Raw genomic sequence first — 72,089 nt, 5'->3', positions numbered from 1 at the left:
CAAGGCCAGGTTGGATGAGGCTCTGAGCAACCTGATCATGTCGGGGATGTCCCTGCTCCTTGCAGGGGGGTTGGACTAGATGACCTTTGAAGGTCCCTTCCAACCCCAAGTATTCTATGATTCTATGTAGTGCAAGTGGTAGCTATGAAAATCTGAGAAAGATCATCTCTTACCTGCCATTGTTCTCCTAGTTTTTTGGTGGATAATAAGGATCTTTCACCAAGCACCAAGTTTAAAAAAAAAAAAAAACAAACCACAAACTAGACAGATAACCAAAAGTCCCAGAACCAATGGAGGAAAAAGAACAAATACATTCTGAACAGGTATCACTGTCTTCTTTACTCTCCATATCTGAAGTTTTACCCGGACTAGCCTCTGAAATTGTCCTGCTTTTACCCTGTTTACTTTGTAAATGGAGTTAGTTTGCAGTTATCACATATGCAATTGCAAGCCATACTGGTATGTTAGGACTGGCATTCTGGGGGCTTTGGTTGTCTGGATAATACGTGGGTTTGAAATCAATTTATCACTTTATTGATACAAGCTGATATTTTGCATTCCAGCTTTCCACCTTAAGTTGAATTTAGAGGGGGAATAAAAGATAAAATTGTTCAGGTTTTTTTTCTGGGATTGTGGTTTGGAACAGATAAGCTTCTTCATCCATATTAAAAAGTTTATTTGCTGAGAATCTGACCCCAGATTTTGGTGCAAAAATGAGCCTAAGCTGTCAAGAATCCATTATTTACTGCCTTTTAAAAAATTCCCAAATTTGGACAAGCATTATCCTCTTAAAAGTCTTCTTTCACAAGCACTGCTACAAAGGGTTGAAGAGATCAAGGAATATACTTTCTTTCATCTACTAACTGTTGTGCTCCCATCCAGAGCATAGAAACTGGCTCTTCTGCTCTGCTTTTCTCCATCTTTACCTACTGGGCATACAGCAGAGAAACACTGACAAAGAATCAATCCCACCTCTCCCCCTCACTTTGATGGCTTGTAAGGTGAAGGGGTAGAGACCAAAAAGATCTTCACCCTTGTCCCAGGCAGAGGTTGTTATAGTTAAGTACAGAAACAGTTTTATTCTTTCAGTATGCATGTTAAAAATACATGTTAACAAAAACCAACCAACCGAAAAAAAAAACCCAACCAAAGAGATGTCATACAAAAGCCCAATGGAATGTTTCAACTTCTTGCTTTTAAAGACTTAAAACCTGCTGCTTTGCATCTTGGGTATACACCATGTGCTTCTTTCTTTTAATTTTTTTTTTTTTTTTCTGAGATTACTGTGACAGTTTTATATCCAGATTTCCCTTATATATATGTTCAATAAGTTATTCTTGGTTTTGGATTCAAACCCAACATATTTAGGTCCACCTGTTATTTTATTGTTAGCTCTAGACAATGCAATTATACAGTGTAAGGCCAAACCAACAGCCTTTACTTCTCTTTCAAAATTTATCAGACACAAGCTTAAGGTGGGTGTGTACAAAAAGTGCATACTAGTCTAACAGTGGTCTAGATGAAGTGAGAACTTCAATTATATTTAGTAGTACGTTATATCCAAGTGAGAAGAGTGTGACTTAGACTCTCAAATCCAATGATAATCATCGCATACCTGACCATAGACGCAGTACTTCATCTTTAAAATGCAGAAAACTTATTTTCCCATTGTGTCTTCTGCTTATTAGCATATCATATACATTTTACCTGGTTTAAGTGTGATTTGTACATTGGATTGATAGTATCACATTAGGAATTGCAGCATGTTTCTTCCAATTATTTTAATAAAATACTACCATTGCTGACTTCAGAGAAAAGCCATTCATTACCTAGTGGTATGTTTTCTTGAGTTTTCTTAGAAGTAAAAAAAAAAAAAAAAAGATTTAAAGGAAGAAAGCTATACCTTAGGGACTTTTTTTTCTTTTAATTTTCACACATTGTTAATTTATTCAGAAAAGCAAGAATACTACGGATTCAATACTTTTTTCCATCCTTAGTAGACTCTCACACTGAACTGAATAATAGTTCCAGTTCATCTAAGTGCTGCATTGAAACAACATACACAGTTTGACGTGTTGTGTAATAAAATATCCATAAAGACAATGCACTGTGCAGTACTTCACCCAGGGTTTAGTAATCTATAAAAAGAAATTACTGCTAACGATCCGTAAAGCCAGTTCTCTAAGCAAAGCTCAGTACTTCTCAGTCGTTTCTTTTGTACACATCTGAACCCTGTGTTGAGCTAGTTCCTGTGAAGTCCCATGTGTGTGAGTAAAGGACGTGGGTTTTCCATCCTCACATTCTCTTGAAGTCTAGTTCGTTTTGTGAGCACAACTAGTGTTTGTAATCATGTACCGGGGGCATTTGTGGTGCTTTTTAGTTCCACCTTTGTTTACATCAAGAGAGGAAGAAGGGAAAATCTTGTCTTTTGCTTTGCACTGATGTGAAAATGAAGTTTCAGAGATTTGGTCTGTGGAAAATGAAGTGTTTCACTGCAAAGGGGTAACAAGGAAGGCTTGGAGAGTATCAGTAAGATAAAGGGAGTGTCTTGAAAGTGATATGTGCTTGTTAGCAGAAGGGAGTTTTGACACCATAGGTTTCTACTGCAATGAATAAATGGCCACAATTTGGGTCTTTTAATCCTGTTTTGATGCTGATCTCATGTCTCTGTTTCACATAATGGGGATGGCAGCTGTTCATGTGACCTTCTACTCTGCATCTGCAGTCTCAAAATGTAATGCTTCTTTTGTTGTGGATTACTTCTGTAATACTTCTCAAACTAGATAAATGCCTATGTACACATATGTCCCGGTTTTATTTAGTGAGGGGGGGGCTATTGTGGCAGCTTCCATAAGAAGCTGCTAGAAGTTGTTTCCCCTTTGTCCAGTGGACTTGGCTGGGCCTACAGCAGACCCACTGCTGGCCAAGGCTGAGCCAATTGGTAGCAGAATGTTCCCTGATAACACCTCTGTGATAACATGTTTAAGAAGGGGAAAAACAGGAAAAAAAAAAAAAAAGAGAAGATGTGAAAAAGCTGAAGCAGGGGAAGAGAGTGGGAGGCACGAGCCTTGCGGGCCTTGCGGCCCTCACCCTCTGACCTCCCGCTGGGTGGCTGGCTAGGCCCAACTCGGCCCAGCCCGGCTGCAAGAAGTGGAGAGAGGAGATATGAAGAGAACCTGAGAGGCATCTGCCTGGCTGTTGTGAAGAATTTCTTGTGAAAGGAATGGCTGCAGACGCCAAGGTCAGTGAAGAAGGAGGGGGAGGATTAATGCTGCTCCCCGGCAGCCCGTGGTGATGACCATGGTGGAGCAGGTTGACCCCCTGCAGCCCATGGAGGTCCATGGAGGAGCAGAGATCCACCTGCAGCCCGTGGACAATGCCACGCCAGGGCAGGCGGACACCTGAAGGAGGCTGTGGCCCATGGAGGGCCCGCTGGGGCAGCTGTTCTGGAGAGACAGAAGAGATGGGAAGAGATGACCCACACCAGAGCAGTTTCACAAAGGACTGTAGCCTGTGGGTGGGACTCCACGCTGGAGCAGAGGAGGAATGTGAGGAGTTCTTCCCCCAATGATGAAGCAGCAGTGTACACAATGTGCGATGGACTGACTGTAACCCCCATTCCCTCTTCCCCCCTGTGCCACTCCAGGCAGGAGAAGGTAGTAGAGATAACGTTAAGCCTGGGAAGAGGGAGGAGTCGGGGGGAGGTTATCTTGTTCTCTTTCTCATTATCCTGCCTTGCTTTTAATAGTAAATGGATAGTTTTCCACCAGTCGAGTCTGTTTTGCCTGGAACGGTAACTTTAAGGATTTCTCCCTGTCCTTATCTCAAACCTCAAGCCTTTTTTCTTCCATTAGCTCTCCCTATTCTCTTGGATGGTGGGGACAGTGAGAGACAGACTGTGTAGTTTGACCCCGAGTGGGGCTAAACCACAACAATATATCAATACAGGGCTTGCCAGAGAAAGTCTTTTCTTGGAGAAGATGTTTCTTTGCTTTCCAAAAATTATCAGCTACAGCAAATAACCATCTGTTGACAGTGAAAGTAAACTTCAGATACAATGTCTGTGTTCTAGTTTCTCTGTTTTTCTACATCTATAGAGGTTGATATCAATTACAGTCAATCCTACATGCAGATATTTATGAGACAGCAATGTGCAGGTACACATTGTACACTGTGTACACTGTACAGTGTACACTGACTTTGCATCAATGGTGGAAATAAGCCCTATAAAGGAGTGTAATGCTATACAGACATGCTTGTTCTCAGCTAATCAGGAGGAATTAGTGAAAGGCTTGAATTTAAAAGGTAGTGCTGGTAGTATTGTGATTACAAATCAATTAGACTCGATCAGACCCATTTAACATCTACCATAAGATATACACTACTTTTAATGGGAAAGAGAGAGAAGAAGAAAAGATGGGAAAAACAGAGCCCTAATCTTTTCTGAGTGAGGAACTGAGACATGGAGACATTATACAAATTTTTCAAATCGCATCAGAAATAGCTGAAATAGCTAGGAATTGTTACTCTTCTGAAATTTCAATTTTAAACTTCGTGAACTACATAGAAAAACTCAGAACACTAATCAGGAGCTGATATCTCATTATGCATACAAATTCCTCTGGGGTGACGGTGAGATCCATGATAAATCACAGTACTCGTGATGACAAGCAGCCTAAGAGACTAAGGCTTAAAATAATGACTCATTTTTAGCGTGAAAACAATAGATATACATCCTGAATATTTCTAGGAAGAGAGTCCGCTGTATTATAAAATATAAGCTATATTTCATAACCATTACCCTTCTTTTAAGGGAACTGACAAAGCGCAGCCTAATATAGAGAAAATTCCTAGACCCTTGAGAGCATGTGTATTAACATCCGATTGCTAATTTATGCAAATATTCCTGATCAGATATTCAAGCACTGACAACCAAATACTTAATATATATACTTTGTCAGCTACAAACTTGTGGAATCAAATAAGAGACTAACAATGCATACCATGTTAACCTTTATTTATCTCTTGAAGTCAGTTTGGATCATTTGATGGCTGTTGTGCCCCAAACAGCAGCTCTGCATGGTCACAGGTGTGTGATGTGCCCATTTCTGTATTGGAACTACTAAGATCCGTGTATATCATAGAATGGTTAGGGTTGGAAGGGACCTTTAAAGGTCATCTAGTCCAACCCCCCTGCAAGAAGCAGGGACATCTCCAACCAGATCAGGTTTCTCAGAGCCCCCTCCAACCTGACCTTGAATGTTTCCAGGGGTGGGGCATCCACCACCTCTCTGGGCAACCTGTTCTGCCACCCTCATTGTATCATTGTATATCTCAAAAATGCAGAGACCTCAATGACTGTTTCTTTAATTCTGTTTATCACTCAGCATTTCCAGTTAATAGGACGAAACTGAGCTACATTAGTCTAGAGTATCTTCCTGCTAGACCCATACTCCATTCCCACATGACTTTAGCAGCTACCTGGAGTGTGTAGCATATGAATAGAGAACAAATGAGGGAACAGACCCTTCTGGGAGGAGGCAGGTGGGGAATACCTTAATATATATGCTCAGTTTTTTTCTTAGTCAAAAATCTGAGGATAGGATTAATCCTCAGTTTGTGTTTCTACAGTTTAGGACTAGGATTCAGACAACTGCAAACTGGCATCTACAAGGAGCTAGTTGCCCAGGTTTTTATTACAGATGGAGATCTACCTAAAGTAAGGAGTGAACTACAGAGAGAGAGAAGGCGTTGAGCAGGGAGGAAAAGACTCATCTCACCTTGAGGTAGATCCATACAGTAAATCTGATAAATCTGTAAGCTGCATTGATTAGATCTCTGCTCATTACAATTGAGTTTCAGATCCCTAAATTTTTTACAAACCCAATCCTTGCCCCCTCTGTTTGGATAGAACCTTTAAAAATAAGTAAACTGAAAAAAGCAATGGACTTTGAATAAAAACCATTTTTTTCTTTCCGTTCCTTTAATAGAGCACTGTTTTTCTCTCCACACTTCCTCTATACAATTCATTTAAGAACGGTTCTTCAGCATGGTTCATACTATTTTCCTTCCCAGTTCATATGCAGAAAACATTTCAGGTGCTTAAAACCAATGTTTATCCTTATAACATCATTAAACTTCAAGTCTTAATCTTCATTCTTCCACCATTAAGAGCTAGGACTGGCTCTGGCAAAACTTTTACTGATTCACAAATCATTATTAAAAGACCGCTTCCTCTCTAGATTATTGCAGATTTTGTAAAGTGTTGCCTTCTATACCCTCCATCTCATTCTTTCAACTTACAAACCAGTATTTGATAAGGAGTCTTCTGGCGCTACCATGGGGCACTCTTTGCCTAGACAAGACAACATAGATGTGCAGATTATGTGCTCAGTGAAGACAAACATATCCATGTTCTTTGCACAGTTAAATTTGGAGGGGGAAAATATCTTAAAAAACTCTTCCATTGTGTTCTTGTGATCTCTCAGTCTCCTATTAATGAGAATACACTGAGCAAGAAATCACACTGAAAGACAGTGAGCTGCATCCTTTTGTCACCACACTTCTGAAGCACTGCCATAGCTCAGCTTGGAGCAACCATTACCTGTGCTCTTTGAAGCAACTCTATTCTCACACAAAAGACTGACTTATCTACAGGCACTGTTATTTGTCATCAGTAAAAAAAAAAAAAAAAAGGAAATATTTTGATAAAATCTGAGAATATTAGACATTTTTTAAAAATCTGATTTATTCTAACTTCTAGAAAGTTTTGTAAGAAGAGCCTTCTGAAATCCACAACTTTACCTGAAAATAATTTAAGAGTTCAGGGGGTTTCTTTGCAGTTTCCCAGTGGAGGTTGCTTGATTTTTCTGACTAAACAATAAGTTTTTTGCTTGAGGATTACTGGATAGAAAACAAAGGAGATGAAGGAGAAGCTGGGTTCAAATCTGTCAGTCAGAGAAGGGCTGCTCTAGCACAGACCTGACTTCCTGAACAGAGAAGGAGGCGAGGGTTTCTTCCTCTGGGAAGAATTTGAGAGAAGAGAATGAATCTTGCCTGAAGTTTAAAAAGGAATTATGTTAGGACCTACCTTTGGAAAATATTCACAGCTGTTGCAATCCATCCATGATTCACTCCTTCGGTCGCACAAGAAGGGCACACACTTTTCTGATGGAGAAGAGGAGAGGATACAGCCCTCTATGGTGCTATTTTCAGCTGCGAAGCTTAGGTAATTCCCCATTTAGCACACTGGAGAGTCCCAATGAGACGTGCTTCTCATCCCGGTGTGATTTCCCAAAGCCATAACTTCCACTGTGGATCAAGCTTGCCTAACATTTCCAAATCCTCTTCTGCACTCAGTTCAGTGTTACTTGCCCTTTTTCCACAGATCTGCTTACTCACCTCCCTGTGTGCAACCAGATCAGCTCAGTCAGATCCCCGTTCAGTCAGATCCCTGCTCAGTTCCAGGCACTACTTCCTTTTCCTGCCCTTACTAGTGCACTTGATCATGCAAGCAGTGCCAGCTCTCTTGATGCAAGAGGACTCAAAGTTTGCCCAGCTAAGTCAGGGTTGTCATCGCTCTGTTAAACTGTTTCCTGCATTAGGCTGAGTCACATTCATTTAGCCACTTGCTTTTCGTTTTATCTATCAGACAAGTGTATGTGGCTAAATGTTTTTCTTCTTTTAAGCAGTTGTTCCTTAGTTTAACAAAGGTTTATTTACAAAGAATCACTGTAAGTGTTCCAATAGCTGGAAAAACTTAAGGGGAAGATAGAGTAAATATTGTGCAAACATGTTAGCGCTAGCTAATTTGTAGTAGGTAAACTCAGCACTGAAACTACCAGTACCAGTGTCAGCAGAGGAGCCTTTTGTGACAGTGTGCAAAGTTCTATTTCTACATCAGGTCAATAAGATTCGTCTGCCATTACTGTCAAAAATCCTTAAGTCTGGCCTCATAACCTCGGGTTCCCCTTGCAGAGAATAAGGATTAACGAACTTGTCACAACTTAGGTGCCTGTTACAAGTTTAATCGCATTCCGTAAGGCAAAGCAAATGAATTAGCACCTGGATGATGTGTTACTTTAATGTTTGTCTTTTTATTTATCGCTACCCATATCTATTTTAATTTGCAATAAAAGGAAGTTAGTTTTCCCCAAGTCAAGTCTGTTTTGCCCACAGTGGTAACTAGTAAGCAATCTCCCTGTCCTTATCTCAACTCATGGGCTCTCATTCCTGGATTTTTCTTGTCTTCTTCTTCTGTCCCACTAAGGAGGGGGAGTAAACCAGTAACTGGGTGGGAGCTTGCCTGTTAGCCAAAGCAACTCATCACAGTATTGCACTAAAATATGACTTCTAACTGATTTAGAACATGTAGTGCTACAGAAGCAGATGACATTTGCAGCTGGCATACATACTTTTACCTTATCTCATCTAGAGTTACCAATACCTGCAGGAGAAATTGCTGAAGAGGTGCTTTTCGTCCAAACCCAGCCCTTCTGCTGGGTGGAAGACTAATGTTGATCATCTCCTGTTAGATTAGATCTATGATCATGTGGCTGGGTTTTTGACACGGTCTGTTTGAACAGAAAGAAGATTAGTCAAATCAAGAAAATAATGTGATAAGCAGGTCAGTAGAGAAGGCCACTAAATCTGAGAAATGTGTCAGTATGACGAAGATGGACTGCAACTAGACCTGAGATCTTTTATATTCAAAAATAGTCTACGAATGTTTAATGCTGTAGATATTATGGGAGGCTTTATTGATTCAGTAATGATAACACAGAACATGTTACTGCTGTAAGGTTGTGACCTGATCTTTAGAGGAGATTTATTATCTTCATTTGTCATGTGACTTTGGTCATTGCTCACCCTTTCAACTTTACTATGCAAGTATTTTATTCAGACACACCTCCTGTAGACACTACTGCCAGAAGCGTTCAGGGTGTCTGGGTTTGACAAAGACTATCAAGGCCTCTTCAGTTGATCTTTGCATATGGTTTGAACTAAATAAGCATTATCACTAAAGCAAAGGCTATGTGGTAATTGATTGAGGGGATTGTCAGAGTCTGGAGCACGGGAGAGTCACCCCAGGCAATCGTGTCCTGAAGAGCATTAGGGGTATCCAGCCACTGCTGAGCACAGCATCATCACCAGGTGAGGTATTAGAGCTGCTCATATACTAGGCTACCAGAAGAGGTCCCAGCTGCTCCCTGAATTGAAGTGCCATAGAAACAAACAAGATCTCATCCAAGAGTTTACTACCTACACTGCACCCATTTATGTCTCCTTGAAATAGTATCCCATTGCTGACACAGCAAAGCGCATATGAGAGAGGCTGAGGCAGTCTCACAGGGTCAACAGCTCAGTGTGTGCTGCTTTACAGCTGAAAACAGAGTTGCTCTAACAGAGGCAACTCCCATATGGTGGAAAAGGGTACTAACGACTATTCAATATTTAGCATTTTAAAAGTACTTTTATCTTTTCTGAATATCTCAAAGGAAAAAGTACCCTACCTTGAAAAATAGAGGATAAATAGTTGTTAAAAAGACTTGAAAAAAAAAGAAAAGCAGAACTAGCTTGGATAGTACATCTCGCAAACTAAAACACCAGATCAATGAATGAGGTACTTCTAAGAAGAAAATTGCTGTAATGGAAAACCTTACTAGAAATTAATTTTTAGAACATGATAAGCCCAAGTTTACTAAGAAATACAGAAAGGCAGAGAAAGAACACCATTAATTTCCTTCCTTAATAATTTCTTACACAATACTCAGCATAGCCTAAAGTGGAAATGACTGAAGAACCTAAGCACAATTCTCTGTGAGTCAGAATATAATAGTGAGTGCATGGGAAAGAAATGAAAGTACTTACATTACTACTGTATAACCACAATTTCAGACTGATGCATATTGCCTTTCTGGGAATAATCAGATGATTATCAATGCAACTCAAAAGGCACAGGAATTCTGAAATGAAGAAATGTTTTTTTTCAGTGGAGATATCTGTATCTGCACAAATCATGTTCAGCTATCATTATTGTCAATGAGAAGAAATGCACTCTGACAAAATTCCCCTCACTCTGTTCATATTCACCCAGAAAGTATCCGCTTGTCTTCACAGAGTCTGAAGTGAACACAGAGTCATGAAACTAAAGTATAGATAACTATAATATGCAGTTTTAATCTACACTTCAGAAACAAATCCCATCCTTGAAGTCTTGTTTAACATTCACTGTATGGAGTTATAATGTACAAAATTATCATAAACAAAAGCATAATTTAGTCTGGTCAGCCAGCCTGTATGCAAATTCAGCATTGGTCTACTCCTTGCTGCTACATAAACTCTGTTAACGGAACTTATATTTTGATTAAAAAGTTTAAGAGCTTTATTTCTGGCAAAAATAAAATAAATTTTAAAAAAAGTAAAAAAAATAAATAAAATAAAATAAAATCTAGGAGCAGGAGTTAAAAATGTCTGTAGCTAAAAATCTTTATCTAAACTATCTCCATTTTTCCACTTTTTAAACAATTTGTTGTACATGGAGAAAAAGTGTAAGGTGAAATATTAACATCAAAATAATAATTCAATTTGATTAGAGACTCAATTTAGATTTCAAATTGTGATAGACTCCTACACGGATTATTTCTTGATGATGACTTCCAAGAAAGAATCCAAGTCCATTCTGCAGTGAGTATATTAAATATGTAGTTTCTTTTTAAATATTACTTCCATTATTGCATGAATAAAAATAAGTTCAGTACAAGAGTCCTTATTTGGTACAAAGGTTTGTTCCACAGTATAGGCTTGTGTTTGACCTAGAGATCTCTGTTCTACTCTAACAGCTGCAAATATATAGCATCAGATATTTCCATATCTGTCTGCTTTGATTCACAGTGTGGAATAAAAGCTCAGAAGCATGAGCTTTGGAGAGGGTTTACTACAATCATATTTCATAGAATCATAGAATAGTTTGAATTGGAAGGGACCTTTAAAGATCACCTAGTTCAACCTTGCTGCCACGAGCAAGGACATATTCCACAAGATAGATTACATTGCTCAAAGACTCATGCAACTTGACATTGAACATTTCCAATGAAGGGGCATCCACAACTTCTCTAGGCAACCTGTTCCAGCATCCCACCACCTCTTCTTTAGGAAGAATTTCTTCCTTAAATCCAATATAAATCTAACCTCTTTCAGTCTAAAACCATTGCTGCTTATTCTGTCACTACAGGACTTGGTAAAAAGTTTCTCTATATCTTTTTATAAGCCCCCTCTGTATATTGAAAGGCCACAATAAAATCTCCTCAGAGCCTGCTCTTCTCCAGGTTGAACAACTACAACTATCTCAGCCTGTCCTCATAGGAGAGGTGCTCCAGCCCTCTCATCATTCTTGTGGCCCTCCTCTGGACCCGCTCTAACAGGTCCATGTCTTTCTTATACTGGGAATATCAGAGATGAACACAGTACTCCAGGTGGGGTCTCACGAGAGCAGAGTAGAGGGGGAAGAATCACCTTCCTCAACTTGCTGGCTATGCTTCTTTTGATGCAGCCCTGGATGCAGTCGGCTTTCTGGGATGCGAGCATGCATTGCCAGCTCATATTCAATTTTTCATCCACCAATACCCACAAGTCCTTCTCTACAGGGCTGCTCTCAATCCATTAATCCCCCAGTCTGTATTGATATTGGTGATTGCCCTGATCGAGGTGCAGGACCTTGCGCTTGGCCTTGTTGAACTTCATGAGGTTTCCACAGGCCCACTCCTCAAGCCTGTCAAGGTCCTTCTGGATGGCATCCCTTCCCTCTAGTGAATCAGCTGCCCCACTCATCTTGGTATCATCCACAAACTTGCTAAGTGCACTCACTTCCACAACTATGCTGTTGATGAAGATGTCAAATAATACTGCTCCCAGTATAGACCCTTGAGGGACACCACTCATTACTGGTTTCCACTTGGACACTGAGTCATTGACTGTAAGTCTTTGGATGCACCCATCCAGCCATTTCCATAGCCATCTAATATGCTATCTGTCAAACTGATATCTCTCAAATCTAGAGGCTAGAATGTTGTGGGGGGTCGTATCAAAGGCCATACAGAAGGGTTTTACATAGGGAGGATTTGAAACTCTGAGTTTGGAAATGTCCAACATAGCTAAACCTGCATCTTGGAGTTTAATGCATGAAGTGGCCCAATGCTGCCACTTGCAGAAAAATTTGCATCTTTTTCTTCTGAAATTAGGGTATGTTTTATCAGTATTTGAGGAGTAGGAATTAAAGCAGACCAAAACAGATACAAACCAACGGGCAGAGTGTCTAAGTAAGGGATGACTGAGTGCAATCAAGAAGCAAAATTAAGCCCTCTGAAAGCTCCTTCATCTTGTATGCAGGCAGTACCTTGCTCCTTTCCAGGCTGTGATCAGTTTGTATTACTTGGGACGATTCTCAACGTGGCCACATGATGGTAGCCTAGGATAAGCAAGTTAAATCACGACAGTAAAGGAAATGGGGTGAAACATTACTTCTTGTAAACTGAAATCAAAACAAACATTGGGACCAGCCACTATCACATAGTGAGGAGCCAAGCTATATTTCAGCTTCCAAAAGTAGTGTGATATGCGTGATAAGGCTATCTAGCCTACCTACTGGATAGCCCTGTACTGAGGTGTGCTAGGTGTCTAGAGATCTGCACCAGCATGGACAAATTTATATCTAGCAAACTTATGCTTACCCTTCCCTTGTCATATGAGGTCAGTATAATGTCAGCTGCACTTGCCTGCAATTTCCTGTTTTCTTCTAAAGTGCAAAACAGAAGGAGTAAAAAATTTAAACAAGTCTCCTTGCTACGGTCTCAGAGTGTCTTACTCATTGGAAAAAAAAAAAACAAAAACCCAACAAATAGCTTTGTCTGAATGACACAAATAATGGAAAAGGAGAGATTTAGACAAACTCAGCTGATTCTGTAGTTTGAGGAGACCTGGTGGTATTTGCAAATTTTAATCAAATTCTACTAATAGATTCTTAGCCCTGTTTCTTGGAAGGGTATAAACTGTGCTTGAAAGATTTGAAGCACAGCTGGATCATGCAAAAAGGTGAAGCCAGTGTTTGTATTCTACAGAAAACATCACTGGCCCTGAAGCCAGCTTGGGGCTCAGGCAATTCTACTACACAGATGTGTATATTTGTTGGAGGAATTAAAGAAAAAAGCCCAAAACCCAAAACCAGTTCTAAGCCATATCCAAGTTTCTAATATCACTTGCTTTCTGCTTCTGATACTTCAAATAAAAGGTGATAAATTTATAATAGATTAAGCCAGAGAAACAAAAATTATCAGCTTCTTCTTGACTATAACAGAAATGTTCTTTCTTAGCATTAGCTATGAAAAATTAAATGCAAATCTTTGATTTCTTATGCTTTAAACTAAAGATTACAAAACCAGTCATATGAAGCTTGTACAATTATTCTGGTTTTAAGAAGAATCCAGATTGACCCAAAACATCTGAGGTAAAATGTACTGGTCTAGTAAAGGATGCTTTTATACTATTCTGACATGCAACTCCCCTCCCTTTCATTAGGTGAATCAAATCATCCTTCAGAACACACAGCAGCTAAATGGAACTTCGTCTTCAAGTTGACTAGTTTGGTGAAAACATCCATACCTTGGTTAAATACTGATTAATGAGACTGTGAATGACAAGACTGAGATGCATATGTAGCACCCCAAATCCTCTGCATCTTGGGTATTTTGTGAATTTTCATGAAGTCATATATTCCATATAGTTAGTGAAATTGCCTATACTGAAATTGACAGCATATTGTTTACTCTCTACAAATACTGAAGGTTTTAACTTTTCTAATCTATATGAAAAATTTTTATAATTAAGGAGATACACTTGAAAATAAACTAAGGCTTTCATATCAGCCCTATTTCCTTTATCCAATACACTGTAACAACTACATCATGACCCAGCTTCATCAGCGCCGGCACATGGAGTTCCAAGAATAATTCCGTTCTGAGAATCTGCAGGGTCCAGATTCAAGAATTAAAGAAGATAAGTAGACACAAAAGTCTCAGCACTATCTTTATCCTCCAGCAGGACTCTTTCAATCACTCTACAGAGCAGCAATCAGGACAAATTTTTTCTTCTCTCTCATTTCCCATTTTATGAAGACAATAATTGTACTGAGTAATTTCATTGATCCATAATTCACAAGGTCTCTCAGCCTCCCAGACATTGCCATAATTGTCAAGAAAATCTTCTTTAGAAACATCGGGGATAAAGGGAAGACCAGGGAGAATGTGGGCCCTCTCTGGGTCGAAACAGGAGTCTTGTTTACCCAGAACATGGAGAAGACTAAGGTACTCAATGACTTTTTTGCCTCAGTCTTCACCAACAAGGCTTCTAGCCACATTGTCCAAGTTGCAGAAGGCAAAAGCAGGGACTGAGAAAACAAAGAATTGCCCACTGTAGGAAAGAGAAGGTTCAAGACCATCTAAGGAAACTAAAGGGGCACAAGTCCATGCGACCTGATGAGATGCAACAGCAGGTCCTGAGGGAACTGGCAGATGAAGTTGCCAAGCAACTGTCTATCATATTTGAGAAGTTGTGGCAGTCTGGTGAGGTTCCAAATGATTGGAAAAGGGGAAACAAAACCTCCATTTTTAAAAAAAGGAAACAAGAAAGATCGGGGGAACTACAGGTCCGCTAGTCTCAACTCTGTGCCTGGCAAGGTCGTGAAGCAGATTCTCCTGGAAACTATGCTAAGGCACATGGAAAATAAGGAGGTGATTGATGACAGTCAACACAGCTTCATGAAGGGCAAATCGTGCCTGACCAATTTGGTGGCCTTCTATGATGGGATTACAGCATCGGTGGATAAGGGATGACCAACTGATATAATCTACCTGGACTTGTGCAAAGCATTTGACACTGTCCCACATGACATCCTTCTCTCTAAACTGGAGAGACATGGATTTGACTGATGGACCACTTAGTAGATAACAGATTGGCTGGATGGTTGTGCTCAAAGAGCTGTGGTCAACAGCTCAATGTCAAGCAGAGACCAGTGACGACTGGTGTTCCTCAGGGATTAGTATTGGGACAGGTGCTGTTTAACATCTTTGTGGGTGGCGTGGACAGTGGAATAGAGTGCACTCTCAGGAAGTGTACCGATGACAGTGTGGTGTGGTCGACACACTGGAGGGAAGGAATGCCATCCAGAGGGACCTTGACAGGCTGAAGAGGCGGGCTCTTCAGAACCTCATGAAGTTCAACAAGGCCAAGTGCAAGGTCCTGCACCTCGATCAGGGCAATCTCAAGCACAAATACAGGCTGGCAAGAGAATGGGTTGAGATCAGCCCTGAGGTGAAGAACTTGGGAGTGCTGGTGAACGAGAAGCTCAACATGAGCCGGCAACGTGTGCTTGCAGCCCAGAAAGCCAACAACATCCTGGGCTGCATCAAAAGAAGTACGGCTAGGAGATCAAGGGAGGTGATTCTTCTCCACTACTCTGTGCTCCTGAGACCCCACCTGGAATACTGCATCCAACTCTGTAGCCCCCAACATAAGAAGGACATGGACCAGTTGGAGAGGGTACAGAGGAGGGTCACAAAGATGATCAGAGGGCTGAAGCACCTCTCCTACAAAGACAGACTGAAAGAGTTGGGGCTGTTCAGCCTGGAGAAGAGAAGGCTCCAGGCAGACCTTAGAGCAGCCTTCCAGTACCTCAAGGAAGCTTATATGAAAGAGGAGGAGAAACTTTAGCAGGGCCTGTTGTGATAGGACGAGAGGTAATGGTTTTAAAATAGAAGGAGATAGGTTCAGACTTGAAATAAGGAAAATACTTTTTTACAATGGTGGAACACTGGAACAGGTTGCCCAGAGAGGTGGTAGATGCCTCATCCCTGGAAACATTCAAGGCCAGGCTGGATGAGGCTCTGAGCAACCTGATCTGGTTGGAGATGTCCCTGCTTCTTGCAGAGAGGTTGGACTAGATGGCCTTTGAAGGTCCCTTCCAACCCAAACTATTCTATGATCCTATAATGCAAAAAAAACAAAAACAAAAACAAAAAAAAACTTCTGGAGTAATTGTGAACTTCTCCTATTTTATGTTTATGAAGCCATTACTTAACAAGAAACAAAACCTAAACCATAAAACTTTCCTGGTATCAACCTGACCACTGGCAATATAACATTAATTTTTCAGAGGAAACCTTTTGCTGGAATACAAACACATACTTGAAGTGCCAGTTATTTTTAGGGAGGTCACATTAAGTCTCACAGAAATTAGTTTGCTGAATGATTCTTCACACCTCTGAAAGTGAAGTGGAGCATTTGTTTTCTTTTGTCTTTGGATTCTTTCCATTGCTATATTTTCACAGTAATTCTGCAAATATTTTTGCATCTCTTTCCACAAGCCTCCAATGAAAAGTCCCTTGCAGAGTGTTTTGTACACTGCTACTCTTTAGGAGGAAGAGAATAAACAATGTGCAATACTTTCTTTTCACTAAGAAGGAACTGATGACTCTACTTACTCATACTGCATTACTTTATCTGCCGTTAACCACAATATATGCATGAAGACTGTGCATCTGCATTTTCTATTTGTTCTACAGGAAGATAATCAGGAAAAAAAAAAAGAAAATAATTACAATTTAAGTCAAGTTTCATTCCTCTGTGGCTGCATTAGAGTAGTTACTGATTTTACTATTTGGTTTCTCTCCTTTATTTCTCCAGTTTCTATTCTAAACCTTTTGATCTGTTTTGCCAAGCAAGCTACCCCCTTAAAGTGCAGCTTTGCAGTGAACTTTCACCTTTTTGCCATTCATTACTGCAGGGAAAGTATCCCAGTCAGGGCAACTTTGCAATCAATAGGTGATGGAAGAGCACATTTAAAAACTTTTTGTCTCCTTGAGAGCTTGCCAAGGAGAGATTTCCACCATTTCAATTGGAAATGAATTACAATCCTAAATAGAGCTTGAAAACTAGTTTTTCCCTGAAGTAAGCAAATAGCCAAATATTCACAGAAGTTCTCTGAAAGACTGACAAGCACAACCAATGCTGCATGCTCAGCTCAAGGTGGAAGCCACAGGTGAGTGTATTCTAAGTCTTTCCTCAGCTTGTAGGAGAAACACTAGTAACATAAAACATATCTGTAGTAGCTGCATCCATTGAGAGTGTTGTTCTGTAGACCTTTGAGAGATTTTGAGGGAAGCCATTCCAGGTACTTACTTGCCAAAGTATGCCCTTCTCACACATATGCTCAGGATGCAGAAATGCTGATACGAAAGAGGAAGGTGAAAAAAAAATTGGTGCTTTTCATTGCAGCAGTAGACTACCATTTGATGCTGTTGTAGTTCAGCCCCAATTGGGACCAGACTACACAGTCTCTCTCACTCCCCCCACCCTCCAAGAGAATAGGGAGAGATAAGAAAAACAGCTCGAGGTTTGAGATAAGGACAGGGAGAAATCCTTAAAGTTACCGTTACAGGCAAAACAGACTCAACTTGAAGAAAAATACTCATTTATTTCTAAAATTAGCAGGAGAATGAGACAGGGAACAAGATAACCTCCCCCCACCCCTCCCTCTTCCTAGGCTTAACATTATCTCTACTACCTCCCCTCCCGAGCAGCACGGGGGCGGGGTGGGGGGAGGGAATGGGGGTTGCGGTCAGTTCATCACATGTTGTTTTATGCCACTGTATCATCATCAGGGGAAGAACTCCTCGCATTCCTCCTCTGCTCCAGCATGGGGTCCCTCCCACGGGCCACAGTCCTTCGTGAAACTGCTCCAGCGTGGGTCATCTCTTCCACAGGGTGCAGTCCCTCTAGAACAGCTGCCCCAGCGGGCCCTCCACAGGCCACAGCCTCCTTCAGGCCTCCACCTGCTCTGGCATGGGGTCCTCCACGGGCTGCAGGTGGATCTCTGCCCCTCCGTGGACCTCCATGGGCTGCAGGGGGACAACCTACTCCACCGTGGTCTTCACCATGAGCTGCAGAGGAATCTTGGCCAGGAGCCATATTACTCCTCCCCCTCCTTCTGAACTGACCTTGGTGTCTGCAGCCGTTCCTCACAACAGGCTAGCAGATGCCTCTCAGGATCCTTTTTACATCTTATTCACTTCTCATCTCCTCTCCACTTCTTGCAGCCGGGCCGAGTTGGGCCCAGTCAGCTGCCCATCAGGAGACCAGAGGGTGAGGCCTGCAAGGCCCACAAGGCTTGTGCCTCCCCCTCTCTGCACCCTGCTCAGCTGCTTCACATCTTCTCCTCCCTCTTTTTCCTGTTTTCCCCTTCTTAAATACATTATTGCAGAGGTGTTATCAGGGACATTCTGCTACCAATTGGCTCAGCCTTGGCCAGCAGCGGGTCTGCCCTAGGCCCGGCCGAGTCCACTGAACAAAGGGGAGCAACTTCTAGCAGTTTCCCACAGAAGCTGCCACCTTAGGCCCCCCCTCACCAAACAAAACCAGAACATTCCACCCCTCGCTTCTGCGAATTACGTGTTTAAGTATTATAAGTAAAATACACACACCAACAGAAAAAAAAAATAATTCCCCGCACCAAAATCAAAATAATATCCTCACAACACCAACAGTGGGCAGACAATTTAACAAACAATTCACCACTTATCCCTTCACCACAATCAGAACATAAATTCCCTATAATCATTTCGCTCTTTTATCGAGTTCAATCCCTGTTTTGCCCATTACCGCTCCCAATTAAATTTAATCCTTATCTCAAATTCCTTGAGCCATTTTTCTTATATTATCTCTCCCTATCCTCTTGGAGAGTGGGGGGAGCGAGAGAGAGACTGCGTAGTCTGGTCCCGATCGGGGCTGAACTACGACAGTTATTTTGGTGCCAACGTTGGACCAGACTACGCAGTTTCTCTCCCACTCCCCCCCCCCCCCGCCTCTGAGAGAACAGGGGGAGAATTGGTAAACAAAAGAAAACCAGGAAAAAAAACCAAACATGTAGGTTGAGATTGAACAAAAAGTAAATTTAATAGTAATGACAGAAGAAAACTAAACAGTGATGGAATACAAATACAGTATAACGGCTTACAATAAATCTCCACACCTAGTTTTCTTCTAAGTAGCAGGAGAGTCCCTTCAGCACCCTCCTCACTTATATACTGAGCATGATGTCAGATGGGATGGAATAGCCCTTTGGCTAATTTGGGTAAATTAACCCCAGCTGTTAGCTAATTAGTTAACTATCCCAGCCATAGGGGCTACCAGCTTCAGTTCTCCACCCAGCTCAGGTGAATATTTACTCTATCCTAGCCAGAACCAGGACAGATACTTAGGTTTTTTTTCTTTGTCTCATCAGTAAAGAGAACATGAGTAACCTGCATGCTGGATTGTCATGAGAGCACTTGTGTCCTGGTTTCAGCAGGGATGGAGTTAATTTTCTTCTCAGTAGCCGGTGTGTTTTGGATTTCGTGTGTGAAGAATGTTGATTAAAACATTCTGATTATATGAGTCATTGTTAATGAGACCAAGGACACTGTCTGGCTTTCCAAGTCTCGTTAAAGTCTCATTAATATGCAGATGCAGGAAGCTGGGCAAAAAGACAGAATAATTGATCCAAACTAGCCAAAGAGAGTATTCCATGCCGTAAACGTCATGCTCAGTATATAAGTGGGGGTTGCCCATGGGAGGGGGCATTCTTTTTTGGCATTCTTTTTGGGTATCCGTTCGGGCACCCTTAGCATCCTTTTCTTCTCTCTTGCTTGCTGGCATCGTTCCCGCTAGCTTCCTCTCCCCCCTTTGCTTGCTGTTCGGTGTCGTTCCTGTGATCGCTGCTCAGGAAGGGCTGTGTTGGTCATTCAGACATCGGGCGGTGAGAAATTGTACATTGTTCATTTTGTATATTTTGTATATATGAATATCCTTATATCCTGTTACGTTTGTAGTTTTTAGTATTTTTAGTAAACTGTTTTTATCTCAACCCACGAGTTTTCCTTTCTTCCCAATTTCTCTCCCCCGTCCCACTAGGTAGGATGAGGGTGAGTAAGAAACTGTGTGGTGATCCGGCTAAACCACCACAACTTGTCTTACAAAATGTAGAGCTCATCTGGTGCCAACTTGGCATCTTGCCACAGGTGCTACAGGGGCAGAGTTGGCTTGACTGAATTTTCTCTAGTCATTGCAAGATGTCATAAGTAATGAGATTTCCTCAGTGGCCAAACAGAGAATGCACAGCACTTCTAAGATAATAGAATCATAGAATTGTTTAGGTTGAAAAAGACCTTTAAGATCATCAAGTCAAATTGTTAACCTAACAGTGCCAAGTCCACCACTAAACCATGCCCCTAAGCATCACATCTACCCATATTTTAAATATCTCCAGGGGGATGGTGACTCCATCACTTCCCTGGGAAGCTTGTTCCAATGCTTGATAATCCTTTTGGTGAAGAAATTTTTCCTAATATTCAGTTTAAACCTCCCTTGACGCAACGTAAGGCCATTTCCTCTCATCCTATCACTTGCCTGGAGAAGAGACCAACACTCACCTCCCTACAGCCTCCTTTCAGGTAGTTGTAGAAAGGGATAAGATCTCCCCTCAGTCCCCTTTCCTCCAGGTTAAACAATCCCAGTTCCCTCAGCTGCTCCTCACAAGACTTGTGCTCTAGACCCTTCACCAGCTTCATTGCCTTTCTCTGAATGTGCTCCAGCAACAAAACGTCCTTCTTGTAGTGAGGAGCCCAAAACTGAACACAATATTTGAGGTGCAGCCTCACCAGTACTGAGTACAGGGGGATGATCACTTCCCTAGTCCTGCTGGCCACTCTTTTTCTTATACAAGCCAGGATGCTATTGGCCCTCTTGGCCACCTGGGCATGCTGCTGGGTCATGTTCAGCTGGCTATTGACCAATACTCCCAGGTCCTTTTCCACCAGGCAGCTTTCCAGCCACTGTTTATCAAGCCTCTGGCATTGCATCAGGTTTTTGTGATTCAAGTGCAGGACTTGGCACTTGGCCTTGTTGAACCTCATACAATTGGCCTCTGCAGAGCCTTTCCATGTTCAAGCAGAACAACACTCTCACCCAATTTGGTGTCATCTGCAAACTTACTGAGGATGCACTCAATCCCCTCATCCAGATCGTTGATAAAGATATTAAGCAGAACTGGCCCCAGTGTTGAGCCCTAGGGAACATCACCTGTGACTGGCCACCAACTGGATTTAACTCCATTCACCACAACTCTTTGGGCCCAGCCATCCAGATGGTTTTTTACCCAATGAAGTGTACACCCCTGGAAGCCATGAGCAGCCAGTTTCTCCAGACGAATGCTGTGGGATACAATGTCAAAGGTTTTACTGAATTCTAGGTAGATAACATCCACAACCTTTCCCTCATCCACTAAGTGGGTCACCTTGTCATAGATCAGGTTAGTCAAGCAGGACCTGCTTTTCATAAACACATGCTGACCGGACCTGATCACCTTGTTGTCCTGTACAAGCCATGTGATGGCACTCAAGATGATTTGCTGCATAACCTTCCTGTCACCGAGGTTGGACTGACAGACTTGTAGTTCCCCACATCCTCCTTCTGGACCTCCCTGTAGATGGATATCCCATTTGCTAACCTCCAGCCAACTGAAACCTCCTTGGTTAGCCAGGACTACTGGTAAATCATGGAAAGTGGCTTGGTGAGCACTTCCACCTGCTCCCTCAGTACCCTTGGCTGGATCCCATCCAGCCCCATAGACTTCTGTGTGTCTAAGTGGTGTAGCAGGTCACTAATCGTTTCCTCTTGGACTATGAGGGCTTCATTCTGCTCCCTGTCCCTGTCTTCCAGCTCAGGACACTGGGTACCCAGAGAACAATTGGTCTTACTATTAAACACTGAGGCAAAGAAGGCATTAAGCACCTTAGCCTTTTCCTCATCCTTCATCACTATGTTTCCCCCCGCGTCCAATAAAGGATGGAGATTCTCCTTAGCCCTCCTTTTGTTGCTAATATATTTATGGAAACACTTATTGTTGTCTTCTATGGCAGTAGCCAGATTAAGTTGTATTTAGGCTTTGGCTTTTCTAGTTTCCTCCCTGCATAACCTCATGACATCCTTGTAGTGCTCCTGACTTGCCTGCCTCTTCTTCCAAAGGTCATAAACTCTTCTGGTTTTTTTCAGAGTTCCAGCCAAAGCTCTCTCTTCAACCAGGTAGGTCTTCTTCCGTGCTGGCTCATCTTTGGGCACATGGGGACAGCATGCTTCTGCGCCTTTAAGATTTCTTTCTTGAAGAATGTCCAGCCTTCCTGGAATTTTTTTTTTTTTTTTTTACACTAAGGGTGGTGGAACACTGGAACAGGTCGCCCAGAGAGGTGGTAGATGCTCCATCCCTGGAAACATTCAAGGCCAGACTGGACGGGGCTCTGAGCAACCTGATCTAGTTGGAGATGTCCCTGCTCCTTGCAGTGGGGTTTGGACTAGATGACCTTTAAAGGTCCCTTCCAACCCTAAGTATTCCCTGATTCTATGATCCCACTCTGCTGTTTTCATGAGTGGCTTCACCTGAAGGTTCGTGTGTTCAATGATAGATTACCAGGTGACGCCTATGGTTCTGGATCAGGTTTTATATTTTTCCTCCTGGTTCGCAGGTAGAGAGCGCATGTCAAGTGTCAGATTGTCTATGAGGTTTTATGTATCACTGATGAGATTTGGACTCTTTTCTACTTTGCCCTTTCTAAATCCTTTCTTTTCTTTAACTTTGTCACGTTCCGATTTCGGACAAGAGGAAGGCCCCCTTGCATTCTAGCCGACCTCAGACGAGTCTGGGAGGCTAGGGGCGGCTGGACCAACCTCTCACACACCGGAACGTGGTTTGTTCGTATTCTCGGGAACAGAATTAAGACTCAAAATGGAGTCAAGTGCCAGGTAACTTTATTAACCCGACAAGAAGTTTGTAAATGGAAGAGAAAGGAGAGAAAGGAAAGAGGGGAAAGAGTTTCGGTTGTAATAGCATCACGGAGCTGCAGCGTCCCGACAGTTCAGTTTGCTCGATGGGGGAACGATCCATTCGGTGTTGGTCGTCTGGATGTCGGTTCCATGGATGTGTATTCTGGCAAAAGTGTATTCCGGCGAATGTGTATTCCGTTGAATGAATGAAGTGTAGTGAAGTGTAGAAGTGTTGAAGTCTTGAAGTGTAGAAGAAGTCTAAATCTAAGAGTGTTCCTTTTATGTTGGTTGTTTTCACTGTATTTCCAGAGCTGGTTTTCCTAGCTGCACCCCTCAGCTGCTGCTGATATGCATGCCCATTACCAGATGATCCATTACCAGTCGATATGCATGCCCATATGTATCTCTGGGCGCATGCCGGGGAGGGGAGGAGGGGCGGGGGGGGGGGGGGGGAGGGGCAGGTAGGGCTAGATTTCTTGGAACCAGCTCTGCATTCAGGTTTGCAAGACAACAGGAGTTGCCTTGCAAGATAATGGTAAGCCATTGCTCAGGTGTTGGCCCGCTGTTTCAGTAATGTTGAGACAAATTTTTGACACAGTCTTTTACAAACTTCCTTTTTTTTTTTTTCCCTTGGCAATCTACCCTTAATAAGTTCAAGGACACAGTGGCAATGTACTTTATCAATAGTTTCTATATCTTACAGAAAATGAGATTTCAGGTTTACTGGTACAAATCTATTCCCAAATCACAATTCACTCCAATTATATAGAAGGGCCTACAATAGAAAGTGAAAAAGAGAACAAAAGTTCTTACTTCTGCAGGTCCTGAAATTAAGTGTCTTAACAGGGAATGTGCTAATGTCCTGTTGTCTACTCTATGAAGAAAATTGAGGAATTGAGACCTGAAGAAGAGGAAGCATCTCAAGAAACCCCCTGATTCCTCCTCTGCCCAGAAGAGCAACAAGAACAAAGGCTGATGGGAATAAAGCTGTACAAGAGACAGACAGACAGTACAGATTTTATCTGATTTACCACTCCTCCAGAGAGGTATAACAGGTCTGTATAGCAAGACTAGTAAACTCAGTGAACATAATAAATAATCAGATTTAAATGTTGTTGTCTACTTTAACAACTTAACTTTCCTGTTCAAATTATTTAAAGGTCAGAAAGGCAGAGGGCTCTGTAATCAGACTGTATTATGGGGTACATGAAAAGGTAGGTGATATGTTTCTCAGTTCACAGAATATTGCTTTGCTGGACAAACATCTTTCAGGACTCCAGCACACTCTTCAGTGTCAAAAGCAATCAAGATGTCAGAAAAAGCCTTGGACTTACTCATTTTGGAGCCTCCTAACAAGGGCAGTTGTGGATGTCCGTATCTGGGCAGTGCACAACTGACTGTGTTAGCACCACACTGTATATGTTCACATTGTTGAACGCAGTTGGAAGGAGGATGTTCAGACTCTGCAGTCAGAGGGCAAGGGGAACTGCACACCTTTCTGACACCATAGTGTGTCAGGAAACACACAAGTGGCACAGACGAGTGACGTAGTGCTGATTTGGTACACTCAGGGCATTTGCATATGTGAAGAAATTTTTTCTGGTCTGTGCATTGAATTCACTGAAAAATGTGCACATGTCAAGTGGAAAAGCTCTGGAGTCTGGTGACATTGGTTTGTTACTCATCTACAGGAAATGAAGCTGGGTAGTGCAAAGCTGGGAATGGCTTTTATGAAGTCCAGAGCACTAGGCTTATTCTCCTGTGCAGGGTGTTGACCCTAAGCAACAAGCAGAAAACTGTGGTGTGACCTGAAACAGTGATACCTGACCTATACCTGAGCCAGAAGGTAGACTCCTATGGTCACCTACCTTTGAGACTGTGCCCTGTACAGAAGCCTATACGAAAAACATGACAGAAATGAGTGAAAATTACATGAAAGAAGTGGTAAAGAAGATGTCACTCTGTTCTGGTCTATTTGAAAAACAATTACTGTAGCCACCCTTTTCCCCTTTACATTACAGAAGTTCAACATAAGGGAAATAAGAAAGACGTAGCCGGAAGTTTTACACCATGCATGAGTGGGTGAGAATGAAGTAAAAACACATTGTCAAAGCGCATGAAAGTATATCACCCTGGCAAAGTCGACACTTCTGTCCTTTCTGTATCCCATTACTGTAACTGCTACAGTGAAGTGGATTTTCAAGGAGGTAGGTTTACTTTTCTCTTTATCTGCTGTTTAATTTTACTTCAAAGAAGCTAGGCAAAGAAATACTGCATTTTGTTATTTGTACTAATTTTAAAACTGTTAAAATAAATGTGAGGGGTGGATGGAAACTATCTACGTGCTTTTATCTGATTAGTATCTTAGCCATAATTTTGATAGTGTATTTTTTTACAGTCTGAAAATAATGATATACAAATATTTTAAAATTAGCAGTTTCCAGTATTACTGCCCTCATCCACATAGCGGTATTTTACTTGTTAAGTTAAAACCTGCATTACAGCATTGAATAGTGCCTGTGTCACTTTCTCTTGAGAACACAGTCAAACTGGAAAAGTTTTGGTTTTAGCTCTTTACATTCATACAGCAAAATCACTAAGCAGAGTGAATCCCTTTTAGAAGTACTGCATTTAGGCACAAGTAGAATGGAAAGTTCTCTTATTACAATTTTAATACTGAAATCGAAGATTTTACTTGTATACAGTTCTCTAAAAATGTCACAGGAATGTAGGCATAATTTTCTCCTCATAGCACATCCAACGTGTAAGCAGTATTCCGTTTCATATATTCCCCTAGGCAAAAATAACTTTCCAAGTGTTTCAGAGGCAAAGCTGGGAAATAAAACTGAGAGGTCTCATCTTAAGTACTATACCCAGCACAGATAAGATATTTCCCTTAACAAAAGACAGTGATATTAAAAAAGTGTGAGTTTTTGGTTTGTTTTTTTTTTTCAATTACAAACTGTTCTTTCAATTGGTTATAAAAATCATAGCAGTATCAAGGTATGATAAGCCACATGTTTATATGTTACTTATAATCAGCAAGTTATTGAGCGGCTTTTATTCTCCTCTAATCAACTCTTTAATGAATCTGGATAAGAATAGCCACTGCAGCAGGATCTCAGTCTCACTGATATTTCCAAATTCCTAACATGACCATCTCCTAGGGACATGTATCATGATTCAGCATACTTTGAGAGGTAACTGAGAGTGGCTTGTGCTGTAGCATGGAGTCTAGCAGTAGCCGATTTTCATAGAATGTTTATAAACTACTGTGCAGAAAGGAAACAACTTCACACAGGAATACTTTATGTTTCCTTAAGATTTTTATCAATAATCTACATAGGAATTATCTGAGATGTGAAAGAAAGTTTGGACCACCTCTGGGGGCTAAAATAAAACAGTATCCTTTAAGATTGGAAGACCAAAGGGATATAAAATAAATAATTTAAAAGCCAAACAAGCAAACAAACAAACTTTGAGTTTGGGTTACTGTTCGAATTTGAATCAGAATATGATACCCCAATTTTACCAGTAAAGAAGCCAGATGGGAAATACAGAATACTACAAGACTTAAGGGCAGTAAACAGAATTGTGAAAGATCTGTATCCAGCAGTAGCAAACCCATACACCTTATTAACTAGCCTGAAAGAAATGTACGAACGGTTCACAGTATCGGATTTTAAGGATGCATTCTTTTACCTCACCTTGGCCCCTGAGAGCCGCAATCTATTTGCCTTTGAATGGGAAAACCCTGATTCAGGACGTAAAACTCAGCTCACTTGGACAGTACTACCTCAAGGGTTTATGGAATCCCTGAGTCGGGGACAGGTGTTAGAACAAGTGCTAGAGGGATTTGGTTTAGCCCCAGGGACACGATTACTCCAGTATGTAGATGCTTTGTTAATCTCAGGGGTAAGAGAAAAGGACATCCGGTAAACTTGTTAAACTTTTTAAGAGAAAAAGGACCATGAGTATCCCAAACTAAATTACAGTTTGTGGAGAAGGAGGTAAAATATTTGGAACATTTAATCAGTGAGGAAAAAAGGAAAATAAATTCAGAATGATTTTCTGGATTCACTGCAGTATCACTTCCCAGGACAAAAGAAGAGATTAGGAAGTTTTTAGGCCTCCTTGGGTACTGCCAATTGTGGATTGAAAATTTTAGCCAGAATGTAAAGTTTTTATATGAGAAACTTCAAGGGGAAAGTGAGAAACCTGAACAGACTGAGGGGGAGTGGGAACAGTTTGAGAACCTAAGAAAATTATTAATTGAGGCACCAATGTTGGCTCTTCCGTCCTTGGAAAGAACCTTTTCACCTCTATGTAAATGTGGAAGACAGAGTGGCATACGGGGTGTTGGGGGGTCTGGAACACGGATGCAGTCAAGTAGATTGTGAGCTCCAACAGAGAAAGGAAAAGAAAAAAAAAAAGGAGACAGACAAATTGTAGGGGGAAAGAGTATAAATATTGTAACTCTGAACTAAGAGGTGTGCCTCTTCTCTAAGATGCACCCAACTCAGCTGACTCACAAATAAAAAATACTTTGCTCCGGTGACTTTTTCTTCTGCTAATTATTCATGGTGTGCGGTTGTTTCTCACATAGAGAAGAAACAACAGAAGGAATTAATTCCTGAGTAGTCTTCTAATCTATCAACTTCTATTCAGTTTTAAACTGAATTTATCAACTTTTATTCAGTTTTCTCTTGGTTTTACATTAATGACATAGATATTCAGGCTTGCTTCTATCATGTTCAGTGCAAAAAACATTCCCCCTATCCTTGAATCCAAAGTACCAGAACAGATTAGCAACTGTTTTAAATTCAAGACCAAAAAATCTCTCTTTGAAACTGTGACACTCCTGCAGGAGCTAGCTTCAGGAAGCAGTCTCAGAGTTAGGTTGCAATCTCCCAGCTGTTACACAGAAGAAAGTGGTGGACAGGTTATTTTAAATACTTAACTTTTTATACGTCAACCAAGGGTCAGAGCACTTAAGACAAACACAGGAGAGAGAACTTGCCTTGCTCATGGTTGTAGAATTTATATTTCACTGTAGACCAGACCTTGGATAAACAGGTGATCTAAACAAAGGACACAACAGTAACTTTGTTATTAGCTTCCACTACATCACAGTGCCTGAGTTGATTAAAGAGTTGATTAAATCCTAGTCACATCTTCAGCATTTGTAACAATGGCAGATAAGCCTCATGGCTCAACACAGATAAAATCATTGCTGATTTATAAACTCATAGAATCATAGAATGGTTTGGGTTGGAAGGGACCTTCAAAGGTCATATAGTCCAACCTCTCTGCAAGGAGCAGGGATATCGTCAACTAGATCAGAGCAGATCAGGTTGCTCAGAGCCTTATCCAACATGGCCTTGAACGTTTCTAGGGATGGGACATCCACCACCTCTCTGGGCAACCTGTTCCAGGGTTCCACTACCCTTAGTGTAAAAAATTTTTTTCCTTATGTCCAGTCTGAATCTGCCTCCTTCTATTTTAAAACCATTACTCCTTGTCCTATCACAACAGGCCCTTCTGAGTTGTTTCTCCTCATCTTTCTTATAAGCCCCCTTTAGGTACTAGAAGGTCACTATAAGGTCTTCCCAGAGCCAACTCTTCTCCAGGCTGAAGAGCCCCAACTCGCTCAGCCTGTCCTCATAGAAGAGGTGCTCCAACCCTCTGATCATCTTCGTGGCCCTCCTCTGGACTCACTCCAATAGGTACAGGTCCTTCTTAAGTTGAGGTCCCACATTCTCCGTGGTCTTCCTTTTATCCCCAGTGTACCTAAAGAAGCTTTTCTTGTTGCCCTTGACATCCCTGGCCAGATTTAATTCTGTCAGGGCCTACCTAAGACTTTCTCACCTGATACCTGGCTGCTCAGACAATCTCTGTGTATTCCTCTCAGGCTCTGTCCTTGCCTCCACCCTCTGTAGGCTTCCTTTTTGTTTTTTAACTGGTCCAGGAGCTCCTTGTTAATCTATGCAGGCCATCTGGCATTTTTGCGTGACTTCCTTGGTGTTGGGATGCATTGCTCCTGGACTTGGCGGAGGTGATCCTTGAATGTCAACCAGCTTTCCTTTTCTTGCCAGGGCATTATCCCACGGTACTTTACCCAGCAGATCCCTAAAGAGGCCAAAGTACACTCTCCTGACGTCCAGGGAATCTTAAAGTGTTTAATTGGAAAACTCAAACACTATGCAGTTGGATTTACTAATCAGGTGGCTAAATATTACTAAATGATCTTGCAGAGATCTGCATGATTTGAACAGTTACACAGTTTTTCTGCAGAGTGAACATGGGATATTTCTCTTGTATTTGCAGACATGAACGTGACAGCCATTGAAAATTTTGTCTGTGTCATTTTTAATGTTTCTTTCATGAACTGCACTTGGCAAGTGGGAAGGACTGCTTCAGGAGATACCCAATATTTCCTGTACTGGAATATCTCAGGGTAAGAAGGTCCGCTTCAGTTTAGCAAATTTCAATATCTGGTCTGACATGTCACATTGTTAATATTTAACTGATGCAATATGTCATGTAAAGGAAAGTTTTCACAGAATGCCAGGATTACATCAAAGATAATTATGGAAGGCATATAGGATGTAGATTTGAAAATGTGACAATATATGGAAAGAGACCTCATTTCCTGGTAAATGTGTCTGGAAATGGACAAAACATTCAGCCGTATACAGAGAAGATTCATCTGTACACAATTGGTAAGGATTTTTCTTTTTAATTTTGTTTCCATACTTTTTGTTAAGGGAATGAAGAATTCATTCCTGAAAAAAGCATACATTTTTCAAGTACTGCTCTTCAGAATAATTTTGTTCCCCCTTTCCCCAGCCTTGATGATTTAAAAGTTAGAAGTACAAGAATGAAAAAAAAACAAATGAATGCAGAGACAATCTGAAATCATAGGTCAGAGAATTGTGAACATTTTAATCAAATGTTTATTCTCTGAAAGAAAGATGTAATCTTTTGGGATCAACTAACTAAGGATGCCTGAGTGAGACTATCTAGATGTTGCTCTTATCTCATTATTGTGCAATTCTGTTCATCCAGATAATACAAAAGAGCTATTTTCCTTAACACAGTGACAAAAACTTTATTTTTTTTTAATGGAAGAAGGTTACTAATTAAAAAAAATAATTAAAAAAAAAGAAATTACTTCTGTTTAGTATGAAACCAGTACAAAAAGAAAAAAGCACAAAAAAACTGCACAAACTATATGCTGAATTCAGTAAAATCTAACAAATGGTGTGTGTTTTTTAATTTTACCTACTGTTGCTGCTGATACTCCAGACTCCTCAGCTGGAGTGTTAAATCAGAGAGTCCTGCTTCAGAATATGGGGTGAATATAATAATTCTGGTAAAGTTGCATTACATCTTTTTAAACCAGTTTCTTGAACATCTACCTACATTTTTAAAAAATAGAATGAAGAGAACTGATTATTAATCAATTGTATTTCTAATTATATTACGGTAGAAAAACTCACCCCTCCATTAAATATCACTGTGAACTGTAAAGAAGATTCTCATTGTGAAATTCAGTGGAAACCACCTCGCACGAGTCATGTGAAATTTGATCATTGTTTCAAATATGAACTATTAATAGAAGACAAGGTAAGAATAATTATGACCCTAAATAGTATTTTGTATGCTTGTATTTCCACACACACTATCATACAAACAATACTCTGTTCTCTTTCTCTACTTTTTTAATCTCTGCTTTTTGATATCTACTACTCCTCTTGCATATAAACTGAGGACTGCTGTCACTCACAAATAGAGGCAGCCAATTGAGGGAATGTTTTCAGTCCACTGTACAGTTAGTCCTTAAAAAAAATGGGCAAGGGATTCCCCACACTGAGGGACAATAACTATTCTAGCACATATAGGGGTATGGACTATATTACCTGCCAACTTTATTATGAACAGTTCTGGGATACATTAAATGAACTCTAAAAATACTACAAAAAAAAAAAAAAAAAACAAAGCTACTGTTAGATTGGATACAAACAATTTTATGTGTCCTTGTAAGGCAGTTTGGGTCCTCATGTAGTCTATTGGTCCTACTGCTGGTTTTTGATGAAGTTAGTTCAGGACCTTCTTTTCTGTGGTTTTCCTCTCAGCAGTCTCCTATCCCATCACTTTTCATCATGTCTTTTACAAACTCACTTTGTGTTTGTTCCTACTTCTCATAGTCATCACTACTGTTCTGTTAGGTTTATGGTATTACTAAATTAGGTCCAAAGAAGGACCATACTTTATTACAAAGTCACACCTATAAATTAGGAGGTGCTGCAAGAGCTCTTAGGTATCTCCACTTAGACCCTCGTAATTTCCATCCTGCCCTTTGTGTATCCAATCTTGCCTTCTTCTCCTATTGCCTCGGTTTACTGACACCAGTGTGGTGCTGCTGAAGGAGTTTAGGGGTTTAGGTTTAGCTAAAGTATACAAAATAAAGCATACACAATCAGGATGGTTGCACCGCAACCGTCACAGACAGGTTTTATTAAGTTCAGTGCCCTTTCTTTTTAACTTAAAGTGGAAAGAGCCATTCATGCCTTTGAATAAAAAGAAATATTCTGTCAGGTTATTGGAACAGAATATCCAAGTTTTCCAGTTTCTAACTGTATATGGTTGTTATTATACATTTCAGTAATTGCAAGTGTTTTGAAGACTTGGACGAATACAGACATAGTATTATAGCCATCAAAAAAAAATTTGAAATGTTTGTGGAAATATTTGTGTGTTCATTGTTCCAACAGTAAAAAAAAAAAAAAAAAAAGGAGACATAATGTAGCTAAATTAAATGATTAAGAATGTAAAAGCTACATAGACAAAACTTTTAATGGAAAAAATGTCCCATTTTACAAGTATTTTTTTATACTTTGTTTTGTACAGGTAAAATGCACAATTTTAATTATTTGGCAAACTGAGCCTTTTTTTGTTTAGTTCTCTGACAATCAGTTCTACAATCAAATTTAAAGAGTACAGTATTTCAGAGCACCAGGGGTGATGAAAAACCTTTCGGTGGAAGAACAGCTTAACTTCATAGTCTTTAAAAGAAGGGAGTTAAAATATTAAAGGTCAGGGTTTTTTCCTCAAAATCAAACATTCATAAGGTAGAACCTTGTATAATATAGTAAAAAATTAACAATAATAAAAACTAAAAATTTCTGTTGTTGCTAGGCTGATCCTGAGAAAACCATCAAAACCAAACCAACAGAAGTAAGTAACCTGTTCCAGTGTTCCACCACCCTCAGTGTAAAAAATTTTTTCCTAATGTTTAATCTGAATCTACCTCCCTCTATTTTAAAACCATTACCCTTCATCCTACCACAACAGGCTCTCCTGAGAGTTTCTCCCCGTCTTTCCTGTAGGACCCCTATAAGGTCTCCCTGGAGCCTTCTCTTCTCCAGGCTGAACAGCCCCAGCTCTCAGCCTGTCCTCATAGGAGAGGTGCTCCAGCCCTCTGATCATCTTCGTGGCCTTCCACTGGACTTTTTTTATTAAGAGGAAAAGGTTGAGATGGAAGAGGCAAGAAAATATCACCTGAAAGATTAAGCCAGTATACAGAAGGAAGAAAAAAAAAAATCAGATTTTCAAGAAGACTTAGTATTCTTCTGAGAAGGATTTCAATATATGTTAAATTTTTCCCTTCTTTGTAATATGGCTGTTAAACTCTACTTCAGTTTTGAAAACATCCATGGTAAGGGAATGTCAGACCTCTAAAGAATTACCCTCTTGTACAATAAAACATTTACAGACTGAAAATAAACTATTGATTTTTTTTTCCCCAAAGTTCCATTGTTTAGCAGAGGCTAAGGAGACAGGGAAGCATACTGCAAATTTCATCTTCACATCGCCAATGACAAAAATGTTCAAACAAAATTATTAGGATGGAATGACATTATCCCTAATTTATTAAGGGATAATTTGCTATTTTTTGTTTCAGTCTAGTCTGTTCACAGAAGTACGTGTAAAATTTTCTTCTGTAATTTTTTGCATCATTAAATTAACCTGATACATTCTTAACATCTCTACACCTGTGAATAAAAAGTTCTCAGTCTAGTTATTTTGTATTTAGAGAAGACGCGGCGGAGTAAACTTCTACATATTTGAGAGCTTCCGTGCAGAAAAAAGGTACAGCGTCAAAATCAGAGCAACTGACAATGATTGTTTAGTCAGCCCAAGCTGGGGAGAGTGGAGTACACCCGTAGAGTTTGGTAAGAATTAAAATCACTTCCTTGATGTAGTTTTCCCTCAATTATTACATACCTGCCTCATTTATTACTTCATACTTACAGATGGAAGCACATTTATATTTGCACATTAATTTGCTAGGATGAAAAGGAATGAAGAATTGGCATATCTCTTAATACGAAGGAGGTCTCCAAGCATTCTAATGTGGGAGCAGGTGCTTCTTGCAAGGAGACAGTGAATAAAGCAGGCCTTTTTGAGGTCTGTTGCCAGCAATTTTCCTTCTTCCATTTGTACTTCTGGCATTATAATTTCTCTTTTCCCCTGTTACTTTCTGCCACCTTGGATTTTGAAGCACTCTGTAGGCCTCAGTTCCTTCTAAAATGTGGGGTAAGGTTTGAAGGTAGGCAGTCCACATACTGTCCCGTTCCTCCACATGTTACAGGGCAATGAGGTGCTAAGCTAAAGAAATCACTTCATACCTGTGCTTGACAGTGTCATGCAAAGCAGATAGCACAGAGCTGTGCAGTCCTTCCTGTTCTGGGATACTAATCAACACTTTGATGATTGCTTGTCTTTCAGGAAAAACACGACTTACATCTACTTCATCATATACGTTATTTCTGATACCAGTGCTGGCAGCAAGTCTCATACTTTTTCTCTGCATGATGTAAGCCTTATTTCTTGTGCAAAATATTCATTCTGTAGTTGAAATAACACCTCTTTCCCCAACAGAAAATGTTTGGCCTCCTTTTAAAGGAGAGGAGGGAAGGGGAAAATCAACACTGAACTACATCAGGAATCATGACCTGCTAGATGTTCCTCAAATAGGCTCTATATTTCTGATTCCCAGCCTTGATCAATATAACACAATGCTTTCCAATACTGAGACAAGGCCTTATATCACTGCTGCTTTCCTGCCATCAGACCTTGCAATGTAGATGGGTGGTACTTGAAATAGTTTCCCTGGTTTTGAGGATATTTCCCTTTTAGATACTTAAAAAAGCAACTTCTTATGATTCTTTAATAAGTGATATAATAAATTATTATCAGCCAAATACTGAACAATTAAATGATACCAGTGTACTTAGCCTATGTAATTCTTAGTTACTTTTTGACTATTTTTGTCTCAGAGGAATAAAATAATGTCTCAGAAGCATTATTATATAGTACGTGTTCATATGCTTGCATACTAAGTCTTTTCTTCACCAATCCTTTTTGTCACTGTAGAAGAATTTATTTGAAAAAAACATCTGCTACGGTACCACAGCCAAGAGACCCATTCCATGAGCTGTCTCCAACAGATGTCCAGGTATGTTTTCTTTCCATTTGCCTGGAATTTGTTGTAAATAAGGATCCATTGCAGTCTCAAAAATATGACCTAAGTGTCAGAAAAACACAGAAAAGCAAGGATAAATTTTCTTTCTTTTTCTTGTTCTTGGAATATTGAAAAAGGAAATCCATATGCAAATAATTCTTCTATTTTTCCTTTTCCATTCTGAAACAATTCTCGTCCGTCCACCTGGAGCATTGGAGAAAATACACAATTCTACCCTGCTCTCCCTGTAAGCTGTGTGCTATCACTAGAATAGTGCTAAGCCTAAGCTTCTCAGCACAATAATAATGCAGAACCAGACTGATGGTCAGCTACAGGTAGAGAAAGGACAAAGAAATCTACTGATGACCAAAAATAATTGTGCCATAGCAGATGTTGAGACCCATATTGGGCAGGGAATGAGACCCATAGGCTAGGCGGAGAATGAATCAAGACCAGCCCTGAGGAGAAGGACTGGGGTGTGCTGGTAGATGAGAAGATCAACATGATAATGCACCATTGTGGCCCAGAAGGCCAACTGCATCCTGGGCTGCATCAAGAGGAGTGTGGCCAGCAGGTCGAGGGAGGTGATTCTCCCCCTCTGCTGTGCTCTGGTGAGACCCCACCTGGAATACTGCATCCAGCTCTGGAGCCCCCAGCATAAGAAGGACATGGACCAGTTGGAGAGGGTCCAGAGGAGGAGGGCCACAAAGATGATCAGAGGGCTGGAACACTTCTCCTATGAGGACAGGCTAGGAAAGTTGGGGCTGTTCAGACTGGAGAAGAGGAGGCTCTGGGAAGACCTTATAGCAGCTGTCCAGTACCTCAAGGGGACCTACAGGAAGGACAGGGAGAGACTCTTCAGTAGGGCCTGTTGTGACAGGACCAGGGGTAATGGTTTCAAAATAGAGGGAGACAGATTTAGATTACATATTAGGAAAAAAATTTTTACACTGGTGGAACGCTGGAACAGGTTGCCCAGAGAGGTGGTGGATGCCCTGTCCCTGGAAGCATTCAAGGCCAGGTTGAATGGGGCTCTGAGCAATCTGATTTAGTTGAAGATGTCCCTGTTCCTTGCAGGGGGGTTGGACTAAATGACCTTTGAAGGTCCCTTCCAACCCAAACCATTCTATGATTCTATGATTTTATGTTAGTATTTGGCAATGATGCTGAAGGAGGAAAAGTCTCTAGGGAATGGTAAGCAAATATAACAGAGAGCTGAGAGTTACTAGCTTATATGAAGATCTGTGGAGGCTGATGAGAAGAAGAAGGGACAGACAGACATTGCAAGTAACAGAGAGGAACTGCCCATCTAGAAAGCATTTTGCAAAGTTTGCTGCAATTTGCAAAGTCTTTGAGTTAGCTACAGCCAGGTCTGGAAGCAAGAATGTGTCTGCAAGGACACACTGGATCACTGGTGAGCCTTTATAAATCCTTTTACTTCCTGTTCCTTCACCAAGTTAATTTTTCCATGTTTAAAAAGATGAGTTTTCTGACTTTCGAGTTCATCTTTGGGGAGCTCATCATGGAGGGAAGACCTAGACATGTCTACTTCAGTCCTCTCGCTGATAGAGTCTCTCTACAGCTTCTGTATAATAAATAACTCTCTGAATGACCAAAGATTCATAAATTGTAAACTGAGGGCTAATCTCATGTAGGAAACACTAATGAAACGTTTTATCCTTCTTTTAATAGACAGAATATAAGAATCAATTAATGATGCATGAAACTGAAGAAATAATAACAACTATTGAAGAAGCGGCATAATGGCATGCAAGTGAAACGAGCAACTTGAATATTTTTCAAACATATATATCTTGTTGGCAGTAATTTACAGGGTTTTCGTATTCTGTCCCTCTTGCAAGCAGAGACACTAGTATTGCCTGTAGAGGCAATTCCGCAGAGAGCCTATCTTTAAAAGCCTCTTTGTTTTTTATTGCATTTTCCATTAAAATATTTAGTTGTTTGGACAATTTTTGTTTCTTCTTATGATAAATGTTCTTAATGTTTCAGCAAAAATATTTCAGGAGCTCTTTGGAAGTTATTATACTGCTTTCAGCACCATGCAAAAGAATAAAATAAGAACAATCAAACTTAAGGGATTCGTTCAGGATCTTCAGTGGTCCAGTGCCTTGGAAAAGGCACAGCCATACTGAGATTGTGATCAGGAATAAAAATTTGTCATCTACATGAAAAGCCACTGAAAACACACTGAAAACCAGCCCATCTATATGAAAACTCACTGAAACCCTCTTGAAAATGATAATTTGCTCATGTAAAAGTATTGTTAAAGAGTTCAGGAGACAATTTTTGCATGTCTGTTGCCTTCAAATTATGTGGCTACATTCTTCAACACAGCATGCCCTAGATGTTGCTCACAGCCATTTACAAAACCTAAAAGCTCCTCCCACTTTTAATTACTTCATATCTGTGGTAAATGAAGAAATAGCTTAAAATATGATGGCTAACAGGTAGCAGATAATTATCTGTATGTGTGTGGGGTAAGAAATGTTGGAAATTGAACTTTTGAACTCTCCAGCAGAAGTCTGCCACTTGATAGCTGCAAACGGTACAGGCTGGTTGTGTGGTTTTACAACACCTTGACGAAACAGAAGCAGCACACCCTGAATCCTCCAATTCAGATAGCTTCCATAGAAGAGAGGAAAGAACATGATCAATTTGGAGGCTAATCGCTCATTGTGCTTCTGTGGCTGAATTATTTAGATTGGAAAAAACAGAGGTTAGAGGCCATTTATAGCAATGAAGTCCCCAGTGCCATGCCTGTGTCCCATCTCTTTTCCAGCCTCATGCCTCTACACCTCTACGTCCTGTCCTGTGTGTCCACTTCTAAAGGCCTCTGCTGTTACCCAGACCTACACCGCATCAGTGCGTTAGCATTGTAAAACCTTGGTGGTACCATACAAAGACAAACAACAGCAAAACAGATTAACCATGGACACCTGGTCGACAAAACTACAAACAGGCCAAGAAAAGATCAAGCAGAGCAAGCCTGACAAATTTCAGCCCTGAGGCCTTGCAAACTTATTACAGGCAGAGCACTAGATCTCAGATCCTATTCTCCCTGAGCAACCTGAAGTCTGCTCTCATTACATCCAATACACAAAGTGTGCTATTTGCCTTCCTCCTTTCTCTCAGTATCTTAAAGTCTGCCACATCATGATCCTTGCAGTCAAGACTGCCAATGACTATCACATCCGTAATCAGTTCTGAGTCGCAAGTCTGCCTGAGTACCTCATCTCGTCCAGCATTTGTATCAAGGTATTGTTCCTGCTGACCTCTATAATTCTCCTGGCTTGCTTACACCCTGCCATTTCACCCTTCCAGCAGGTCTCAAGATGGTTAAAATCATCTCAGGTGGTTGAAGTCCTCTCATGGTAGGTAAAGGTCTCCCAGGGTGATAAAATTTCATTAGACCACATTACCTCTAAGAAGTCACCTTTGAAATCAGATTTTTCTATGATTCTATGTTTCTAAATAAGCTTTCATTAACAATATCTTTTGAACAGCTTTTTAAAACAGAACTAGAGCAGGAACTTTCTGTTTAAGTTATAACTGCCTGAAGACAAGGGCATCTATATCAGAAGTGCCCAAATAAAGCCAAAACTTACTTTAATCTAAGGGGAATTAAACAGATGAGGTCTACCGGATCCTCTCCATCCTACTTTACTCACATTTGACAATGGACACTGGTGTACCCCTTACATACACACTGCTCTCACTAAGAAAGCTACTGAGACTGCAAAGCCATTCAGAAAATTTGTTCACTACCAGCACCCTGATGAGAATATCAGAAATCCTATCCATGAAACAGCGGATGTGGGAGTCAGAGTGGGATTAAGGTATTTCTTTCCCACCCCCAGGCAAAGACCAAGTATAACACTCACTCAGAAAGGATGGTCAGGCTATAAAACCTTCTAACCAAGCAACTCGGATGTTCATACAGATAGTAGTCCTTTATTCAGGTCTCCTATGGGTCTTCCTCTGTTTTGTGGAGAAAGACATTTGTTAAAAACTAGAAAGTTCTTACTGCAAGGACCAAAGAGAGAGTCTTGTCTCCCATCTGTATTTTTGCCGTCTGTGCAAAAGCTGTAACACACTGGCATAGCAAAACACAGTTCTTTTGAGCACTCCCATTGTTGTTGGAGCAACAAATTACTCTTCAAGGTTTTGAGACTTTTAATAAAGGTTGATTTTAATCCTATTCCTGCAGTGACTCTATTCCTTGTAGAGCCAAAAGTCTGTAAACAGTCCTAATGTCTCCACCTAGCTTTCTCTTCTCTCGTCTTCTTTCTCTTTCTCATCTTCTAATTTCTCTTCCAGCTCCCGAATCATACTGAGGCCACTGAACGCTAGTTTTCTGGCCTTTAAAAGATAACAGACTTTAGTAAAACCATCAATAGCACCAACTTTGCTTGGGGATTTTAAAGTTTTTTTAACTTGTTTGCATTTTTGAAAGCCTAAAGTGAGGAATTTCCCTAACTACAGGCAAGCAAAGAAATCCCCTGCATAGGACAGTTCCTTTGTCTGTGGTAAAACCACTGTCCTTGTGGGCTGTTTGAATTGTTCTGCTGCACTATATTCCAGTTTAAAAACAAAAAATACCCAAACCCCAAAACCTCAAAAACCAGACTTCCTCATTGTTACAGAGGTGCATAACCTGAAAGAGCACCAGACAGCGTACTGCTCCTCTACTGCCTGCTGTACAGGCCCAGAAGGTCTTCAGAGTGTGAGCCTGGGGCTTTGCCTCGGGTGCACATGTAGTCACAGAGTTGAGAGTTTAACTGGTGAAAGATAACTCAGCACCGTATAGATGTGTTTTTTCCTTGTCCACTCATTGCAAGATGCATAACTGGGATGACTCAAAGGCTGGAAGTTGACAGCACTTCCCATGAGCAGATTTAGGCACAGAAAAAAACACACATTTGCCAGGGTAGTCAACATCCCGCTGCATCAATGCTAAACAGTGTAATGAAAGTGTGTCTCAGATACAGACACTGCTCAGCAATCCAGCCATAGCTGTCAGTGGGCACAGCTTTGTGGTCCAACTGCTTCTGCCAAGGAATTCCATCTCCATAGCAGTGTGGAGCTACAACCCCCTCATAGCAACAGCTGCCCTTAAATACCATCCCTAAAGTGTTGCAGGACCAGTAAATGCAACTTTGGTGCAATTGATCCTATTCTTCCTTCTCCCCAGCCCAGCCTCTGGGCTGCGTGCCTCACCTCAACTCCCTCCCTTCCTTTTACGATCCATTTTCGGATGAGAGGAAGGCCCCCTTGTGTTTAAGTGACCTCAGACTAGGAGGCTAGAGGAGGCTAGACCAACCTCTCACTGCAGGTTCAATCACCTCGAGTGAGATTAAGACACAGACAAGGTCAAATGCCATGCAACCAGACTTAGTTTTATTATAAAAAGGTGAATAATAGTAGCGATAGGACAGAGTGAGAAGAAAAGCTGGAAATTAAGCAAGCATTTGGGATAGAGTTGCAAGAATAGTCACCACCATGAATCCACGGCGTCTCGGGGGTCCAAGTCTCTCAGTGTGTCAGCAATGGGTGATAGCAGTGAGAGCTCATCTCAACAGTCTTTTTATCCCGCTTGAGGGCTGTGGCCCCTGACCAGCTGCAAGTCCTCACACATCTGCATCCGTGCATCCTCTCCATGACCCTGGCCCCTCTCCTCACACAGCTGTTACATAAATTACAAACCAGGTGTCTCTGTGGCCTTGCAATCGTCCTTACATTGTCCAGCAGTTGGAGGAATCCCCTGCTTAGATAGTTGCGACAAATTTCTCGCTTGACCAAGCAATCCTTTGAGACAAAGGCTCTGCAGTTCAGTCTCTCACACCACCCTGAGGCTCAAAGATTGCTTCAGGACCCATGGTGGTTTTAAGAAGAGATAGTGTCGTAGTTCAGCCCTGATCCGGATCAGACTACGCAATCTCTCTCTCACTCCCCTCACCGTCCAAGAGAACAGGGAGAGATAATATAAGGAAAAAGGCTTGAGATTTGAGACAAGGACAGGGAGAAATCCTTAAATTTACCATTACAGGCAAAACAGACTCAACTTGGGAAAAATTATTCATTTATTACTAAAATCGAAGCAGGATAATGAGACAGAGAACAAGATAACCTCCCCTTGCCCCTCCCTCTTCTCGGGCTTAACATTATCTCTACCTCCTTCCCACCTCCGAGCAGCACAGGGGGGAAGAGGGAATGGGGGTCGCGGTCAGTCCATTACATGTTGTTTTATGCCACTGCTTCCTACTCAGGGGAAGAACTCCTTACATTCCTCCCCTGCTCCAGTGTGGGGTCCCTCCCATCCACAGGCCACAGTCCTTCGTGAAACTGCTCCGGCATGGGTTATTTCTTCCACAGGGTGCAGTCCCTCCAGAAAGGCTGCCCCAACGGGCCCTCCACGGGCCACAGCCTCCTTCAGGCATCCACCTCCCCTGGTGTGGGGTCCTCCACGGGCTGCAGGTGGATCTCTGCTCCTCTGTGGACCTCCATGGGCTGCAGGGGGACAACCTGCTCCACCATGGTCATCACCACGGGCTGCAGGGGAATCTTGGCCAGGAGCCACATTACTCCTCCCCCTCCTTCTTCACTGACCTTGGTGTCTGCAGCCGTTCCTCACAACAGGCTGGCAGACGCCTCTCAGGATGCTTTTTACATCTTATTCACTTCTCATCTCCTCTCCACTTCTTGCAGCCAGGCCGGGCCGAGTCAGGCCCAGTCAGCTGCCTGTCAGGAGACCAGAGGGTGAGGCCTGCAAGGCCCACAAGGCTTGTGCCTCCCCCTCTCTGCCCCCTGCTCAGCTGCTTCACACCTTCTTTCTTTTTTTTTCCTGTTTTCCCCTTCTTAAATACGTTATCGCAGCAGCGTTATCATTGGACATTTTGCTACCAATTGGCTCGGCCTTGGCCAGCAGCGGGTCTGCCCTGGGCCTGGCCGAGTCCACTGAACAAAGGGGAGTGACTTCTAGCAGTTTCCTACAGAAGCTACCACCTTAGGCCCCCCTCACCAAACAAAACCAGAACAATAATATAAAAATCAATATACTAAAACCCAAAATATTAATATTCTGTCATCAGGCTCCATCTTCAATTCACCTTCTCTGACTCTCGGGACTTCAGGTATTCCTGCAACAGATAAAACAAAAGCCCACTTGGTCCTCATTGATCGGAGAGATATGATTAAAAGGATGGCACTATCCGTCAGGTGTTAATTTTATGCTCCTTTCCATGAGCATCTTTCAGCATCTACACGAGGTGCTTCAACTCAATATTTCCAAGTTTTTCCTTCCTACTTAGAAGCATTGGTAAACCAAACATTCTGCAACTGCCCAGAAAACAGAGGAACCACTTGTACTACGGGAGGAAGCTCATGTTTCTCTCTTTGGGTCCATTTCCTCCTGAATGATTAACATCTTTGCGGTCCCCTCTGATACCGTAAAGATGTCACAATAATGGTCTAGGCGTACCATTTCCGCACAGAGGCTCTCTGGGCCACTCTGACAGGGATTGATTGTTGCTGAATAGTCTGCTCGGCTTCACTAACAACAAAAAAAAACCCTTTTCCCAGGCAATATATCTGTTTTCAGCATCTTTAAAGATACGGGAATAGAACTCAATAGGTGGATGGGATCTGCGGGGTGAACAGGACCAAGGGCTTGATGAGCAACCGCTTCAAACACTGGTAACTGCAATGCTTCTTCGTGGGATTTGGTCCATTCCTATTTAACCGCTTTTGAAAATGTGATCCCGCAATTGGTAGCATCTTTTGCTTTAATAGCCGATATCAGGGCCCCAGTATCTATTAAAAATGTGACCGTGACTTGTTTTGGCCCCTCGCTGCCTGTAATTAATAACTCATCCCAACAAGTGTTGGTGAGCTGTCTGATGTGTAACCAACCTTTGCCCACCCCGTTCACCACTGGAGGGCGAAGAATCTCATTTCCCATTGGGTCTCGGGAGGTACTGGTCTCTAATGGGTTAATCCAGGAAGGTGCACTAGGAGCTCTGGGGTTTTTGAGATCTAGTTCCTCATTTGCCGGCTTATCACGCCACCCCACCACCATTTTTTCTAACTTGTCTGTAACCACCCGTCCATCAATGCAGGATCCCCTTTTGCAGCCCTTTTGCCCCTCCAGGCAGTTTGGCAAGGGGAGTTCTCTGGTCACCTCCAGGGCGTGGAACTATTTTTACTTTGGCTCATCTCAGGCTTCTAGAGTCTGTTTCAGCAGCTAGAGGGTTAACAGGGCTGTACTTATGCCACTATTTAATCAGCTCCTGAGCTGTCCCCCTCCATGTCCACCCTTTCCTACCCAGGGATTGGGGATGTCAAAGAGGCCCTTTAAGGCAGCTGTGACTCTTTTGCCCTGGGGCATTGCTTGCATTTTCCCTTGTAATTGGATCATGATTTGTTTTGAAGAATCAGGGATTCCCTTTTAAGCAGAGTCCTTTGCTGGGGTCCACCGGCATCATCACTGGGGACTCCTGCTTAGGCTCCACTTTCTGATTATACATCATCTGCAAACAATCCACCTCCTGCAGACTCTCCACTAATTGCTCAACAGTTCCTGTAATTGCAAGGGGGTCACCTCATTCCTGAGGATTTAGCCCCCTGGCCCAATAGGCTGCCCGCTGCGTGAGAGACCACAGAGCACCACAGTCTCTGGTTGTCAAGAACACTCCCGGACCCCAGTACCCTTCAGCCTCCTTCTCACTCAATAAAATCTGATCTCCTCCCAACAACGACACTCTCCACACACACTCAGTCTCTGATTCTTTAGGGGTCTGTCCAAACTCCTTTTTCAGTTTTATCAACTCAGTAGCAGTATAAGGAACCTCTTTGGTTCAATTTTTATTTTTGTAGAAAACACTTTTGCAGTTGGTAATATGGCAAAAAGTTGGTAATATGACAAGTAGACTTGCTATGCCATACCTGTTCCCTTTACACTGTATGAGTTGCAGAGAAGAAAGCAGGTCAGATATCCACTTTGGGATGTTGGCTGGTCTCAGTGACAACTCAGTATCATTCATATTTACAAGTAACATAAGAGAATTAACCCAGAAAATGACACCACACTTACAGCTCATCAGTTATCAATCTTACACTTTAGTGGGAATTTAGAAAGCAGAAGTGTTCATGGCCCTAGGTATTTCTGAGTTTCTAAAAACTAAGCCCTCTTTGTCCCCAAAGACAGTCAGCACTGCACTCTCTTTTGCTTTGTCTTTTGAAAATAACTATATCTTAGTTATGTGTGAATAGTTGATACATGAACTACTGCTGATAACGATTATATGATTCCATATGTCAATAAAGATGCAGTAGGATGGGAATGGTGTTAGGATTTTGAAAAAGCTGAATCCTGGACCATCCTGGAAGGGTGCTGGACAGCAGATGACTTTTTCCAAACATGGTAAGTAAGGAATGGGAGTGATAGAGAAGTACATGGACAGTTCTCTCTCCTGCAAGTTTTTAACTCCAGCAGAATGGATCTGCCTTTTTTTTTTTAAGAGGAAAATGTCGATGTATCTTGCTGTTTGAAAAATGTCATTTTTTTTCTAGTGATGCTTCAATTTCAACATGTGAAAAAATGAAATTACTTTATATGGATTATAAATCTTCATATAAGGTAAATTACACTATCTTCTGTGAAGCAAAGCCTTTCAGGGTATCAGTGTGCTTTTCATGACACAAAAAGCGCACATTTTACACTGTTTATAATAATTCTCTCATTTAGAAAATGCACAGTTGTGACCTGAGAAGGGAACAAATGCAGGCCTTGGAGTGGCTTTTTGTACTTGGATCCTTACTACTTGCAATTTTTTGTCTGTTCGTCTGGTGTCTTGTGGTTTGTTTTTTTTTGCCACTGGGAGAAATGAACTGAGAACACTCTGATCACAACTTTTGACAGTGATATATCTTATTTGAAGACTTCATATCCAAGATTTAAAATCCTCTTTTTCCATAGGTTTAAGGAACTTTTGCAATTTGCATTGTCATTTCCCTAAATGCCCTCATAGACCATCCCTACCCAGCGCCCTGGGAATGCCCCACCCTGCCCAGGGCCTAGGATCCCATGTCAGAGGCCATCAGCCTCCCCCCCCCGCCCAGCAACACCACAGCAGGGCCGGTCTCCAGCTCCCCACAGCCCTGTCCTGCAAGGCCATGGGCCCTGCACTGCTGGGCCTACCTGGGCCCATGGCTTAGACTTGGCCGGTCCCCATCCCTTTCCCCAGCAAGGTGCCCAACACCCAGCTGCTGGAATCATGAGTTGTGTAATTACATGAATTTGGTAAGAATTCTAAGGAAGTGATAAACATCATATTTTGCAACACTTCCGATGGTGCAACAGTTCCCCAAAATACAAGTAACAAGGGAGACAGCTCTATCTATAGCTATATAACTGTTTAAAATATGAGTCTTTTCACCTTCTCTGAGCCTGAAGACTATGATAGAATGATGAACAAGAGAAAGGTTTGAAATAGAAGGTAGGTCCATCTTTGTCTTTCCAACTATTTTGTTTGCTGAGGTATTCACTGAAATTCTAGGAAGTCTAGGGCTGGAGGGGTGATGTTTAGATTGGAAGGGAACTTTCAAAACCTAAAAAGCTGTCAGAGGAATACATAGAGCTAAGTTGAATGATGTCTTTGCAAATAAAGAACATAATGCTTCTAAGAAAGGTCCTAGCCACAATTTTTATTTTCTTACTGGGTTTGATACTAAATTTGTAGAAGTTAGACACAGTTCCTAGATCCACTTTTAAGCCTATACTCAGAAACATCCTTGAAAGCGCATGAACTAATGCCCTCATCAAACTTCGCATATTCACCATTGGGTAACTCGAACTGAGTGAAATTGCTGTGAAATTTTGATATTTTCTGTTTGCTGCTGTTTACCCACCTGCTTGACTTCTATCCATCCCAACCTTTGTATATAGCAGATAGATATATAATCTTTAGACCTTAAGATAGCAGTCTTCAAACGTATGTATGCAACGTTTGCGTAGTGCTCTCGAGATCACCAGCTCTATGAATCATCACACAAATGGTTTTGTTACAGAAAAGGACAACTTCTTTAACTTTGTTACTGCTTATTTGAACATTTCTCTCACTGTTTGAGAAGTCTATCTGTAATCTTTCCTCCCACCAGAACTGAGAGATGGCCAGATGGTGTAGGGGCAGACATATGAGCAGGTCAGACTAGACGAATTCAGCGGAGAGTGATTCACCCTGGCATCTTTCACTTTGAGCATGTCTCACTGTTCCCTGTCTCCAAGGAGGAAGAGATGATTGCTCCTCCTGCACTCCTCTCCATGACCCAGTGGATGTTGCTGATCACCCAGTTGTATGTTGGCTTGCACTGCACAGACTGTGAGTAGAACACTTCAGTGGGGCAATCCTCCAAGGTGGAGTGTAACATGCTGCTCATTATGGATAGTTGTACTTAAGTTGCCTTCTGTCTTAGATATGCTTGTTAGTAACCTCTGCAACCAAAAATCTGGGAACCAGTCCTGCACCTTACTGATCCTGTTACATGACAATTAGAGCAGAGATGCCAGACTCACCTATTAGAAATTTGATGATGAATCAGCGCAAAATGGAACTGAGTTGAATGGGCAGCATGAATTTCGCTGAGGACTAGTGTTCAGTGACTGCAAGAGATTTTACTGAGACTGTAATGGTAACTTTGCTGTGTAAAGTTTTAACAGAGATAAATCATTACCCTTTCTTCTTTTTCTTTCATATCCTTAAGTAACTGAAAAAAAAGTATCCTTGAAAGGAACAAGATAGCCTCTGTTTTAGCAGTCCTTTCTAGTTTTTGTTGAGATCTATCTTGGTACTGAGGTATATCTGTCCTCTCTGTCCATTCTTCTGAAATTCTTGCCTTCAGAGGACTTTTGTGGAATCAGAGGCTTGATGGGACTGAGGTGTAAGATTGTATCTTTTCCTAGTTTCAAAAGAACTTTGGTGAGAGGCATCTCACGCTGTGCAGATGATTTTTTTTTAAGTACAAACGACACACGGAATTGGACACATGGGTCCTTACTGACTTACCTGAAACCAAGACATAAGCATTCAGGGACATTGGAGAGTCAGTGATGTGCTTGCTCAGGGCCGATTGGTGTGACACATAAGTCTGTGAAGACATAATATTTCTGAGGTGGCTCCTGAGGGACAAGCAGGTTCATACAATCGTAGAATGGTTTGGATTGAAAGGGAACTTTTAAAGATCATGTAGTTCAACCCCCGTGCCATAAGCAGGGACATTTTTAGCTAGGTCGTGTTGCTCAAAGACCCATCCAACCTGACACTGAACACTTCCAATGACAGGGCATCCACAACTTTCCTGGACAACCTGTTCCAGCATCCCAACACCGTCATCGTAAAAATTTCTTCCTTAAATCCCATATAAATCTAACTTCTTTCAGTTTAAAAACATTATCCTTTGTTCTGTCACTACATACCTTGGTAAAAAGTCTCTCCATGTCTTTTTTATAAGCCCCCTCTATACACTGAAAGGTCATGACATGGTCACCTCAGAGCCTACTCTTCTCCATGCTGAAGAACCTCAACTCTCTCAGCCTCTCTTCAGAAGACAAGTGTTCCAGCCCTCTTATCATTCTTGTGGCCCTCCTCTGGACTCACTCTAACAGCATCCATGTCTTTCTTGTACTGGGGATGCAGTATTCCGGGTGGGGTCTCACAAGAGTAGAGCAGAGGGAGAGAATCACCTCCCTTGACTTGCTGGCTATGCTTCTTTTGATGCAGCCCAGGATAAAATTGGCTTTCTGGATTGCAAACAGACATTACCAGCTCATGTTCAATTTCTCATACGCCAATATCCTCAAGTCCTTCTCCACAGGGCTGCTTTCAACTCCTTCATCCCTCAGTCTGTATTGATATTGGGGATTGCTCTAACCTAGGTGCAGGACCTTGTACTTGGCCTTGTTGAACCCTGTGAGTTTCACATGGGCCCACTCTTTAAGCCTGTCAAGTTTCCTCTGGATGGTATCCCCTTCCCTCTAGCAAATCAACTGACCTGCTCAGTTTGCTGTCATCCACAAACTTGTCAAGTGTGCACTCAATCCCACTGTCTATGACATTGATAAAGATAGATAAAGAAAGACATTGAAGCCCTGGAACGTGTCCAGAGAAGGGCAACAAAGCTGGTGAGGGGTCTGGAGCACAAGTCTTATGAGGAGCGGCTGAGAGAGATGGGATTGTTTAGTCTGGAGAAGAGGAGGCTCAGGGGAGATCTCATTGCACTCTATAGCTTCCTGAAGGCAGGTTGTGATGAGCAGGAATTTGGCCTCTTCTCCCAGGCAACAAGCAGGACCCAAGGAAATGGCCACAAGTTGTACCAGAGGAGGTTTAGATTGAACATGAGGAAAAACTTTTTCTCCCAAAGAGTGGTCAGGCACTGGAATGGCCTGCCCAGGGAGGTGGTGGAGTCGCCGTCCCTGGCAGTGTTCAAGAGGCGGCTTGATGAGGAGCTACAAGATGTGGTTTAGTAGCTGTGGCAGCAATGGTAGTGGGAAGACGGTTGGACTAGATGATCTTATAGGGCCCATCCAACCATGTGATTCTATGATTCTATGATATTAAATAGTATCAGTCCCAGTACCGACCCTTGAGGGACACCAGTCATTGCTGGTTCCACTTGTACTCCACTTGTACTTGACTTGACTTGTACAGTAGCCATTGACTACTGTAAGTCTATGGATGCACCCATCTAGCCAATTCCTTATCATCTAATGGTTCATCTGTCAAACACACATCTCTCCATTTTAGAGGCAAAAATGTTGCGAGGGATTATGCCAAAGGTCTTAGAGAAATCCAGGTAGATGACATTTGCTGCTCTTTCCTTATCCACTGATGGCAGTCAATCCTTTGTAGAGGAGCACTAGATTAGAAAGAACTACAGCCCACTCAGTCTCACCTCTGTGCCTGGCAAGGTCATGGAGCAGATTCTCCTGGAAACCATGCTAAGGCACATGGAAAATAAGGAGGTGATTGCTAACAGTCAACTCAGCTTCACTAAGGGCAAACTGTGCCTGACCAATTTGGTGGCCTTCTATAATGGAATTACAGCATCAGTGAATAAGGGATGACCAACTGACATCATCTACCTGGACTTGTGCAAAGCATTTGACACTGTCCTGCACAACATCCTTCTCTCTAAATTGGAGAGACATGGATTTGATGGACGGACCACTCAGTGGATAAGGAATTGGTTGGATGACCACACTCAAAGAGTTGTGGTCAACAGTTCAATGTCCAGGTGGAGACGAGTGGAGTGCCTCAGGGATTAGTATTGGGACAAACCCTGTTTAACATCTTCGTGGGTGACATGGACAGTGGGACAGAGTGCACCCTCAGCAAGTTCACCAAGGACACCAAGCTGTGTGGTGCAGTCAACATGCTGGAGGGGACAGATGCCATCCAGAGGGACCTTGACAGGCTGGAGAGGCTGCAGGGCCTGTGCAAGCCTCATGAAGTTCAACCAGGCCAAGTGCAAGGTCTTGCACTGGATCAGGGCAATCCTAAGCAGAAATACAGGCTGGATGGAGAACAGGTTGAGAGCAGCCCTGAGGTGAAGGACTTGGGAGTGCTGGTGGATGAAAAACTCAACATGAGCCAGCAATGCGTGCTTGCAGGCCAGAAAACCAGCTACCTCCTGAGCTGCATCAAAAGAAGCATGGCCAGCAGGACAAGGGAGGTGATTCTCCCCCTCTACTCTGCTTTCCTGAGACCCCACCTGGAATACTGCATCCAGCTCTGCAGGCTGCAATATAAGAAGGACATGAATCTGTTGGAGCGTGTCCAGAGGAGGGTCACAAAGATGATCAGAGGGCTGGAGCACCTCTCCTATGAGGACAGGCTGAAAGAGTTGGGGCTGTTCAGCCTGGAGAAGAGGAGGCTCCCGGAAGACCTTATAGCAGCCTTCCAGTACCTCAAGGGGGCTTGTAGGAAAGACAAGGAGAAATTCTTTAACAGAGCCTGTTGTGATAGGACAAGGGGTAATGGTTTTAAAATAGAAGGAGATATATTCAGATTTGATATAAGGAAAACATTTTTTTACACTAAGGGTAGTAGAACACTGGAACAGGTTGCCCAGAGAGGTGGTGGATGCCCCATCCCTGGAAATATTCAAGGCCAGGTTGGACAGGGCTCTGAGCAACCTGATCTAGTCAGGGATATCCCTGCTCCTTGCAGGGGGGTTGGACTAGGTGACCTTTAAATGTCCCTTCCAACCCTAATGATTCTATGATTCTATGATTACTTAGGCACAATTTGCCCTTGGTGATGCCATGTTGGCTGTCTCTAATCACCTCCCTCTCTTCTATATGCTCCACCATAACTTCCAGGGGGATCTGTTGCATGACTTTACTGGATATGGAGGTGAGGCTATAGTTCAGTATTTCCCAGATCCCCTTACAACCCTTTTAAAAAAATGGGTGCAATATTCACTTTTCTGCAGTCATTAAGGACTTCACCTGACTGCCATGACTTTTAAAATATGATGAGGAGTGGCTTGGCAACTACATCAACCAATTCCCTCAGGACCCTATGATGCATCTGCTTGGGTCCCATGGACCTATGTATGCCTATGTTCTTCAGGTGGTCTCAAACCTGATCGCCTCTTGTGATGGGAGGGATTGCACCCTCCCAGTCTCTGCCTTGAGATTCAGACACTTGAGAGATGTGGGAAGAGTAATTGCCAGTGAACATTGAGGCAAGAAATTGCTGAGCACCTCAGCCTTCTCCATGTCAGTTGTCACTAGTTCTCCTGTCTTATATCAGTGGCAATACCTTTCTTTAATCTTTCTTTTCTGACTAATGTACCTGTAGAAGCCCTTATTTTTCACATTCCTTGATGAATTTAGCCTCAGATAAGATCCAGACTTCAGCTCTAATGGAGATCCAAACTTTTGACATCAGACAGGAGATCTAGAACTCAGATCTCATGTAGATGGATTAGTTGAGAAGCAGCATGACTTTCCGAAAAGGCAACTTCTGCAGAGAAGACAGCAAGCTAAGCACTTCCTATTTTGCAATGGCTGTTATGCAAAATAGTTTTCTCTTTCACTGGCCTCTACAAGCTGCACAGATACTTCAAAGCAAGTAATGAACTTATCCTCTTGAGATTACTCTTTTCCCTGTACAGGTATTACTCCTGCCTTAGCTAAGTCCTCTTCCTCTAGAGCCCAAAGCAGTCTCCATCCATTTGGCCAATATTTCTTGTGCATCTGATTGGGTAGGTGATCTCCAAAATAAAGTGGTTTCAGCCACAGGAACTGTAACAGGAAGGTGTTGGTTTTCACAGTCTATTTTGCATGAATCCAGATGAAGCGTTTTACACTACACTATTGTGTCAAGCAAGATGTGTAACACATTTATGGTAAACATTAATGTTTCTATAGGCAGTTTCTAGAAAATTCTGACATTGGAGAACTCCTCTGATACTCCATGCAGTTGTATTGCCCAGTCACAGATTTGTGTAGATTCATATCACTCTCATTTCAACCATCTAAGCATGGAATTTCTAGTCCTGTAAACTCTGACGGGACCTATTAGAGAGGTACAGCCCCTGCTTGAAGGCAGTGTATTCCATGCAATTTATATGCCACTGTCCGTGTCTTCCTTTACCACTGTATAGACAAGGCACCTATATGACTTGACCAAATCAGGTGCTAGTTTTGAGAAAGTTAATGTTAGTGAAGATGAACCTCAAGCCAGCTCCTTGCCCTGGCAATAATTTGTGGGGTATCTCCCTTGTCTTTCAAATAAGTATAAAGCACATTACAGCCTTCTGTTGATTCTTATGAAAGCACATATGGTCTATTTTGAGGCTGGTCAACTGATTTGGTGGACTATGGATAGAAGGAGGGGAGGAATTGCTGTTCCTAACACTGCCATAAAATTTTCTGGAGGGAAACACTGTACTCTTCACCTTGCACTGGTAAAGGTTCATTACCCAAAACTTCTGGGGAGAGAGTTCTTGAGCCTGGGAAGACATCAGTACCTACTTCACCACTGGAGTGGTCCCACTGTTACAAATTGAGCACGAGATTAAGCTCTTTCTACAGGGAGTAGCACTGTGTAAACCAATAGATGAAAAACTAAAAAAGTAAACCTTATGCATGATATTTTTCAAGTAAGGAATATGAAGTGCATGCTTGGAAATATAGCACCTCCTCTGCACAATGGGGCAAGCAGTGAACATGAATGGCACATACTCAAGCATAGGCAGATATATTCTTCAAGGTAATATTTTAGACTTAGGGAAAGGATTTGTTGACTTCCAATGGCCTGGGGGTTAAAGAAAAACTGAAACTCTTCATTCCTTAATTCGTTTCCTGTAGGATGAATAGGTTCACAGACCTAAGTTTCTGTTTCACAGACAATGTTTCTGTGAAAAGGAGTTTCCTATAACTAGCTCAGAAATTTTTTAGTCTTCAGTTGCCATCTTGCTCAACACCATCTTTTTTAATTGCCAGTTCTCTTTTGATGGTTTGTGTAATATTTTATTTACTGCATTTGAATGTCTTAAAAATTATATTAAAAATCCAAGTGAAATAAGTTTGTCGCTGCTGTTTTGAAACTCTTCCTTGAGAAATCTGTGACCCCTTGAATTTTGTAACTTATGGTGTAATGCCCAACACTTTGCAGTGTCCTGTCCACAATAATGAAAGCTCTGACAGAATTTATTCCCCTTTGTATGCGTGGGGTAATATATATGACTGTTAATAAAGTGAGGTACAAGATCTGCTCATTTAAGCAACATGGAGTTGCCATATACAAAATAGCACTACTTCCTGCCTCATCAAGCTCAAAGTATTAGAGGATTCTTTATAAAAGGATGGGTAAGTCATCCTTCCTTTTAAAAGATACATTTAGTCTCCTTACTGACTTTCATTGAGAGTGGAGGTTAAGGAGTAAACGGATATGTTTGTGATTAGGAGGAAAGGCCTCATGTTAATCCGAAGTGGAAGAAGGTATTGCTGCAGAGAACAAACACCTCACAAGTTTATATCTACACCTCCCTGAAGTCTTGAAAAACTTCAGAGCTCTGTACTTGGGTTTCTCTCTCTCTCTCTCTCTCTCTCTGGATTTGACAGGGCACTGAAGAACATCCTTCAAATAGAAATGCTATGGCAGGGTATGGAAGAACAACAGGCAAATGTTTCAGTTTGTGGCATTGTGGCTCCAGTGTCTTCTTTTGAACAGGAATGATTCAAAGCACAGGGGTAGCCACTTCAGGTTTCAGCCTGTACTAGAGCAGTGTAGGGTCCCCTGAGACTTTTTCTATCAGATGCAGCTATAGTCATATCTTTGGAGGATTTAAGCATGACAAATTCTTCATTTAATCTGTCAGTGCAAGTATCTTCCAGTGTTACTACCTAAAATGAAGCAAGTAATTCCTAACCCAAGCAATAACCAGCTGGAGTGGCAGGTGCCTGACAAATCTAAGCGTGTGCCAAGATCCTCCAGCTTGGACAAGTCACACGATTTTCCCTCATCACAGATATTCCTGTGTTGGCAGGCATGAATGGGTCGGCCATTGAAAACTTCTCCTGTGTGATTTATAACGTTTCCCTCATGAACTGCACTTGGCAGGCAGGCAGGGATGCTCCAGGAGATACCCAATATTTTCTCTACTGGCAGAAATCAAGGTAAGTAGGTCTGCTTGAGTCTAGGGAAGTCTGAATTCTCATTTGACACATCACACTGTTTAACCGAAGTACCTTGCTATGCACAGATATGATGATGCAATGGAATGTGAGCTTTACATTAAAGATGAAAACGGCAGAAATATGGGATGTAGATTCCAAAATGTGAGAATAAAGAATGAAACAGCTTATTTCCTGGTGAACGGGTCTAGCAAAGACTCCTTGATCCAGTTCTACAATAAGTCAATTCAACTGTATAAGATTGGTAAGTAAATAATTTATTTCTGTTTTATTTTCATTGTTATATGATGATAGTAGAGTATTTATCTCTGAGAAAGAACCAAGTACCCTGTCTCACCTAGAGTCAAAAGTAAGAAAGTATGACCTTTTCAAGAAAAGAGCAATGAAGGACATGAAGCAAGAAAGCTCCAGAGCTGCAGCTAGCCTCAGATTCTTTAGCAATATACCATTACTGGTTTTAGGCCTTTCTCCAGCAAGGTCCACAGGACTTAAGAGATACTACTTCCCTCTCTGTCCTTTCAATGATGACCAAAGACCTTTCAAAAAAGGAGACTTTTCAGAAGTTTATCTGAGCGCTGATTTCTCCTTCTCATTGCCAGTGGGGATGGCATACACCGACACCATAATCACGATTAAAGAAATTAATATGTGTACAAAACACCCCAGGTTTTCATGTGCTCTTTCACATGTGGTGTTTTGCTTGGAAGCATCCTGTGCAATGACTTTTATTGTGGCAAAGTCTTTTTGGCAAAGTCCCACTGCTTTTGATGTTGCCTCAAAAAAAATGGACAAACAAGGCTTCGTTCCATAAGGACAAGGAATTGAGCTGTAGTGTCATTCATGGCAGATGAACCAAGACTGTTCTTTGACCAAACAGCCCAACACAAATACACCCAGCCTGTCTCTAAATATTGAAGTAAATTAGCAGTATAGCTGAAATGAAGATTTCCTCTATCAGCCTTTTATCACCCTTACTGTCGTGAGTGGCTGTCTTTTGCTGTTACAATAGTCAAGTCCTTGGTGATGATCAAAATATAAAGGTCATCATATTTTTGCTCCTATCTGTGAATTTAGGGAAGATAAGTGAAGAAGTTGGCTAGATTCTTAAAATTGAAGCATCATTCTTAAATTTGTATGGCTAATTTTTTTTGGAAGGGAGGAATAAACTGCATAGTTCACAACACCAAGCAAAGAAAACCTTCATATCACAGAAGCATTTTGTGAGGAGGCTTGAATAAAGAAATGACCTTTGGATTTCTTATAGTATGGTTATCATTAGCTTGTTCTTCTGCAGTAAAATCATCCTTATAAGAAGAAGACAGGACTCTACCTTATTCATCTGGAAAAGTATATGGAGGGCGTTTGTATCTTTGTATGCTTCTAAGTCACATTCCCTGGCTTAGTCCCTGTTTATTCTGATCCTAGGGACAAGATTTAAAGAACTTTGGTCTTTCAACTATTTCTAACAGACTTCCTAAGAAATATTGATACAAATAAGTATCTTTCTTCATAGAGGTGTTTCTTGCAATTGCACTCTCTTTTATCAAAGCAAAAAGAGGTCAGGTGATTTCAATTATTTGAATTCCTGGTTATATCATTTCAGAAAAGCTCTTGCCTCCATCAAATATCACTGTCAACTGTGATGAAACTAAAAATGATTGCATAATTCAATGGCAACGACCCCAAATAGATCATTCTAACAAAGACAAATGTTTTAAGTATGAAATCAACATAAAGTATAAGGTAAGAGGAATTTCTTCACCTACATTTAAAAATAATACATATGTTTGCATTTACCAATGAAATGGATAGAAAGAAAATCAGTCTCTCTTGTATGGTGTAGTCTTCCGCATACGTAGAAACATATTCCTTTGTGGTTGTGCCTTTCAGGCACCCTGTTGTGCCATGCTGCCCCGTTTTTTTATCCCTGTTCCTCTGTGTGAGATATTGCTGGAGATACGCTGGTTGAGTGTGACTATGTGGGACTAAGAGGAGAAGCATGGTTAATCAACATTTGAACATATCACAGTTTTGGCTGTGTCAAAACTCTGAAAAGGCACTTCTTTCACTAAGAACTGTTGGAGCAGTCCTGGATTGGAGTCCTTCCAGTGCTGTCTGCGTCTCTGTGAAAGGGCAGAACTCAGCTGTAGATACTGGACAGAGAAATGTGCATCCACTTAACATGTATGAGGTGATGGAGGTGAATGAAATTTCTCTACATATGAAATATAAATAGCTTATCCAGATATCATATACAAGCAATACACCTGTTGGTCTGAGAGCTGAAGTTGTATAATGCTAAACAAAAGGAAAACAAATGTGAGAGAAAGCAGAAAGGCAGTGTAAATAAGCACAGATTACTGAGAGAATAAATAAAGCTACTGAAAGCCAAATTCAGACCTTGGCTTTACAAGTTTTGTGCAGCAATAGGGAAGGAGTGAGATGGCTTTGTTCCGCTGCAAGAGTAGTTCCTAACCATAACTGGGGCAGAATTGCGTCAAATGACCACAGGGTGGCAGATAGTGACTACAAAGGAAAAGTTTGACTGTACTACAACCAGACTTGGCCACTTGGTGGCTGACTGAAGGCAGTCCCTAGACTTCTGTTTCTTGGAAATTCTTAGTCTGGATCGGGTTTACTATTTCATAGATAAATTTTCTTGCAAGTCCAACTAACTGCTGCATAACTGTGTTACTTCTCCAAATCCCTTGGTCGTTGCAGCAAAGAAAGCTTATAGAAAAGCCTGTGTGACACTGGAATACAAGTGCATTGCCGTAAAGCAATACATACTTCCTAAAGTCTTTCAATATGCCTAATATTCAGTTTATAAAGAACACTCAGCTTACATGTAGTGTGAACTGTCTAGCATTTTTAAAATAATCATTAGTAATTTTCATGTTACTCATTATGTAAAGGTCCAGCAATTACAGTATTCCAAAATTTATTGTTTTACCACTGCCAGGTATTTACAGTTACCCTTTAAACTTTATTTTCACAATTGGAAGTTACTTGCATTGGAACCAAACAGAAAAGGGATTATACCATGCATAACATAATTTCCATCACATTTTTTCATGTCTGATGTTAATAAATTGAATTTGCTGAGAATCTTGGATTGTTCCTCAGCAATGTTTCAAGTTAGGGCTTTATAGATCAGGATATCTGGGAAACATGAAAGCAAACATTACCAGTGAAAACTGAGCCAAAATAGTACCAAATACCACAGCCTTTCCCATGTCCCTTGTCACTAGGTTCCCTCAACTCAGTGAGCAACAGGTTTGCATTCTCCTTAACCTCCCTTTTGCATTCATAAAAACCTTTCACCTCCCTCATTAGTCTCAACTCCAGCTGAGCTTTGGCTTTCCTGACACCTTTCCTGCATGTGCAGATTATGCCTTTGTATTCTGCCCAAATCCCTTCTTCTACCTTCTGCATACTTCCTTTTTGTCTCTGAGCTCAGACTCAAGCTTCATGTCCTGCCATGCTCACCTGGTGCACCTGCTCAATTTTCTGCACACCAGAATGGACCGTTCTTGTGCTCTGAGGAGGCTGTTCACGTAGATCAACAAGCAACTTTGCCCTCCAGGGAAGTCTCTTGAGTACTAAGGCCTGTGGCTGTGAAGCTTTCTCAAGTGGCCTGGAGAGGGTCTTACCTGCTTCCTTTTCTTGATCAGGAGATCTGGAACAAACACCTACTACTTGTTACCTGTGTTGGTCTGTCCTCTGCTGCCCACTCACAAGCTCTCTTACTGGTTCATATCTGTCCCAAGACAGAGCTCTATGTATTCAAAGCAATCTTTTATATAGAGCAAAAGGACCAGGTTAGCAAGCCTGTTTGCAAGGACATTCTCACCTCACTTGGTGGGATGCATCGCATGCCTGCTCAGTAGCCCCAGTTTCTCTAAAAGGGTCCCAAGGTTGTAGAAGCCAAAGCTCTGCCTGTGACACCAGCCATTCAGACAGCTGTTGACCTGGTGGGTGAGTTCCATTCTGCTCAAGCCTCTCCCTCTCACTAGAAGGACTGAGGAGACACCATCTGAGCTTCCTGCCCTTCACCATCCCCCAGTGCTCTGCAATCACCCTTGAAAGCATCCAGGTCACCCTGGACATATCATTGATGCCCACACAGAAGAGCAGGAAGGGGTTCAATGACCAAATAAGTCTGGCAGTCCTTCTGCAGCATCCTGGATCCTGGCCCCTGGCAAGCAACAGACCTCCATCAGGTCACTCTAGTAGATTGGTGCCACCATCCCCTGCAGGATAGAGTCTCTTTTAACTATCCCACACATTTTCTTCTTCATTTTTTTTTAAACATAGTGCCCTTTGATACATCTCTTCTTCCAAAATTTGCAAAAGACCAGCTGTCCTTCCGGAACGCCACTTTCTGAAGTCTTCAATGACATCACTGTTTTCATTTCTCATATATTATTTTAGTATAAACATAAAAAAACCTGAGACTATATTGTTGCACTTTGTCCTGGATTGATTCCTGTGCTTAACCTAGCTTGTTTATAGACTGTAGAAGCTTCTGTACAGCAGCACACCTTTCAAATTCATGTTCAGGTGCCACATGAGCAGGCATGCAGTCATTTGATAAAACAAGTTTGGATTAATTTCATTTTGTTTTAAACTGGAGCAATACAGAAGGTAAAATAATTTATTTAAAAATACATAACTGGCAGTCTAATGGAGATGATACAGTCTGCAGTCATTAGTTCCATGTGGTCACTACATGACATAGTAGTCATTATGGCTATTCAGAAGAGATGAGTTAATTTTCTATCTATCAAAAATATAGTTCGAGGGCAGCCTAAAATATCTGTTAATCCACATCAGTCCTGAATTTTTCATCTGGGGGAAAGGGAAACAATCTTTACATAGTATTTCCAATTAACTATAATGGCATTTATTGTAAAATACAAACAAAAAAAAAGTTTATTTCACAGATTGTTATACTTTTTTTTTTTTTTCCCTAATGTGTGTAAAAATAAAGCTACAGTTTTCATTCGGGTCTGGTATCTGCAATAAAATCTATTTCTCAACTCTGGTGGTAAGGAAAACAGATACTTTTCCATAGAAGAATTATTTACTATATAAACATGGCATTTGTTGACCTAAATTGTGTATTAGATACTAAATGTTAGATAAATTACTAGTTCTTCTGGACAAACTGTCACGTAGTTAAGAAAGGGTAATGCAGAAAAAGGGGACAGTAGATAAAAATTACTTATTATCTCAACACAAAACAAGCAATCATAAAAATATTTTTTTCTCGGTTTACAGGATAATCCTGAGGGAAAAATCAAATATACTTCTGTACAAGTAAGTCTGCTTGTTCTATTAATCAGCAATACATGCTAGTTACATAGCAATCTCTGAAAAGTAAATATTATGCAAATGCCTTTAAATCACTATATTTTCAGTGTCCTGTGCATTATGGGATCCTTATTTATAAATTTCATGAATGTGTCAAACTGCTAAGTCATCATGATGTTTGTCATTTATTATGCATTCAAGGGCAGATCTTTATTACTACTCTGTAAGTATTTTGAAGAACATTCCATTTTACATCATATTGTTCACTCTCCCCTTCAAATACTTGGATCAGAATTTGAAGTCATACATCACTGTCGTAGTTCAGCCCCGATCGGACCAGACTACGCAGTCTCTCTCTCACTCCCCCCACACTCCGAGAGAATAGGGAGAGAAAATATAAGGAAAAACGGCTCAAGGTTTGAGATAAGGACAGGGAGAAATCCTTAAAGTTACCGTCACGGGCAAAACAGACCCAACTTGGGGAAAACTATTCATTTATTACTACAAACAGCAGGATAATGAGACAGAGAACAAGATAACCTCCCCCCAACCCCCCCCTTCCCGAGCTTAACATTATCTCTACTACCTTCCCCTCCCGAGCGGCACAGGGGGGAAGAGGGAATGGGGGTTGCAGTCAGTTCATCATACGTTGTTTTACGCCGCTGCTTCATGGTTGGGGGAAGAACTCCTCGCATTCCTCCCCTGCTCCGTTGTGGGGTCCCACCCCTACGCCACAGTCCTTTGTGGAACTGCTCCGGTGTGGGTCATGTCTTCCACGGGTGCAGTCTCTCCAGAACAGCTGTCCCAGCGGGCCCTCCACGGGCCACAGCTGCCTTCAGGCATCCACCTCCCCCGGTACAGGGTCCTTCACGGGCTCCAAGTGGATCTCTGTTCCTCCGTGGACCTCCATGGGCTGCAGGGGGACAACCTGCTCCACCATGGTTGTCACCACAGGCTGCAGGGGAATCTTGGCCAGGAGCCGCATTACTCCTCCCCCTCCTTCTGAACTGACCTTGGCGTCTGCAGCCGTTCCTCACAACAGGCTGGTAGATGTCTCTCAGGATCTTTTTTTACATCTTATTCACTTCTCATCTCCTTTCCACTTCTTGTAGCCGGACTGGACCGAGTCGGGCCCAGTCTACTGCCTGGCGAGAGGCCAGAGGGTGAGGCCTGCAAGGCCCATGAGGCCTGCGCCTCCCCCTCTGCGCCTCTGCCCCCACTCAGCTTCTTCACATCTTCTCTTCTCTCTCCTTTTTTTCTGTTTTCCCATTCTTAAATACGTTATCGCAGAGGCGTTATCACGAGACATTCTGCTACCAATCGGCTCGGCCTTGGCCAGCAGTGGGTCCGCCCTAGGCCTGGCCAAGTCCCCTGAACAAAGGGGAGTGACTTCTAGCAGTTTCCTACAGAAGCTACCACCTTAGGCCCCCCCTCACTAACAAAACCATGACAATCAGTGACAGCAGAGAGAAGAGATAGAGAGAAGATACCTCCTAGGAATTTAATTTTTTTCTGTGAAAAACAAAGACCGCAAAAGCCCTTTGAGATCCTTTGGGATAGAGGCTGCCCTTCAGGTGTGCTGCACCTCCTTCTAATCAGTGCAGCTTGCACATGCCACCACTATCCCGAAAGTATCTGAGAGCAGGCACATTTTCAGTAAATTGTAGTAACACTAAGTATTGCAGTCTTCTATTTGTTTTACAGGTTTGGCTAGAAAGTTATGTTTTTCCTGAAAAGTCATAATGCAAAGACTGAGGAAGGTGAGATGCATGCACTTTATTCCTCAAATCACACAATTCTAGCTGTTTTGAAATGAGACAATTCAAGACACTTTTCTGCCTATGTCTATGTGGCCAGCAGGTCGAGGGAGGTGATTCTCCCCCTCTACTCTGCCCTGGTGAGAGCCCACCTGGAGTACTGTGTCCAGTTCTGGAGCCCCCAACACAAGAAGGACATGGACCAGTTGGAGAAGGTCCACAGGAGGGCCACAAAGATGATAAAAGGGCTGGAGCACCTCTCCTATGAGGACAGGCTGAGAGAGTTGGGGCTGTTCAGCCTGGAGAAGAGGAGGCTCCAGGGAGACGTTATAGTGGCCTTCCAGTACCTCAAGGGGGCCTATAAGAAAGATGGGGAGAGGCTGTTCAGTAGGGCCTGTTGCAATAGGACAAGGAGTAATGGTTTTAAAATAGTGGGGGGTAGACTTAGATTGGAAATTAGGAAAAAATTCTTTATAATGCGAGTTATAGAATACTGGAACAGGTTGCCCAGAGAGGTGGTGGAAGCCCCATCCCTGGAAACATTCAAGGCCAGGCTGGATGAGGCTCTGAGCAACCTGATCTAGTCAGGGATGTCCCTACTCCTTGCAGGGGGGTTGGACTAGATGACCTTTGAAGGTCCCTTCCAACCCTAACCATTCTATGATTCTATGATTCTATGTGCCAAGAAGAATTATCAATAGATCGGACTACATCATAAGAAATAAAAGGATATCGTTTATAAGATGAAAAGCTTCTAAACATAAAAATTTACTGAGTGGCAGGTTATTTTTTTAAAGGAGATACACAGATGTGTACATACTACATACATAACAAACATGTATATGTTCTACTTTTTGCTTTGTAACAGCACTGTACTTTAACAAGTCATGCTCTCCTAGCCGTGTAGAAGTTTCACTGGTAAATGGCACTTGTGTATTATCAACACTTGGATATGCAACAAAGAAAAACAACTCAGTTTTGCTTTGTCTTTAGGAAGGGGGGAGTAGTCACACATTTCAAAGATTTAATACAAGAAAGAAGTACCTCTTGAAAATGAGAACAGCCGGCAGTACATGCTTTGTGACCTCAGCCTGGGGGGAGTGGAGTGCACCTGTTGAGTTTGGTAAGAACAAAAATCCATCCTTTGGGCTACTCTTCCCCCAGCGATGTCCTGTCTGCCTCACACATCACTGTGCATCTACAGACACACAAACATATAAAGGCTTGACAAACATTTTGTTTCCCTCCACATCATTGAGAAGAAGAGGAGGAAGAAAATTAATACATCTCTTAACACTCTGACATTGGAAATCAATACAACAAGTTACACTGAAGTGTAACTTGCTTAACTGAAGTGTGTACTTGCTTACAACAGACAAACAGGCTCAATGTCAATCCTTCCCAGCAGACGTTACCGCTAAGGTGCTGAATTAAAGAGTTGATTTTTATACCAACTGAAAACTTTCAGACTGACATTTACCAATCAATCATCAGAGTAGATGTCTGACACAGCTGCGCATCTATAGCAATAATACTTTATGACTGTTTCTTTTTCAGGAAATGAAGAAATTATTCCTTCTTCAGTATGGATTTTACTTGTGGTAGCAGCTGTGACCATCTCAGTGGCAATTCTAGCAATTTTGTTCTGCAAAAGGTAGAATTAATCTATACATTTATTTTATTTCATGTGACTGTGTGAAACATCCACAGTTCTTAAATAAATAAAGTAGAGATGTCTCTGTAGTATAGATAAAACTTTTTCACTCACACTGTAGTAGAAATTAGTTCAAATGAATGATCCTGAGGCAAGTACTATAATGGTGACGCCCAAAATCCCTCCCCAGCTGATTCAGACAACTTTTTCCAGGGCCTCTTCTGCCAATGTGGCAAGGAAAGCAGTTATATGCAATTACTTATATTAAGAGTACAGCTGCTCTGAATATTTGCAAGGTAGACTGTCTATGCAATAGGTTCTCTGATTTCTTGAACTGCTGAATTATTGCAAACACCGAGGTTGATTGTACTTACCAGTAAACATTCTTCAATGGTCACTAGAATTGTCCTAGCAAACCTAATGTATCTGAAAGAACATATGCTAAGAGGCTTGCTTCTTGAAATAAAGCATGTAAGTGAAACAGAAAGAAAGAGAATATTCTACTCTATTGTGGACTTTGTGTAGAAATATGCAATAATTCAGAGAGGATAGTGTTAGTCTAACGTGTTAAATTTTTGCACCCACTTTTCACTGGTTGTAATCTCTTAAAGAGCAGGACAAATTCCTTTTCCTTTCAAAGAAGAAAATAACTACTAGTAAATCTTTAACCAAAAATGAAACTATTACCTTCCATATTCTTAATCTTTTCCTGACATGTTTTCATTCTGTGATGAGATTATGTATATTTTTAATTTCTCTTCTGTCCTGGAAGAGGAAGACAAGAGCTGACTCAAGGGTGCCCTGGTTTTGAAAGGACAGTTACTTAATTTTTCCTTTCTATTGCATCCCTTTTGATCTCCAGGACTGGCTGTTGGAAAGCAGCATTTTCACAAATCCCAGAGCCAAAAAATGCATTTTGTGGACTATCTGATACAAATCCAGAGGTATGTTGTCTTTCTATTTTATATTGAAATACGTACAAGACTCTACTGCAGGTATTTTTTAAAATTATAAGGAGCTTAACACAAAGAATAACTCCTCTCTTTGCCCTGTCTTGTGGAATACAAGAGAAAATCAGCAGGCAAGTTTGCTAAGGGAAGGCAAATGAAGTGCTCTTCCAGAACCAGGGGGTTTCTCCCATTCCAGTCTCAGAGGTGCAGGGTCTGATGGTCCCATTGGTAGGTCCAGTTAGCAGCAAAGGCTGTGCATTTTCCCAACACGAGGCACTGTCATGGTTTAGCTACAGTCAGCAATCGAGTACCACACAGTTGCTCAATCAGCCTCTCCCCAGGGGATAGGAGAGAGGATCAGGGAGAAAACTCATGCGTTGAGATAAAGACAGTTTATTAGGATAGCAAAGGAAAAGATAATAATATATATATAAATAATTGAAATAATAATAATAATTTAAAAATTCAAACACACAAAACAAACAAACAAACAAAACTGAATGATGCACAGTTTCTCACCACCTGATGACCTGATGATCAATACAGCCCGTCCCAAGCAGCAATCACAGAACCAAAAAAAAAAAACTGTAAATGATCCTGGAATAATTCTGAACAGCGAGGAAAAAAAAAAAAAAAAGACAGATCACCAACTCACTCCCCACTTAAATACTCAGCAGGTTGTTTATGGCATGGAATACTCTCTTTGGCCAGTTTGGGTCAACTATTCTGGCTATATCCCAGCTTCCTGTACCTGCACCTTAGTGACACCTGGGAAGCCAGACAGTGATCTTGGTCTCTTTAGCAACAAATAAAAACACCAGTGTGTTTATCAACATTCTTCACATACCAAATCCAAAACACATCAGCTGCTGAGAGGAAAATTAACTCCATCTTAGTTGAAACCAGGACAGGTGCACACATGTACAATGACACACACAGAGTCTCTAATGCAGCCAGCCACAAAGACCAGCACAGGTGCCTTTACCAGGACCACATCCACACCAGCAGCAGTCACATCAATAGGGTCACAGACATCCCAGTCTTCCTGCTTTTCTCCAGCTGAGCAGAGCTGAAGTTTGCCAGTGAGACGTGCATATCCCCTCACTCTCTTCATTCACAACAACCATAAATTCATGGATTCCTCACTCCTGATCTCTGTGTTGGGACCCTTGGTCCAAACATCAGGTCACCAGCTCTCACCTTGGGTCTCTCCAGTTGCAAGTCTCTCCCACTCACCCATTAGTCCAGCTAACAAAGTTTTCTATCAAGCTAGACACACATGACAGAAAGCAAGGTGATACAGAAAACGGTTCATAATAGGATTTTGTAAGGTAACAGGACAAACTGTGATGGTCACATACAGCATTTGACCAGACCAGCATACTAACCAGCAACTCACTTGTGCTCTCTTTTCTTGCACAGCAGTTTATCGTGTTATGTCCAGTCGTTTCTCATGGTCTGTTCAATTAGCTGAACTTCAGACCAACGTGTACTTATCTACTTTCACATCTTAATGAAGTTAATTCTTCTGTATTAATTAGTTTGAGATGATTTGTGGTAATCTGCATGGTGCATGGGAGGAAAGCACACGTTCTCCCTGTCCACTTCCAGGCTAGTCAAAAATCATGTGTCAGCATTACAAAGTTGCTGAAATGTCACTGCTGTGTCCAACTAAGGAAAGCCTATCACCTAAGAAACAAATAAATGAAATATTTCTAAAAAATATGCAACAAAAGTTGAAATGCTCTCAGAATTGTGCATAAGGAAGTAAAGGCTGACCTAACCTTATGTACAAAACTAATGGAAGTTTTTCTTTTCCTTTCAGCTGATGGAGACTAAATTTCAGTCACTAGCATCTGAAAATGAAGAGATAATACTAGTTGCTGATGTAGTGAAATAACCAAGAAAAAAGGGGGAATTTGAAAGTGCATTTCTTAGTTTAGGCAACTATATTCCTGTGGAAAGTCAGAATAACATATAGGCTTTCTTCACTTTCTTCTTTTTCTTGGCAAAAACAGTAGTGCAGCCAAAAGATACCTCGCATGAAATTTTTTTTTTAATTGCCATTGTATGTACTTTCAATTTTGGCTAACTTTAACTTTTGGCCTGGGTAAATTGTCCTTATTGGATATATTCCATTTTGTGACTATGATTGAAATATTTCAGTCAAGAAGTTTTAGTAATATTTTAATTTGTTTAAGGAAAAATAACGGGTTTGTCTCATATTCAAAAGAATAAGTATGAATTTATTGAGATTAATAAAAACTTTTAAAAAAATTTCTGGCGCCTGAATGCCATTGTTCTACTATAAAGAATGGGCCTATTCATACTTGAAGTTTCCTCAGATCTCCTAAAGTACACAAGGGCAACTAGAAAATTGAGAATGGGATTTAAAACAGGCTGACACATTGAGCGGTGTCCTGTAATCACCAGGAATCTCAAAGGACAGGAGTATGTCTAAAGCCCTACCTAATCCTAGAGCTTAAGAATATTACTTACAAGTTAAGAGATCAGCCGCCATTAACTTGATATCAGCCCAGAAATTACTTCTGTAGGTATCCAGCTCTTTATGTTCATACTGCTCACTTGCCTTTTTACTGCTTTCGTTCCTCTTTAACTTCTTAGTATTTTAAGATACTGAGTGCATGACTCAGTTAATCTCTGTGTCCTTTTGTTCAAGCATGTGTTGGATACCTGGAGTATCAGGGGCACAATCCAGACCAAATGGAATTGTTATGTTTGTGAGCAGCAGGCCTCAAGGACATCACTGAAGCCGCTTGTGAGAAAGTACTGAAGCTGCCTGTAAGAAAGTACTGAAGCCACCTGTGAGAAAATAATGAGGCCGCCTGTGAGAAAGTAATGAAGCTTCCTGTGAGAAAGTAAACGAAGCAACCTTGAGAAGAAGGAAAACAGCTGGCATACATGACTGGGTGCTGAACGTGAAGCAGGGTGCAGGTGGAGAGAGCCGTGCGCATGAACATAGAGACTTAACAAATCATATTTTAGCTAGGAGCGTGTGCATGATATAGTTAACCAATTAGTAGAGAGCTTGCGCATGATACGGAATTAGAAGGGCTATATTAACCGGGATGTATCAACAATAAATTGGCATTTGCTTGATCATATTGGTCGTCAGCAGTGTCCGTGATTTCCGCGTCAGCAGGTGGCGCCCAAACAGGGACCCTCGGAGAGAGGGTACAGCGACCCTCAGATCGGTGTTGGACATCCCGACGGATCCGAAGAAGGAAAGAAGAAACGAGGGGGCGGAAGCCGGTCGAAGTCGAGTGCTGCCCCGGCACTCGGGAAGTCGCTATAGCGCAAAAAGGTACAAAAGGTACGGAGGGAATCTCGTCTTGGCCAGGCGAGCGGCCGGGGAGGAGATGGGGTCCACACTGACCAAAGAGGAGTCAGCAGTGGTTAAGCTCCTCCAACATATGCTCTCTATGAGAGGACTGAGTTATGACTCAGCCATCCTAGAAGCTTTGCTGCAGTGGGTAAAGAAAAGGGAATTAATTCCCACAGTTGATGATGCTTTTGAACTCCCGACATGGGAAAAGATAGGAAAAGAGCTGTGGGATGAAATAAGTAAAGGATCAAAGGAAGCGAGCAAACTCTCCACCATGTGGAGGCTAATTAATGAAACATTGATAAGCATGAAAGCCAAGCATTCAGTTGCCACATCTGCTTTTGCGGCCTTAACTCCAGCCGACGGGTCCACCTCCGCTACTAGCATGCTGTTCTCGGGTTTAATGAGCCCTGCCACCGCCCCGGCTCGTGCTGAGGGTGGGGGGGTTCGAGCCCCAGCAAGGACTCCAGGAAATGCAGCCACAGCCCCTATAACTATAGATATGTGGGCACCAGAGGGAAAAACTGCCAAAGGCTTTTCACCACCACCAGATGTACCACTGCCAGGCACCCCGCCACACTGCGCCAGCGCAGGCTCAGAGTCACGAGCCTTTTCGCCGGCGCCAACAGCTCCGGTTTATCCCCCATTACCACCTTCTTCCCTGCCACCATGGCGTGAGGAAGAGGGGGATGAACATTCATCCGGCTTGAAGGATGCACAGCTGCAAGAGACATTAAAAAGGCTGGAAGCCCTAGAGGTTCGCCTAGAAGCGTCGCTGAGAAACCTGTCAACTCCTTCGCCTGTGCCACATCGAGACCTGCCAGCGTCCAACCTATTCGTTCCGAATGGAGCATCGGGTGAGATCAGTCTTTTTGCACCTTTGCAAGGGACGCCGGCGGGAGGGGCTGGGGATTTGAATCCGATAGCGCGGTGGAAAGAGGTGATTCGAGATGCTTTGATAGAAGGAGAGCCTTTGCCCATGGCATTTCCAGTTGTGACCAATAATACTGGGAGAAGTGTGTGGCAAGCATTAGACTGGAAAATATTGAAGGAAGCTAAAAGTGCAGTTACTCAGTATGGGCTAAAATCATTATATACTCAATCTGTGTTGCAGCATATTTTTTTGTCACAGTTGTTAACTCCTTATGATATTAGAATGATTGTCCAGATGCTTTTGCTACCGTCACAGCAGCTGCAGTTCTTTCAGTACTGGCAGACTGCTTGTGATAGGGCAGCTGCAACGCCTCGACAACAGGGTGATCCATTATTTGGGGTGCAAACTCAAATGCTGATGGGAGCAGGACCCTACACACGATCTGATTGGCATGCGCAATTTGCTACCGAAGTGTTACAACTGGGCCAAGATTTGGCTTATAGAGCGCTTGCTAGGGTGCACGATGAAAAGTCCGGACCTGCCTTTACATCAGTAAGGCAAGGTCCCACAGAACCATATGGGAAATTTATTGATCGGTTGCACACCGCAATTATGGCTCACCCTGATTTGGATGATGACATGAAAGCAAAGTTCTTAGATATGCTTGCCTTTAATAATGCTAATGAAAAAAAAGAAAAAAAAGAAAAAAAAAACAAAAACAAAAAACTAAGAGAGCCCTTAGTGTGCTGCCAAAAGGATCTAGTACAGGGCAACTGCTGGAAGCTGCCGAGCGAACGTTAGAACAACAAAAGGCTACAGTCATGGCTGCTGCTGTAGGTGCAGCAGTTAAACCGTTGATATCAATAAAGTGGCGCGTGATTAATTGTCTGTAACCCCCATTCCGTCTTCCTGTCCCCCGCCCCCCATCCCTGTCCCGCTCAGGGGGCAGGGGAGGGAGGTAGAGATGGTGTTAAACCTGGGAAGAGGGAGGGGTGGGGGGAGGTTGTCTTGTTCCTTTTTTCATTATCCTACTTTGGTTTTAGTGATGGTCTGTTTTGCTTGTAGCGGTGGCTTTAAGGATCTCTCCCTATTCTTGTCTTAAACCTCGGGTTTTAGTTTTCTTTCCTCCTATATGCCCGGGGCCACAGCCGCTGCCAGGCGCCCCCGCCCCTGACATGGTTAACAGATACTCCCGTCTGATTCAAGCTTTGTATAAGTGGAAGGACCGTTCCCTCTTATAACATGGGGGAAGGGATACACTTATGTCTTTACAGGAGCAGTAAACAAGTGGATCCCTGTCTGTCTCATCTGCGGGTAAGCCTTTCAGAACATGTTTCGTTGACCTGCCAGATACCGGTAGGACGGCAACTCTGTGTAAAACAGCAGCAGCCACAAGTGCTGAGTGCTAAAACTACCAAAGATGGAACTTTTTTGGATCAGTAAAGATGGATTTCTGTCTATTTTTTTTTAACTATTCAAGAGCTAATGTTTCTAGAGGGGTAATGATTGTAAATGCTTTAAGATCTATACATTGCAACGACACAGCATGATGTAATCATGCGAGCACATATCAAAATCCAGACAGCATAAAAGACCTAAACAAAGCATACATAGCATTGAATCTGATTGCCAAGATAATACAGAGTTTTGGAAACTAAGTAAAATTATTGCTGCTTCAGTCTTTACACCTGGTGTGGCAAGTGCCTAGGCGTTAACTACGCTAAATAAATTGGACTGTTGGCTTGCTAAGCAAATAAATACAACTGCATCAGCACTATTAACGCTGTTAACTGATGTAGATTCTATATACTATGCTTCTTTACAAAACAGAACTGCTGTTAGCCTGCAGAGCACATATTTGACAGGCCTTGTTGTATGCGCTGGCCACACATGCAGCAACAGCTAGTCAGGACTCTTTCACTGAATCTGCTGAGGGTATAAACAGAGGTGGCTCGGAGTGAAGGGGAGAGGACGGACCCAGAGCACACATTATTAACAACAGGGGACGCCCTGAAGGTGCTGCGCCTGTCTCCCTTCTCTGCTCTGACCTGGCTGATAATCATCCTCTTGCTCAGCGGTGTCTTTGGCGTAGTTGGGTTAGTAACAGAATAGATCAGCAATAGATTTTTTTTTATTATTAGCACAAAATCATGATTGTCAGGATTTTGATGGGCTTTGCTGCATGAATCTGTCTGATCATTCGGAATCTATTCACAAAAGTATTCAAAACTTGCAAAAAGGAGTACAAAAACAGCAACAAAGTGATGGTTTTGATATATTCAGAAATCTTTTGGTGACTTGATATAAGCTTGTTACTAATAGCTGTAGGATGCTTATTCATTCCTTTTATATATGTATTTTGATCTATATTCTGTGTCTTAAAATGTGTGCAGACTTTAATAGATAAAGTGTTGAAACAAGCCTCTTCTCATAAACAAAGAAGGGGGAGATGTGGTATTTCGCTGAGCCAGTATGGTATCAGTGAAAGCACACCGACCTTGGGGGAGGAATGCAATCATGCTCTCAGGAAGAAAGCCATGGAATGAGAAGGGAAGCTTTAAGACACAAAACATTGTTAGCAGAATTTATGGCTTGTTTCAACAGAGGCCTGCAGAAAACTAGTAATTGCTCTTATAGATAAGAAAGTTACTGGAGTTGTTATATGTATAATAGTAGAAAAATGTTATAGTAGAAAATTACTAGAAGGTAGTGAAACTTAGCTTTGCTTCGTAATCATGAATATGTATAACATGTGATCAATAATTTTATTAACTAAGCTTGTGTGTGGCAAAACTGAGTGGTTGCTATCCTTGGTTAAAATCTGAATTGTGATACTAGGCATCATACTACGCATAACATACCATGCTTGCAAAAAATGATTGACAACTCAATACAGACAATCTGGCTCATAAAAAAAAAAAAAAAAAAAGGGAGATTCAGTAGAGGCCTACATGAACCTAGTTGATATTGTAGTAAAATAAAGTCAGGAGTACCAAAAAGGGCCATAGGAGGACCATGTTATTTTGGAAAATTGATAATGTTTGCTCCATCTATGAGAACATTATGGAATCATACTCGAGCAAGAAGATCGCTAAAAGTATTGACTCCCCATTGTGACGGCAATTTAACCCTGTTGGGTACAGCTGAGTGGATAGCATTATCTTTATTTGTTCCTTGGGCAGCAACTGCAAAAACTTTAGCTAACTTAAATAAATTATCTTGTTGGGCACAAAAGCAAATGAATTTAACCTCTAGCATGTTATCAGGATTATTAGAAGACATGGATAGTATGCGTCATTATATTTTTGCAGAATCTAGCAGCCGTTAAATTTTTGTTATTAGCGCATGGACATGGATGTGAAGATTTTGAAGGTGCGTGTTGCATGAATGTTTCTGATCACTCTAAGTCGATACGCTATCAGTTGGCAGAGTTATGATGCAACATGCATGCAATACAAGTGGAAAGCAGGTTAACAGACTGGTTGAAATCCTTGGGGGTCACAGGCTGGCTAAAAGATTTGATAGTTTATGGGTTGGTATTATTGATGGGTTTGCTGTTGACACTGATGATTTTGGGGTGTATTTTAAAATGCTTTGTGAAAGCTATGGAACGTATGATGAAAGTGGGTCTGGATTATTCAAAACAAAAAGGGGGATTTGTTGGATACCTGGAGTATCAGGGGCACTTAGTGAACAATCCAGACCAAATGGAATTGTTATGTTTGTGAGCAGCAGGCCTCAAGGACATCACTGAAGCCGCTTGTGAGAAAGTACTGAAGCTGCCTGTAAGAAAGTACTGAAGCCACCTGTGAGAAAATAATGAGGCTGCCTGTGAGAAAGTAATGAAGCTTCCTGTGAGAAAGTAAACGAAGCAACCTTGAGAAGAAGGAAAACAGCTGGCATACGTGACTGGGGGCTGAACGTGAAGCAGGGTGCAGGTGGAGAGAGCCGTGCGCGTGAACATAGAGACTTAATGAATCATATTTTAGCTAGGAGCGTGTGCATGATATAGTTAACCAATTAGTAGAGAGCTTGCGCATGATACGGAATTAGAAGGGCTATATTAACCGGGATGTATCAACAATAAATTGGCATTTGCTTGATCATATTGGTCGTCAGCAGTGTCCGTGACTTCCACGTCAGCAAGCACGGGCCTTTACCACTCAGCTGGACAGTGATTTTTCAGAGCCATAAGTTTAGGACAAGGTATTGGAAAAACAGCCTAGGCTGGTGTTGAATGCAGTAGCTGGTTATGAGTGACACTCCTCAAGGATCAATGCTGAGATTCATAATATTTAGTACTAATAGTAACTTGGATAGTGGTATGAAATGCAGCCTTAGCAAGACTCTGGATGGCAGCAAACTGGGGACACTACGTGATATACTGGAAGGTAGGCCTGCTATTCAGAGAGCAGGTAGACTGAAGAAATGGCTTGATAGAAACCTTCTGAAGCAAATGCAAAGAGAAGTACCCGAGAAGAACTAACGGCACATATCCTAGAGAATGACTGACTGACATATTTGCAGGAAAGGTTCTGAGGTCTTGGTGAGTAACAAACTGAACACAAATCAGCAGTGGTTCCTTATGGTAATGAAAACTATCCACATACTAGGCTATACTGGGAGGAGTGGACCCAGCAGGTCAAGAGCGGTGATTATTCCCTCTACTCAGCACTCATGAGTCTACATGTGCAGTTCCATGTCCAGACTTCAGCCTCCTAGTACAAGAAAGTAATTGACAAACTGGTTATGTTCAGCAGTGGGGCACCGAGATGATTGTGGAGGTCTGAAGGAACCGAGATTTTTCATCCTGGAGAACGGAAGCTAAGGGGATCTACCACTATCTTCCACTGCATGTAGAGAAGACAGATCAGACTTGTCTGGGAGTTGCACAGTGTAAGGATGAGAGGGAACAGTCACAAATTGCAGCAAGAGAAAGTCCAATTTGATATAAGGAAAAATAAAATTATTTACAGGTGAGAGTGTTTGGATGGTCTCTGGAATGGGTGTCTGAAGAGGCTGTGAAATCTCCATCTTTT

The 72,089-nt window shown here is 41.8% G+C and overlaps 2 protein-coding genes across 3 annotated transcripts; both read left to right on the top strand.

The window, feature by feature from the left end:
- Positions 1-25,026: 25,026 nt before the first annotated feature.
- Positions 25,027-36,402, top strand: LOC147602300 (granulocyte-macrophage colony-stimulating factor receptor subunit alpha-like). Its single transcript, XM_086740576.1, has 9 exons — positions 25,027-25,109; positions 29,230-29,359; positions 29,452-29,624; positions 30,395-30,531; positions 32,104-32,142; positions 33,002-33,140; positions 33,697-33,784; positions 34,345-34,426; positions 36,125-36,402. Exons 2-9 carry the CDS (start codon positions 29,232-29,234, stop codon positions 36,194-36,196), a joined length of 858 nt encoding a protein of 285 aa, XP_086596702.1. The 5' UTR covers positions 25,027-25,109; positions 29,230-29,231; the 3' UTR covers positions 36,197-36,402.
- Positions 36,403-44,865: 8,463 nt separating this feature from the next.
- LOC104475029 (granulocyte-macrophage colony-stimulating factor receptor subunit alpha) lies at positions 44,866-64,858 on the top strand. Of its 2 annotated transcripts, none has more exons than XM_086740555.1 (10): positions 44,866-44,946; positions 45,608-45,828; positions 53,006-53,135; positions 53,222-53,397; positions 54,757-54,896; positions 58,437-58,475; positions 61,220-61,349; positions 61,784-61,880; positions 62,743-62,824; positions 64,656-64,858. In XM_086740555.1, the coding sequence occupies exons 2-10, from the start codon at positions 45,744-45,746 to the stop codon at positions 64,728-64,730; spliced, it is 954 nt and encodes a 317-aa protein (XP_086596681.1). In that variant the 5' UTR covers positions 44,866-44,946; positions 45,608-45,743; the 3' UTR covers positions 64,731-64,858. The 2 variants fall into 2 exon arrangements, with proteins under 2 accessions (XP_086596681.1, XP_086596690.1); XM_086740564.1 differs by having other exon boundaries at positions 44,888-44,946; positions 45,735-45,828.
- Positions 64,859-72,089: the final 7,231 nt, after the last annotated feature.

This window comes from Chlamydotis macqueenii, chromosome 1 (assembly GCF_036417535.1).
Source record: "Chlamydotis macqueenii isolate bChlMac1 chromosome 1, bChlMac1.mat, whole genome shotgun sequence".
Classification (NCBI taxonomy): domain Eukaryota; kingdom Metazoa; phylum Chordata; class Aves; order Otidiformes; family Otididae; genus Chlamydotis; species Chlamydotis macqueenii.
Note: the sequence above shows the minus strand (reverse complement) of the source record. Positions and strands in the feature narration are given on the sequence as shown.

Bases quoted from the DNA above. Each gene is read 5' to 3' on its own strand.
- LOC104475029 (XM_086740555.1), top strand. From the start codon at position 45,744: ATGATTGCTCCTCCTGCACTCCTCTCCATGACCCAGTGGATGTTGCTG. The intron at 53,136-53,221 runs GTAAGTAGGTCT...TGCTATGCACAG, and splicing joins CTCTACTGGCAGAAATCAAG to ATATGATGATGCAATGGAAT. The intron at 62,825-64,655 runs GTATGTTGTCTT...TTTTCCTTTCAG, and splicing joins TATCTGATACAAATCCAGAG to CTGATGGAGACTAAATTTCA.
- LOC147602300 (XM_086740576.1), top strand. From the start codon at position 29,232: ATGAACGTGACAGCCATTGAAAATTTTGTCTGTGTCATTTTTAATGTT. The intron at 29,360-29,451 runs GTAAGAAGGTCC...TGTCATGTAAAG, and splicing joins CTGTACTGGAATATCTCAGG to GAAAGTTTTCACAGAATGCC. The intron at 33,785-34,344 runs GTAAGCCTTATT...TTGTCACTGTAG, and splicing joins ATACTTTTTCTCTGCATGAT to AAGAATTTATTTGAAAAAAA.